At 43.8% G+C, this 60,948-nt stretch overlaps 1 protein-coding gene and 1 pseudogene across 1 annotated transcript; one reads left to right on the top strand and one right to left on the bottom strand.

The window, feature by feature from the left end:
* Positions 1-24,791: 24,791 nt before the first annotated feature.
* LOC147904635 (GTP-binding protein, HflX) lies at positions 24,792-50,225 on the bottom strand. Its single transcript, XM_087387729.1, has 13 exons — positions 49,420-50,225; positions 49,126-49,196; positions 38,333-38,395; positions 38,146-38,235; positions 37,570-37,682; positions 36,732-36,800; positions 36,411-36,558; positions 36,181-36,236; positions 36,001-36,051; positions 26,611-26,665; positions 26,014-26,070; positions 25,783-25,905; positions 24,792-25,422 (listed from the first exon to the last, which is right to left on the bottom strand). The coding sequence occupies exons 1-13, from the start codon at positions 50,012-50,014 to the stop codon at positions 25,069-25,071; spliced, it is 1,845 nt and encodes a 614-aa protein (XP_087243855.1). The 5' UTR covers positions 50,015-50,225; the 3' UTR covers positions 24,792-25,068.
* On the top strand, positions 43,487-44,575 carry LOC147904636 (uncharacterized; annotated as a pseudogene).
* Positions 50,226-60,948: the final 10,723 nt, after the last annotated feature.

Here is a 60,948-nt window from a genome sequence, read left to right as displayed (position 1 = left end):
GAAGGGACTGCAGGAGGTCGAAGCTGCTGCTTCTTTTTTTTTTCCTTTTTTTTTTTTCCCCGGGGGGGAAGGGCAAGTAGCGAGGGGTTAGCGGAGGGAGTAGCGGGGGGTAGAGAGGGGTAGCGAAGGGGGTAGCGAGAGGGGTAGTGGGGGGGGGGGGGGGGGGGGGTAAAGCAAGGTAGCAGGGGGTAGCGAGGTAGCAGGGGGGTTAGTGAGAGGATAGCGAGGTAGCGGGGGGTAGCGAGGTAGGGGGGGGCTAGCAAGAAGGGTAGCAGGGGGTAGCGAGGTAGTGTGGGGGTTAGCGGAGGGGGTAGCCGGGGGGTAGGTAGCGGAGAGGGTATCGGGGGGGTAGGTAGCAGAGGGGGTTAGCGAGGGGGTAGCGGGGGGGTAGGGGGTTAGGGAGGGGGTAGCGGGGGGTAGTAGGTGTAGTGGAGGGGGTAGCGGGGGGTTAGCAAAGGTAGCGGGGGGGGTAGCAGAGGTAGCGAGGGGGTATGGAGGGGTTAGTAGAGGGGGTAGCGCAGGGAGAGAGCAGAGTGGGAGCAAAGTGGAGGAGCAGGGTGGGAGGGAGCAGAGCAAGAGGGGCGGAGGAGCAGCGCAGAAGGGGAGCAGAGGAGGGAGCGGAGAGGTAGCTGAGAGGCAGCGAAGAGGCAACACTGCAAATGCAACCCAACCATGCTGCTGTTGACGATGAGAGAGAGAGAGAGAGAGAGAGAGAGAGAGAGAGAGAGAGAGAGGAATGGAGACAAAAAGGAAGCAATTAGCAATAGTGGAGCACTTATACAAAGGCACACTCACAGAGAACCCTCAGCGGGTATATAACCACCTATTTCTCATTAATTTAGGGTGGGTTCACACCACCCGCCTGGACATTTACAAAAAAGAAATGAAAGAGGTGTAATCTCTCATGGACGAATATGTTGGAATACTGAAAGGAAAGAGTAGAGTGGACACAAAATCAGAATACTTGCTTTACTTGGTTGTAGAATGAAGAAGAGTGAGGTCCTTAAGTAGGCACCTCATACATGCTCACTGACATCACTGATGACTTCAGAGCTCCACAATCATCTCCTCAATCTGCTCCTAGATTCTCTCAATCATCCTATGTGGCTCTCCACCACCTAACTGTGCTTGTGGGCACCTAACTGTGCCTTTAGCACTCACACATAGAAACATAAGGTGTGCCTGAGGCATACACCTTGAGATATCTCAACAAACCCCCCCTCAAGGAAATGCCTCAGGCTATGTCAAGGATACATCTAGTCTCATAGTTTCTCATGCCATCTCATGGTGGTCAAGGATAAATCTATGGCTAGGTTCTCATGCTAGCAAGGGTTCCCTTGGGTGTAAGGTAAACAAAAAGGGATACAGAAAGACCTTCCAATGGTTATCTCCCCTGCATGTACATGCACACAATGTCTGCAGGAGGTACCAAAACATACACATGGCCTACATCATAAGGTGACCAGAGGTGTTTACAAAACACACAAAACACAATAGTTTATTTTCATTCATTTTGGAGGACTATCCAGGCTGAGTACCTTGACAAAAAAAGAGAGATCTGGAGCATACATAGAGATGTTTAAAATGCATAATCTTCATGGGATGCCTCATCTTGTGGAGGCTCAACTGTAAGTAGATTTGCATTTTCTTTCTTTGCTTTGGCTCTGCAAAACTTCTCATTATGGTTGTTCTTGCCACAGTGCTTGCATGGATTAATTTTGAAGCAGTCCTTTGAAAGGTGATTTGTCTTTCCACAGTGATTGCAAGGAGTATACTTGCCCTTTTGGACTTTTATAGCATAAGCAGTGTCATTGCCTTTCCTGAGCTCCATATGCCTTTCTTCTTCTTGGAGAGCAGAGATAATACCTTCAAGATTAGGATTAGGAAGATTTTTCAAAGTGGTAACTATGTGATCATAATCTTCAGGCATGCTCTTAAGTAACTTTGCCATAGCATCATCTGGAGAAATAGGAGAGTTGATAGAAGCTAATTGAGTCATAAGACTCCGCATATAGTTGACATGAGCTGCTAAAGTAGTACCACTAGTCATCTTCAATTCAAAGAAAGAGATTTTAAGTGATAGTTTAGAGATGTGAGAGCTTGCACCAAAAATCATGTCTAGCTTCTGCCAAGCTTCCAAAGGAGACTCCAAGTCAGAGATATGGTGTATATAATCATCACCTAGAGCAAGAGCAATTATACCATATGCTTTTTCTTCTCTAGCTGGATCCCTTGCCGGTCGTGTCGGTGTTGAGGATTCTCCAGCATTGGAGGCTGTAGAAGAAGCGGTAGGAGTAGGTTTGACAAGTCCCCATAAGTTCTCCCTCATCAATGCAAATTTCACCTTCATCTGCCATGTATGGAAGCCCTTTCCATTGAACTTCTCAAGATTAAATATGGTAGCCATGAGAGGGTCTAACCCAGATATTGGGCAGTGTCTATCTCTCTTACAAGGCAAAAATAACTGAAAGACTTCCAAAATATGAGCACTTGATGTAGCAAATAGTAGTGACTAGATTTCAAACAATGATGCTTCTTCTTACATGCTTCATAGAAGTGGGTGAAATAAACACTTTCCAATCAAAACCAGGTCTAGCAAGTCAAAACAAAACTGAAGCAACACTTGTAGTGAAGTTATTGAAAACTTCAAAAGACCAGAAATGCTAGAGTAGCATTTTATGTAGCATCATTTTCAAAAGCTTGTCAAAACTGTCAAAACTAGAGAGCTGAACTTGGAGGGCTTATAGCACACTCTTCAAAGCAAAAAAAAGGGGGCTTTCTGAGGCAAAAGAAAGCTGGTATACCACAGTAGAACCTCTGGGAAGAAGAGGCGAAAAAACGCGTCAGGTCGCCTTCTCCTTCTTCAACAAAGTCGACTGGTTTTTCTCTGTTTTCTCCTTCAATATGCAGCCATTGCTGCTCAGATTTCAGCACAAGGTAGCTCTAGGTATGGAGAAGCTTGCCCTGAAAGGAATTAGAGAAAGAAGGAGCAGGCGCAGAGAAAACGCAACAAGAAGAATCGACGAAATTCGTACAATGGCGACCAGCAGAGCTTGAAATTCTTCAATTCCTTGCAGCCCGAAATTCGCCCCAACAAGAGGGATCTCCAGCTGGAAGGGCGTGGGAAATGGGTGAGAATCGGAGGAGAACAAGCTCAAGCAAATTTTTGGAAGAAGAGGGAGAGATGGTGAAGAAGAAGAAGAGGAAGAAGAAGATGATGATGTGGCAAAAATGGGCTCAAGGAGGATCAAATGGCTCTGATACCATGTTGGAATACTGAAAGGAAAGAGTAGAGTGGACACAAAATCAGAATACTTGCTTTACTTGGTTGTAGAATGAAGAAGAGTGAGGTCCTTAAGTAGGCACCTCATACATGCTCACTGACATCACTGATGACTTCAGAGCTCCACAATCATCTCCTCAATCTGCTCCTAGATTCTCTCAATCATCCTATGTGGCTCTCCACCACCTAACTGTGCTTGTGGGCACCTAACTGTGCCTTTAGCACTCACACATAGAAACATAAGGTGTGCCTGAGGCATACACCTTGAGATATCCCAACAGAATAGGGATCGTGGGCCTGAATAAATAGACCACAAAAAGTTGTCCGGCCTAGTGAGGCCGCCCAAGCTTGCTCCAAGCCAAAAGAAAATCGTGCGAATGAATATCATTGGGTATTGAACCCGCGACTTATGGTCTACATATTTTTCCTCAACCACCGAGCCAATGAGAGTTGACTGGAAATAACTGCACTCACGTTGTATATGACTTGTCCATTGCTGGTGTGAACCATCACACCCGGCGGACAAGTCCTTGAATCCATTTTTCACACCACCCTTTCCAAGCAGGTAGTGTAAACCCAGCCTTGGTATCTACTATGCGCTCCAAAATTGGATGCTTATTATCACGCCTTCTAACTACTCTGCATGCAGCCATGCTAACCTAACACACACTGACCTACCTAATTTACCAAACAACATCCTGAACTATTCTAGCTCGGCGAACGTATACTTCATACTCTATCCTCTGCAATTTGCGCATTACGAATATGTTGCAGGATTATACAAGGAAAAACTTGCTGCTCTACATGAGTGTTTCACTAGGGCGTGGACTTGTCCATGGGTGTTTCATTAGCCTCATCTGGGAGAGAAAAAGAGACGTAAGAAGCTTTGAAATAGTCTATTATTTTGTGGTTTTTGGGCTTTCGTAAGAAGCTCTATCGTCTGGTGTAAAGCTTTCCTTTTCATTCTTGCATACAAGTTTACTTACTAGCCTCATACCTTCATATTCACGTATACTGACCCCAAAGGTAGAGCTCAACATGAGCTTGGTCTCAGGCAAGCATTGCTAGAGCTAGATTTACTCCAGCTGTTGCTCCATTAGAGATAGAAACGCCTAGACTTCATATCTTGAGAATTAGCAGGACCTTCCATACAGAGATCAAAAGAGATGAAGTAGCATAAGTACAATACGTAAAGTTCAAGCCCCCTCTTGCACGGCAGAGATGACAGTCACCACCATGGTTGGAATTGAAATATATTGCACTGGATACGTAAACACTACAAGGCACAGGCCATTTTTCGATAGAAATACTGACCTTTTTTACACTAAAAAGTTTTTTTTAACGAGCGCAAAAGTCGCTATTTACATCGCTATTAATGTCAGAAAAGAAATATCGCTATATAGCGGCTCTCGTAAACGTCGCTATATAGCGACACTAGTAAAGCGTCGCTATATAACGACCCTTAACAGAACTTTAAAAAAACATTAGTGGGGCTAAACAGGGCCACAACAAGCCCTGTTTTACCTCACTAATGTTTTTTTTTTTTTTTGCATTACAAAAGAATGTTTACAAGCACACAGGCGGATAAAACTCTTAAACCTTGTTTGTGAAAGGGGTGATACGAAATCGCTCAAACAAGCCGAGAGACAGAAGCATATACATGCGAAAGTATATATAATCTTGTTTGTTATAAAATTTTCCTTTCAAAAATGGTGATACAAAATCGCTCAAACGAGCCGACATACAAAAGCATATACATGCCGAAGTATAAACAAACTACTACTACTACTACTACTCCTCATCCGAATCGTCGTCGTCGTTGTCGTCGTCATGCTGGCCTGATCCCTAGCCCTCGTGAGCTACGCCTGATCCATATCCCTCGTCAAAGCTATGTAAGCCAAATCCCTCGAGAGTTGCCTCCTCGTCATCACCACTCACCTCTGTTGATGGGACGTTCGAGCTTGCACCCTAAGAGTGAAACCATATTAATTGAAAATTAGATTGGAACTTAAAGAATAAAACAATTTAAAAAGTGAGATTACAAGTAGGAGTAGACTTATACCAAGCGAGCAATCACCTCAACCCAATCGACTATCGCTCCCAGCATCTCCATCTCAATAAACCACAGCTTCGCTCCTATGAGAAATGCGCATCTCGTCTCTTTGTCTGTGGGAAGGCAACCCATCGCAGCTTGCTATGGGCCCAATTACAAGAGTTAGATAAAGTGCATGCAATATGTAATAAAATAAATAGAGCAATAAATTAAATGAGAAGAAGTAGACTTACCACCCATGCCTCGAACGCCAACTATCCGCTTGCACCAAAGTGCGAAGCACCTATGGTGTCCAGTCGTCTCCTCGCAGCCCTCCTCTAACTATCGAACTTTTGGGGTTGGTCCCTGTACTCCTTCTTCAACAACTTCCAGTCAACTTTGTTTGCCCAGCTGGGTTTAGTCTTCCTCTTTGCGATGGAAGTTTGCAAGGTTGACCTACAATGCTTCAAGACAACACACATGCGCTCTCGCATATAATCCTCATTGAACTCCCAATTTGGGGGGTTAGGGTATTGTCTTTTCAATCCCTCAATCAATGCCTTCTTCTTTTCGTCATTCTCATACTGTTAGTCAGTAGCTATGCCACTCTTGAAGTAGTGACTCATCAACCGCCTCATGGTGGCCAACACTTCTGAGCCCTTTTTATTTTCTATTATCTCTCCACTCCTAGTGACTTCATAGCACAAGTCCTCGAGCGGGAAAGGAGTAGTCATGGAAGTGGCAGTAGCAGAGCTAGAGTGAGGGGTGGTACTGCAATGAGCACTTACGGAGCGAGTAGCAAAGGGAGTGGGAGAGGGCAAGGGACCTGACTGGTACTGGGTCTCATGACCAAGTGGAGACCTGTAGGGATGTGAATGTGCTGACTCGTTTACATCTCCCGAGTCACCACAGCAACCTCGATCCTTCCTATTATTTTCTATTATCTCTCCACTCCTAGTGACTTCATAGCACAAGTCCTCGAGCGGGAAAGGAGGAGTCATGGAAGTGGCAGTAGCAGAGCTAGAGTGAGGGGTGGTACTGCAATGAGCACTTACGGAGCGAGTAGCAAAGGGAGTGGGAGAGGGCAAGGGACCTGACGGTACTGAGTCTCATGACCAAGTGGAGACCTGTAGGGATGTGAATGTGCTGACTCGTTTACATCTCCCGAGTCACCACAGCAACCTCGATCCTTCCTACTCTTCCTTCCCTTACGATGGATACGCCCAAGTGATGACCCCTCAGTCGAAGGGGCTAGAGGGGACGGCTATCGAGTAGGTCCAGCCGTCAGTGTAGGAAAGGGAATAGTTGAGGTCCTCTGAGATAACAGAGAGAAGAATCTCATTGTCTCTGCATTGCTCCTCTGTGCGACAAACTCATCGGGACTCCCGGCAAAGCCATGGGCTGCTAGCAAAGGAGTTCCCCGAGGGATAGTCACAATGCTAGGCCCGAGAGGAGTCACGCCAAGGGTAGTCGCAGGGGTAGGCCCCTGAGGAATCAAAGTCCTCTGGAGGGTACAGATCATGATGTCTCTTCCTACGCGGGTTTTTGTACTCATTGGATGTGCGATGTGATCCCATGTCTAATTTGGGGGGATTGGACAAACACAAACACAAACACGAAAACAAAAACAAACACAAGAGCGGGTAAGAAGCGGAAAGACAATTAATTACTTAAGACAATTATGAAATTCAAACTCAAATTCAATTTAATAAAACTATGAAAAGACAATTAATTACTTAAGAAAATAATGAAAGGACATCATCACAGAAAGGACAATTATGAAAAGCCAATTTTGAAAGGACAAATATTTATGAAAGACAAGTGGAATCCAAGAAGGTTTTCATATATAAAAAATATTATAAAAAATACTATTGTTAAACAAGAGTTCTCATATACAAAAAGAGAGCGCAAAATCTGTCTCCAAAAGTATGCTTAAGAAAAATCTGTCTCCAAAAGAGACATTCTCTAGAAATGCCAAAATAGTGGAGGAGGTCTACTACTGTGCATTACAGTCTGAGGTACTTTCCTCCTCCGAGCCACTAGGCGGGTCACTCGAGACCTCATCTTCCACTTCTTCTAATATGAGGTCATACTCTTCAGGGATTACGTACTTGCAGTCCATGAAGGCCTCTACACAATCCATTATGTCCTTTATACATTCATCTTTGGTGCTCCAGTGGTCGTGGCGGTCTCTTTGTGTCATGCATTCCTTAGTCACCCTTGCTCCACCTACCTTCGGTGAGGACCCCACCCAAGTGCACGCACTTGGACGTTATACTTCACCCAGTCTATATCGTGCGCAATCTTCTCTGCTACATGTAATAGCAGAGAAGTCCCAAATCACTCCAACGTGGGGAATCGAGTTGGGGTTTTGGGAGGACAGCCGTGGGTGAGGGCGTGGTTGTTCCATTTATAATCTGTTTGAAAAGAAAAAGAACCAAATACAGTTGAGGAGCAAAAGAAAAAATAGGAAAAGGTTCCTGAGAAAAAGATAGCCTAACATTGAGCAAGCAAATATTTACAAACTCCTGCATTCTTTGAATTAGAGTGATAGAAGTTTGTATATGCTTGCTCAATGTCTGGCTGTTGAAGCTTCACGTGGGTGGAAAAGAGAGAAAGAAAGAGAGGAAAAGAGAGGAAAAGAGAGGAGAAAAAAGAGGAAAAGAGAGGAAAAAGGAGAGGAAAAGAGAGGGGGAAAGAAAGGAAAAGAGAGGGGAAAAGAGCGGAAAAGAGAGGGAAAAAGAGAAAAAGAGAGAAATCATATAATTATGCTTATGCTTGAGCATATGAGCAAATGCTCATGCATAAGCATAAGCATATGCAAATGCATATTCTTATGAAAAGAGAGAAAAGAGGATGAAAGAGAGGGGAAAAGAGAGGGAAAAAGAAGAGAAGGAAGAGATTGAAAGAGAGGAAAAGAGAAGGAAAAAGAGAGGGGAAAAGAAGAAAAGAGCAGAAAAAGACTGAAAGCATATGCTTATGCTTATGCATGAGCATATGCTCATGCATAAGCATAAGAATATAAGCATAAGCATAAGCATATGCAAATGCATATGCTTATGAAAAGAGAGAAACGAGGATGAAAGAGAGGGAAAAAGAAGAGGAAGGAAGAGGGGAAGAAGAGAAAAAGACAGAAAGCATATGCTTATGCTTATGCATGAGCATATGTGCATATGCTCATGCATAAGCATAAGCATACGCAAATGCATATGCTTATGAAAAGAGAGAAAAGAGGGGAAAAGAAAAAAAGAGCAGAAAAAGAGAGAAAGCATATGAGCATTCTTTCCCCAACCGATCTATCAAGAGAGACCCCCATTAGCCCTGACGGCCCCACCCAACCTGATGAATGCACAAGGTGACCCTCTAGCCAATCCAAGGCAATTTAGGACACAACCGGTTTCCTTACCACCACCTATACTGGGTCCGCAACCTTCCCCACCTCGTGTAACTCCAGTCAACCAAGTGCTGATGGAGGAACTACCCAATGATTGGGAGGAGCCGAAACAAGATCATGGACACCCCGACTATTTTCCCTACGATGAGGAAAGGGGCATCAAGTCACTACCTCCTACTTGAGGATCAACATATCCCAGTGTTCTAGACAGCACCTGTGGCCGCGAGGGTAAGAGTGGAGTGGAGCATTTGTTCAAGGATTGCCCCCTGAGGAGACCAGCAACTCCGGCCACCCCACCCAAGAGTACTAGCATCAATTTGTTGAGTATTGAACAAGGTCAAGTAGCGACAGTGCCCTTGAAGGTCATCATGAGGATGCAGGCATGGGCCATAGGCAAGGAAATGAAGAAGCAGGCAAGGAAGGACAAAACATCTATGCCGCAAAACCCCAAGGCACCCCAACCCCTGCAAACTAGGTCCAAGAAGGTCACCAAGGTGGGCAAAGAAACGAACCAAGTGCTCATCCATGACTGTTCAGATGAGGAGACATCCACCCTCGCCATCTCCTCTACCTGCGGATGAGCCCTCTCCCAAGATGACCCAAGTACTCGGATGTAAACAAGCCAATGTGAGCCCAAGGCCTCACATTCCCACCTTCATATAAAGAAATATATCCAGACCCAGCCTTAGAAAAACAACACTTAATAGACGCACAAAACTTGGTATGGGAATGCCAGGAGAAATTCGAGTATAGGCTCAAGGTCAACAAGGGATCGGATACCATCCACCCAGACCACTTGACCACTCATAGGGGGGGAAAAGGCACTTAGGGTGCCAGAGAGGGTGGAAGAAGAGGAACTATCTAGCTCCGGTAAATTAGAGGCTCCAAACTTGATGCAACGAATGTTCTAAGAGGACCCAATGCTACAAAATCTACGAGAAAAAGGAGACATCTACGGTCTCAAGGATCTACTATCAGTAGGTAGGGAGACCCCTCAAGAACCATGTGATAGTGCCGGGTTAGCGACCTTCCTCTCCAAAGAGGTTAAGATGCCAATTGCATCCTTGTTAAGAGGAAATCCTACCCTCTGGCAAGACCTCTCAAACTGGATGAACAGGCAATTCTTACCCCAAGGTCCTACCAACCCTGAAGTCGACCAACCGCAGGAGGAAAGTCGGAACCTACCCAAGGTCCCCATTAATAGGTTAGGCCAATACTTTGAAGGTAATTATACTAATGTAGCTATCCCCATAACCTACCAAAACCACAACGTTGACGCCATCCTGGATGGGGGAGCGGGTGTGTGTCTGCACCAGGGAATGTTGGGAGAGGTGGGGAATACCTTCCCTTGAGCAAAACCACCTGGTAGTGAAGCTAGCCGACGTCGAAACTATTAAACCCATGGGAGTCCTCACGGGTATTAACATTAAGGGATTCGGCTTCACGTACCCCGTTAGATTTGTAGTCATGGACTTTACCCAGCAGCTTGGATATGAAGCCATCTTAAGCAGGCCCTTCCTACAAATGTCCGGACTCATACATGATTGGCGCATCAACAACATCTATTTACGGCATGAGGAGAAAATCATGCGGTGGACTTGCATACATACAAGGCCCACCCACTATCAAGACAACTATTTTCCGTGGAATCTGACACAACCAACAGGACCACATCCCAAAAAACTGTTCTAAACTTTCGAGAGAGAAGGTGACGAGAAGGAGGCATATGAATTTTGGTATGCCCCTCTCCCCAAGCCAGAGTCCTCTCAGAATTGGATGCACATTTTGGAAAACGTTGACGTCCCAGAAAGAATAGGATTCCAAATAACAACCCCTGAGTGTGAAAAGTTGAGCATGGTGGTTCCCCTCAGAATTGTTAACATGCTCAAATGCCGCAAGAAGGTGAGCAAAAGGACAGTAAGGGTCAAATTAGACCTCCACTAGTAGCTAACATATGTGGGTGCCACTCCTGCTCACCATGAGTTCTCCTCCAATTGGGAATCACCATTGAGTAATGTTACCTCTCCAATCGGCTCCATAAGTGCCATGAAGGAGCCCCCCTCAGGTCCGAAGCTCCCAAGTTCCAAAAGCCTGAAGGCCCTCGCCATGGCCAAGAGGGACACCATCCCAAGGGGAGTGGAGGAGGATGATGAAGAAAAGGAGGGCCTACGACATGTACCTTCCCATTACAAGGCCTACACGATCAAGGATTGTAAGATCTTATACCAACACGCCAAGAGAACCCAGGAGGAAGGGTGCTTTCAAGGATATGACGGCCCAGCCAAGGTTAAGGAAGTAAACCTGGTGCCAGAAGGGGAGGACCCACAACTAGTATTCATAGCAGATGACCTCATCCCCAATGAGGAGCATGCTTTAATTGCCCTCCTTCAACAGTACAAGGAGTGCATAGCCTAGAAGTACACAGATATAAAGGGTGTTCCCATTGAAGTCTTGCAACACACCATACCCATGCTAGATGATGTCAGGCCAGTGCACCAGCATCCCTATCCCATGAATCCCAAATATGTGCTCATAGTGAGGGAAGAGATCCAAAAACTCAGATGCGGGATTCATCTATGAGATAGAGCATACCAACTGGGTGTCACCCATCGTGATAGTCCTAAAGAAGAATGGAAAGATTTGAGTATGTGTGGATTTGAAAAAAGTCAATGCTGCCCCCAGGCATGACCACTATCCCTTGCCTTTCACGGACATGTTCTAGAAAGAGTAGCTGGAAAGGAAGCTTACAACTTCCTAGATGGATTCTCGGGATACAATCAGGTATCTATCGCCCTACAGGATCAACATAAAACTACCTTTGCAATCGAGTGGAGTATGTATGCAGCCAAAGTAAAGATATTTGGGATTACCAATGAGCCCGCCACATTTCAGCGGGGTTGATTATCACCATCTTCAAGGAGTAGCTAAGGGACTTCATAGAAGTCTTCCTGGATGACGTGTGCATGAACTCGACATGGGATGATCACTTGAGATACCTAAAACTAGTCCTTGAGAGATGCAAGTTGTATCGGATATCCTTGAATCCCCTCAAGTGTCAATTCAAAGTCAAACATGACGTGATTCTTGGTCACATAGTGTCCAAGAATGGCATCTCCATGGATTACAACAAGATCAAGCTCATCCTAGAGTTACCTCCCCCCACAATTGCCAAGGGAGTGCAGTGGCTTACGGGCAATACGGGCTATTATCGAAGGTTCATCATATTTTACGTAGACATAGCCCGGCCATTGTACAAGCTGTTAGTAGTCTTTGAGTGGACCGAGGAATGCCAAAAATCCTTTGAAACCCTCAAGCTAGCTCTGGCCACAACACCAGTATTGCGGGCCTCGAATTGGAATCTAATATTCCACATCCACATAGATGCCTCAAACTCTACTATCAGATGTGTGTTAGCCCAACCAGGGCAGTACAAACTCGGACTACTCGGTGTACTTTTCTAGCCGGCAATTAAACGATGCCGAGGTTAATTACACGACAACAGAGAGGGAAGGTGGTCTATGCATTTCAGAAGTTCAGGCATTACTTGTTAGCCAACAAGTTCATCTTTTTTGTTGATCATCAGGCATTATTGTATTTGGTTAACAAGCTCTGCATGACGAGATGCATCACAAGGTGGGTGCTAATCCTTTTAGAGTCCGACTGCATAGTCACAGTACATAAAGGAAAGACCCACATCCTAGCCGACCACCTCTCAAGGATTCCCAATATAGGGAAGCTCCAACGAGAGTCGAGGATGACCTCCCAGATGCTCCCGTATTCCTCATTGACATAATTTCGAAATGGGTAGCCGAAATAGGCCACTACATGGCAAACGGGTTGCCTCTAGCCAAGGCCCTCAAGAGGGACAGAGCAAGTCAGTGACCCTTAGAACAGGTCATCACAGAGTTTGGGTGCCCCTTAGAATTGGTCAGTGACCGAGGAACTCATTTCCTCAATGAAACTATAGCGATCTTGACTAGTGAATTCATGCATACATAGGAAGTCGACGCCATACTACCCCAAGGCGAATGGCATGGCTGAGAGCTCAAACAAGACATGTTGCAAGATTATAACTTGCACCATTAATTGCATCATACCTTGTATTGAGTGTGTTATGTCTTTTGGTTTGACATATGCTGTGAACAATTTAACTATTTGATGCAAGATTTGTTAGTTTCACGATTAAAAATGTAGGCACGATGATAACAATCATTGAATGTAATTAAGAATTGGTTGATCGTGGTCAGAAATGCCACAAACAACAAGTACAAGAAGCCCATTCACTATGCACAATGCCACTTCAATAGATGTCCACGGCCTGGGAAGACCGAAGAGGGGAAGGGTCTCCGATCCCTTATTGGCTTGCACCAACACGGACAATCCCATCCAAAAGAAGAGCTCGCCACCGCCAATCACCTCAATTGCAAGAGTCAATTTCACCACTCCACGTGTAGCAGCCTCACAAGCGTTGGGTTGTGACAAAGCTCTTGGAAGCCCAGGGCTACTACCAAGGCAAACTAGTCACTTGGGTCCAAAAAAAATTTATGACACCGACTATGCAATCCCAACTTGTTGGGTTTTAGAAGGTAGTAACACAAGGACCTATGTCAACTCAGGATGCAGTCCCACAAGAACCTACCCTCGAGCCCAGCACCAACGAACAAGCCCCCAAGCCCACGAAGTGTCATGATTCCATGAATAGTCCAACTCAATGAGAAGGTCGCTCAGGTCCCCGAGGAAGTAACACAAGAACTGAGCCCTAAAAGCAAGGTAGTTACACAAGAACCTTCCTCCAAGCCCATGCGAATGCCATCAAAGGACACTTTACTCAATAGAGCACCGGTGGTGTTACCCGAGCATAACCCATGTACAACATCAAGGGTCGCGGTACCACAAGAACCTGTTTTTGCCCCGATTACAGCCACACAAGAACCCACATGCCTTACCCCAAGAGAGGTCCATCAAAGTGCACAGCATCGCCGATAACACACCTGACCACCAAGATGATGCATAAACTCAGCAAGTGCTCTACTTGGCTGATGGTGTGGTATGCTATTGCTTGGCATTCATCTCCATTGCATTCCACATAATCATCAAGTCCAGATCTAGGTTTCACTATCCCCACGACCATCGCCTTTTTGTTATACCCACGACCCATCGCCTTTTTGCTATCTCCATAGCTGTTGCCCTTCTGCTATCCCTCCGACTGTCGCCATAGCTCCTATCCCCATGACCCATCACCTTACGCTATCTTACCGGCCATAGGGATACCAAAATCTATAAAAGTACACCCTATCCCCCCAGGTCATTGCTTTAGCAAAAAGAGAAAAACTCTATCAAAGTTCTGCTAGACCCCCCTCCTCAACCCTCTACCCCCTTCCAGCCTACATTACAACCCCCATTGAATGTCCTTGGCCTCATCCTCCTCCACTGACTCTCTTCTTACACAACTGCCCGCCTTTTTCCCCATGGACCCCGATAATGAATTCTTTGAATTCGAGACACAACTCAGCCTCCACCCTCCAAATCCACAGCCCACTAGCCCTTTGAATCCTAGAGTACACCCTCAGGGATGATCCAGATGCCCTTTGACATTCCGGCAAATGAACTGCAAACAAAGGAGGAACTGCAAACAGAGGAAATCTCGACGCAACAGGCCTCTTGTTGAGAGTTCACACTCAACATCATGTGATCATGTGTGCATAGCACCATCATGTGATCATATGTGCATAGCACTAACCCAATAGAGTGCTATAAAGGAAAGGGTTAGATCCCCTAACCCTAACCCTAAATGGGTTTGTATATATTCTATTTTTTCAACTAAATCTAGTGTACAGTTAGTCATTTGTGGTGTGCTCTCTAATCGATAGATCAAAACCCTCCAGGATCTCTTAGCACAGGAGCGCGCCCTCACCGTCACCATGCAGGCAGAGAACAAGAGCATGTACACCTCTGGTGAGAAATCAACATTGGAAGACAAGGAGCAGTAGGAGTTGCAAATGTACCGCGAGGTCTCCACACCATTCGCCACTTACATGCTCGCCCCACGCACCATCTCCCAAACACTCTAATGCAATCTGTGCATAGAACCTCTGATAGCCTAGCGGCTCTCACTTATTTCTATTTTCTAAGATATTGTATGGGATTGAGAGGATGAGTGGAATGGATCATTGTAAATACCATAGGTATGAATTATAAATACCTTGGTATGGGATGAGAGTTATTTGTGTATGGGATATTATGGGGTTTTTAGAAAATAGGAAGGGTGAGTCATATAAAGAGGTGGGCACATATCCATGTGTTCCAATAATATAAGAGAGGCCACATGCCAAGCGTGTGGAAGGCATGTGGAGGAGTGTGGAATTAAGAGAAATCCTTTTAGAATAAGGAGGATGTGGACATATGGAAAAGAGAGAGTCCCTATGGGCTCCATGTGGGGAGACTCTTGACTTTCTCAATATTTTAAGAGTCTTGAGCATCTTTTGATGGGACACATGGCAAGAGTAGCCAAAAAGGAAATGGATGGTGACATACGGGCTTATGCGGTTGATGGGGAATAGAATCTATAGGCAGCAATTATAAATGGGTGAAGGAGGGTGACAAAATCTCTATAAAAGGAGCCCTCCTCTCCCTTGTTCATCATCTCTTCCACCATTAGGCCTCATGTTGCTGTAGCTCTAGTCTCCTCAAGCCTCTCAGCATAGTCCTGAATCCGAAGCTCCAACTGGGTAACCCTTTGGTCTCATCGCCCCTCTTCCGCCCAACGCACTCCAAACAATCCTCCGTTGTAATCCCGACCACTGTCGCCCCATCCTCACCATGTCATATTTCTCCCTCAACCTTCAACCCACCAATCTCTCCCTCCTCCATCCTTCTAGTCTTCAGACCCTCGCTGCCCATCCCATCTTGCTAAACTTCCAAGCATGGTGCCGGGTAATCACACGAAGTCCACAAACTATCCACAGAATGGATGCAACTACGAAGCCTGACAAGCTCAACCCATGGGTCTGCACTCTCGATAGCCTCCAAGCCGACATCAACTGGATGCAGACCTATGGCCGGGCCTCCGCCGTCCAAACCAAAGGGCACCTAGTTGCATACTGCTCCACTGCCTACCATCCCCTCGGAATAATCATTATGTATAACCAAGTGCTACAAGCCCTCTAGGACTCCCTTGAATCCCTGGTCAGCCATTTTGAAACTATTCATGTAACCTACCCCGAATTTCCACCAAGGAGGAAGGGCAGGAAGCCATAGCTATCTTCAACTCTACCCCCCCCCCCTCGCAATCAAAATTCCACAACCACCTCCTTCAGATCCCGCCCCAGCCCCCCCAGCAACCCACCAATCCTGTCCCACCCCCTCTCCCCCGCACCAACCTCTCGAAATACTCCTCCAACACCAACTCTGCACAACACGAGACCTCCAAGTCTATTTCCTCCAACGCTCTTGTCGACCTTCCAGATGAGGCACTCAACACGCTCCTAAAGCTGGCAAATTTTGAACCTATGCCCATTGATCCATCGCTCGTAGGGACTACTGAGGAGGAACCTATGCCCATGGATGACACCCATCAGTCCATCGTCCTTGCAAAGACTACTAAGGAGGAACCTATGCCCATGGATGACGATGATGTCCCTCTAGCACCCACCTCATCCCCGCTCAAATATGTCCAATGGCAACCTGATCTATAGTCCTTCCAAGACTTTCCCGACAGTGTCCTAATGCATGACTAGGAGGCTCAGCTCAACGGCCTCCATCTCTATGAAATTATGGAAGTTCGTCCCCTCACTCAGTTCATTATCCAATCCTTCAATGACTGGCAGTGAACCTATTCAATGCACACATGGTGGTTACCACCTAGCCCCCGATGCACCCATTCCCCTCACCGACTCGGATGCCAAACTTCAACCCCATTGGCACATCCCTTTTTTGAAGAAGGAGAAATTTTGGCACTACTATCCCAACACACACGACGATCAGTGGATCCACCCCCTTTACATGCCCATGGAATGACGATGGACCTGGGCCCACTTCCAAGAGCTCTAACAAAAAGACCCAAATATTCTTTACAACTTCCCAAAGTACAATTTTCCTAAAGAATGACTCAGGAGGGATTTTACTTCCGCCTCTAGTCATTCAACGACACCTATGGTTCTATTCCAAACCCCGCAATGGTTGCCACGGTCCACTTCAACCGCCTCACCATCGGCCCATTGACGATAAGCTCCATAATCTCAACAATCGGATTGTCTTCAACCCTGACATCGGCCCCTCTTAGTTCCAGGACCTCCGCCTCTACCTTCGAGTCCACAACCTCCATGGCCATCACATTCGCACCTTCAAGGAAATGCATGCCACCCACTTTTGGAAGTTCTGGTTGTACTTCACACAGATCACCCCTTGCATACTGGACCGCTACACAGTCCTCCAGACAGTCCTCTCCACTCACCTACTCTAGCGTGGCTGATCCGAGGGTGGCTTAGCAACAATAGGAAGGGGGGCATGTTAACAGCCACAGCCATGGAGCACGGTGACAGATCCGGCTATATAGGTTTTAAGCTGCAAATGGTCCGATGGGGTTTGAGCTGCAAATGGCTCAACATCAACCTAGTCCTACAAGTTTTGAGCCTCAAATGGCTTAAGACAGAGGGAGGCGTAGGGATCATCCAAATGGCAAGAATAACACAAGAGCCATTTGAATCCCGTATATGGATAACACAAGAGCCATTTGAAGACAAGAGGAGGTTGAGAGAATTCCTTGGCGCCATATGGGACCAAGTGGTTGTAACAAAAGAGATATGAGAGGAAGTGGTATAAGGAAAACAGTTATCCCTCCCTTCAAAAGGTGACTTGTATGAAATGCCAAATGGTTGACTTTGGTCTTCATTGTTGTATGCACAAGTTTGGAATACAAGCTCCCTCTTCTCTTTCAAGAGTGTATTTCCGTGTTCTCTTGTTTCCCTTGTAGTGCCTTTGTGTTTGCCACTCCGTCCCCCTTCATTATCCCCTTCCCCCCTGCCTCTCCCTCCTTCTCCCACCTCCCCTTCTCCGTCTCTTCTCCCCTATCCCCCTTCCCTCTTCTCTGGTGGAAACACATTGCAACAATCCGAGAGCCACTTGAGTGACACTTGCAGACGGCTCGTGCTTTGCATTGCTCTCACAAGGATTAGCTTGGAGTGGAGGCTCCATCGGCATTCCTTCAAGATCCCCATGACACGTGAGATGTGTTGTCCTTGGTCACTTCGCTTTTGTTCATCAGAGACATAATGAGTGGCTATCCAAATGTATTGGGATGAGGGGTGATCGGCCCAACAAAATTGGTTCCTCATTGGATTGTTGTTCAAACAATCAAGCCAAGCACTCAAATTTTGGCATTTATTGCACTGTATGAAAAAATCCTCTAATCTTTGAATAAGTCAAACTACATAATCTTCTTAGAAGTGATCAAAGCTGAATAGTGGCACCCACCCACATAGCATGTGGTAGAGTTGTCCACCAATCATTTGATACTAAGTATACTTCATGCAGAGGGTGTGCCAATCAATTGGTATATCCACCAATCATCTGTTATTAGGCATACTTCATGAGAAGGGTGTGCTTTTGTCTCACTTTCTATCCTTGAGGACGTGTGCTTTTGTCTTATTGTCTATCCTTGAGAAGGGTGTGTTTTTTTGTCACTATCTATATTTGAGGAAAGTGCCAATGGAGACAAGGGTCGCTACATGCTCATACTAATATAACACAACCCTTGCTTGGAATAGAGAAGCATCTAGTAAATACTTTTGGGTTCTTTGGAATCAATCCTAGAGAGGTGGGTTGCTGTAAAGTGCTCCTTGCTTTGTTGTATTACCACTTCAAAGTCAAACTTTTGAAATAGCAATAATGAGTGCTATACCTTCTCAAAACATGTCTTGTTCAAGGAATATTTGATAAGGGAGATATCAACAAAATTTTCATAGTGCAAATAGCAGAGCCAAACACACCCTCTCTATAGCCATTCAATAGTTTGCCTCAAGTGAGTTTGATTGTTGGCTAGAAAAATAGATGGGGAGATCCAAAGGCCCTTCATCTTCTAGTTGGGTGAGTACACCTCCTACCTCCTTCTTACTGGCATTTCCAATCTAGGTTGACAAGTGCATTGGATAGGAACATCATGGCAGAGTAACCTCATGAGGGGGCAAGCTATATCTACAAAAAGTGCTTAATCAACTTCCTATGGTATCTTGAATGTCAAGGACGGCCCTCACTCCTTTGATGTCACCAAAGAATAACCGCATGAAGTTTGTGAGATGTTCACCAAAGATGTGTGTGATGACATGATGGATGATACCAGTGACGAGTGATGGGACACTAGAAGGCTGAGAGGAGCATTCAAAATTCCTTTTCTTGAATTTATAAGCTCCTATGGCATCACAAAAGTAGTATTCTATTGATCTTCCTCTACCATATACACCTAGTTGTATCCACTGGACCCATCCGTAAAGGCATATAGGAAATGTCTCCCACATGTGCATGAACCTTGCCATGAAGGAGAGAGGGAATCCATGCTTGGTTGTGGACTCATGAATGCTTAGTCATGTATGCATTCTTAAATATTTTTTGTCTTTTTCTTTGGGTTGATCAATCTAGTGAGAGCCACTTAAAGTGCTCAATAGGGATTATGAGATCAGATTTCTCCATCTTGTTGACTTGTTCCTTCTTTGCTTCAACATTGTTGGGGAGTCATTTGATAGGTGGCTTCTACACAAGCTTGGAAACAGGCTTGAGAGGTACATGGTAGACTCCAATGAGCTCAATCGCTACTACAAAGTTCTCATAGAAATAAGCAAGCAGATCCTTGAGCTATGGAAAAAAAACTTACAATTTCAAAGTTGTCAAGCATCTCTAGATCCAATATGTATATATTGGACGAATAAATACTATGCATAGCACATACTATGTATTTGGTATCAATAGTACTCTCTCCAATAGTATATATATCTATGTGTTCAATATTAATAGTACATAACTAGATATATACACTATGTATTTTGTCCTAATAGTACCCTGAACAATACATACTGTGTATTCAGTACTAATAGTACATAGCTAGATATATACACTACGTATTTTATCCTAATAGTACCCTGAACAATACATTTGTTAGAATTAACAGTTACATAAGTATATACTATGTATTTAGTAGTAGTAGTACTCTAAACAATAATATATATACCATTAGATTTGATAGTACATAGCTGGATATAAGTACATACTATGTATTTAGTACTATTTCTTATTGGATTTCATTGAGAGTGTTGGTTTGTAACACTTGGTACTGTTTTCAAATTGTATAAATACCACTTGACCAAAGGGCCAAATCATAGGTGGAGATGGGCAAATACAAATAGCTTCTCTTCTCTATCTATCTATATATTGGCTCACCTTGGAAAAACGACTCACCATGCAGAAATAGATAATATTTTTGCCCGCAAAGAAACCTATGAGCATAAGAAATATGGATTGGCAATGTAGTTGGAGTCAAATTAGTGGCATGTGGAGGGTTTCACAGCCCTTTCTCCTAAGTGTCATCCACTAGCAATCCATATTTGGCATCATAGGGGCTACCAGTTTTGTCAAAGGTAGCAAACAATTTTAGGAGCAGCAGATTTGAACTGCACTTTGGGTGGTAGATCCCTTCATTTTGAATGCAAATGGACTGAAAAGGTGAAACTTGAGTTTAGTGTAACTCCCACTTGTTGGGATAACTTGTGTATGAGGTCGATAAGAGAGACACCGTTCTTGTTCTTCTCTATGACCGATGAACCAAGTTCTCACATGAAAATGCTCCTACAACTCAGAAAGCGTACTCAGCCAACCGAGCCTTATGGACACAACGTGTTGCCTCACTCCATGCAATTAACCCTGCTGCAAAACAAAGCAATGGTTAAACATTGGCTATTGTTTCAACAAAGGTCAATGGCTCTTGCTCTAAACACAAGTCAATGGCTCTTTTTCATTAACCTCGTCACTACACCAATCTTCTTGTTCTTGCGGGGTAGTGGGAAACAAAGTACCAAGTGGCAGGTCATTGGTGGAAACCCTACAGTATTATTGATGTCAAGTGGGAAATCATTAGGCAAAAATCCTGTTGTAGGTATAGATGCCTCGATGTCAGACACTACCTCCACAACCTTCTCCATCTCTTGGTTCTTTGAAACAAGTTCTTCTCCACCCTCGAAACTTGAAAAGTCAACAGGTTGAATTGCTTCTACTCCTAAAATCTCATAATGCTCCCTAGAAGGTACCACTCTTTCCTTTGGTAGGATTGTCCCTCCTACTTCGACACTCTCATCATTCGTATACATCTTTTGACCCTTTGCTTTCCTATGTAGGTCTATCCCTGCTTGCAGTCTCACACCAATTTCAATTCATCTTTTGTATGCTTGCCCCCTCCTGCTCCTTCTGCAGTCTCCCTCGTCCTCTATACCCTCTAAAGGAACCTCATTGTCTCACAAGTGCCATTGTCACTCCCATGGCCCGTTTAAAGAGTAGAGAGGAGATATCCGTAGTCCTCATGTTAGTGTCCATCTGGCGGGTGTGTCGAGTTGTGCCCTCTAACTCTCTGATACATCTAGTCCCTTGTTGCCCCTGGTTCGGGTCACCGAATAAAGAGTCCATGATTGTCCTTTGACTGGTCTAACACTCCCTCCTATGCCCTTCTCTGACTCATATAAGTTAATCTCTATGTTTCTAAGCCTCGACGAGGAAAACATCCACATGTTACTAATCAATGTGTGCCAAAAACTCTTTGAGTGGGCCAAAACCATATGTTGAAAAGACAAGGATGCCATAAAAGGATCTCCTAGTACACAAGGCATCTAAATGCAAAGTGATCCATATCTGGGCAGCTAAACATCACACCCTATTGAGAATTTGGTACTCTTACTGGTTTCGATGGGTGCTTCTTACCGATTGACAAAACCCATTGGAGAAATCCAACTGGCTAGCAATTGCTCATGACAACTCTGCTCATGACACGTAGTCTTGTTCTCAAAAGTCAACAAAGCACAAAACAGTTGTAGATCACGTGTTATGTCCATGGAGATCCCCATAACTTGAGATCCGTAGCTCGGATTGAGGAGCTATAAAAAGTGAATTATCTATTCAATGGTACAATATATGATTTAAAATTGTTACTTAATATATTCTTACGAATAATATATTCGTACGAATAAATTAGGAAAAATCGTTGGATTCTTTTTAAATCGGGAAATTCATCGTTTTTCACATTTTTTTGAATTAAATTAATCAAGTGAATTAATGCAACTTAGATGACATTGTCTTAGCACAAAAGCACCTTGAAGAATGTAGACTCCTATGCATGGATGTGGAGGTTGAGGTAGAATTGAAATCTAGATGCCTTAAGTCTGTCTAATTCTAGAGATGACATAGCAAGATATGATATCCACAACCTCACCCCATGGCCTATCGATCACCCAGCCACCACCATGATACAACAGGTCGCGTTAATAATTAAATGGTAAGAAGTATTAGTTGTCCTTTTGTTTGTTGATATTCAAATGCTTTAGAATATTTCATTGGGAAAAGTATTTTCTTTGTAAATATTGTTGCAGGTGTGCATACTATGGGTTGGGCTTTCACCTGCCTACGCTGGATGTTATTGTCACACCATGCCTTTGAATTTTTCTACTTAGAATGTCATTGCAAATGTTGTGAAGATCTACTTCCTTGTCAGCTTTAGAGTCCTTTAGATGATCCAAGTCAGTCTCACTAGATAAGTCACCTTCAAGCATCTTTGCAATGAAATCTTCAATCTTTTTCATCTTTCTTTCAAGATGAATTCTACTACCCTTGTGCTCGTGGAGAACAAGCTCAGCCTCCTCCTTGGCCGCAGCTTGTTATTACTGACAAGAAGTGTGGGCAAGGCTCTCTTCATGCTGGTTTGCATATCCACCAACTATGGCCATCTCTCCTGTAAAGCACCTGTGAGCCATAATTTGCAGATAGCTTCAAAACCTATGATTTCACATCTTTCTGTGGCTTCACATCTATGAGAGGCACGAGATGGCGAGTCAATTTATAAATGTGCCCTCTTATTACCGTTTCTTCAAAATCCGCCCAATCAACCTTCTCACCGTGCTTGTATGCAACAAAGGCACAAGCCAGAGTTGCCCCTACCTCATTGTTGATGATGGTGTCTTGCTTGTAGATGTCCTTGTATACTTCTTTGAGCCCTACTTTTCACTCTTCTTTTAGTGACGAAAATAGGTACCCTGTCCGATTGGCTCTCTTCTGACCCCCATGTATCGATTAACCATCTCCACATCTTGGGAGCTATCTCGAGCTTTAGCTTGAATTAATAGACAAAATTCTTCTAGCCCTATACCCCTTCGAAACTGGAGGATTTGGATTGCTTAGGTGCCATCTAACTGCATCCACAAAACATAGAGGATTCTCTGACTTGCGAGACAATTTAAAAACAAGATAATTGAGCTCTGAAGCTAACATTTCCGCACAAATTTAGCCATTGGCTCACAAATACATACATATAATACACTTAAAAAGAATTACAAACCCAATGATGGAAGTATAGTCGACCTCTCTAAGGATCCAACATGCTGAAGTCGACCAATCATTCAAAAAAACAAAAGACCGATCAAGAGGCTGAGGAGGATGTATGTCGATAAACTTTCACGCCGGTTGTTAAGCTTGAACAATTTGTGAATCAATTTTTGAATCCTGGCACATTGGGAAAAGCCTCAAAGATGAGAGGGAGAGCTGTGAGAGAGAGGCGACCACACACACACACCAGAGAGGAACAAAGCAAGCCTAGAGAAGTGATTACATCACACACTAAATGCACCTACTCCCAAATTTCGAATGTACAAAACTAAGTTGATTGCCAAAGATTTCATGCGTGCCTCTTTGATCTGCTTGAGAATCTACTCATACTTTCAATACTACCAACTCTTTTCTAAATAAAGCAAGGAGACTTTACCAAACTTCATTACACATTAAAAGCCTTTTATCAATAGTATACCTCGCGGCCAATAGTATACACACCCTGCTGTGCTTGGGCCCTATTGTCACAATGGACAACAAGAAATCCACATGAACATGTCAATGGATATTTATAACCACTAGATCGTCCTATGCAAGAGAATAAATGTCAGAGATAACTACTTCCGATTATGGTGTGTTGTCTCTTAAACACGGCCAATTCATCAAGCAATGATCTCATGATGAATCCATTGGTAGATAATTCGGCAATAGATGCAATTTCTACTACTAGCATGATACAATCATTGGTACCAAATAAATATACATAATCATGCACTACAAGAATGCATGCATGTGCGTGTGTACCTCCCATGTATTCATCAATGACATTTTCCAGCCATATAATTGATCCAATTATTCACAATTTTCCACATCCAATGATAACAAAGTTTTCCCTTAATTGCAAGCTCGAAATCCAAGCCTACCTACTAAGCATCATTGAGAAAGCAGCATGCTAGACCCTATCCACCTTTGCGTAGTTCCTTCCGCAAGCACCATAAATATCATACTTCATTTTTATAACTTTCCAATCCACTTTGTTAATTTCATCACTAGCTTTGACATTATGATCGCGTTCCAAAAGTAAATAATCTTGTCTTGGATTTGTAAATCCCCCCTCATTTTTGTAAAGAGCAATTTCAGAGGGGCTATTAATTGTATGACATATGTACATAATATAGTCGTATAAATGTTGTGTAGAATACATATATAATGGGATCTGTAAGTCCATCATGTATGACAACCTCGAATGTAATGCTTTCTACATTCACGTTTGCAAAAACCAAACTACTAATTGCTCATGTTATCAGCTTTCCTGTAATTGTTCTAGGTACAAATTGTTCCTTCCAGCTCCTCACTATTGATCAGCGTAGTATTACACCTGCAAGTAACACTGGCCTTCCAGCAAATGCTTTCTACTCTGACGGGGTGCATGAGTTGACACAGTTTTACAACTGGTGAATAAGCACAACAGGACTGAGAAAACCAATTGCCAGGCCATATCGCATCAGCACCTATCAATGAAAAGTAACTGCACTGAATCAGAGTTGGCTGAGGCCCTGTACTGAGCCTTTACAACAAGCTTCACCTTTGGATCATTCTGTTGAGCAAACTAGGCCAAAAATCCTATTTGAATTTGGCAGCTACTCAGCGGTAGAATGTGTCTGAGGTGAAGTTCTTATCATCTTCGAGAACTCCTGGCTTTAAGCATGTTCAATCCGAAGTGAAGTCCATCCCATAGGTTCGAGCAAGAATAAATTACAATCTGTAGTTGCAAAGGTTTAGATCAAAATTTTAGGTTCCAATCTCCGCCCAGGGTTTTGAACTGGATACAAGTCTTTTATCAAGAAGGTGAAGCAGTTCTTTTAGGCCAGTGCCTTCAACAACCGAGGTGCCCAAGCGGGGAACTCCTTCATACATCCAGCTCAGACTTCTGTATTCATCTGTTTCCTCCACATTTAAGTTATCCATGGTTTCTGAATCGTCGTTCTCAAATACAATCTTCTGGGTTGTATCATCATCATCTGAAGCAATCTCCTTTTCTGCATTACTTTCAGAACTCAGTAAAGGTACTTCAGTCATAGTTTCCATTCCATCTAACTTCAGAGAATCACTATCATTTGTAGATGACTTTGAAGACAGATCCACCTGCAAATGAGCAAACCACATGCATTAGAGCAAGAAGCCAACAAAAGAATGTAATAGAGTAAAATACACAAAATCCCGAGCTAGTTTATCAGGCGAAGATTTTAACATGCAGATTTTTTCATAGGAACATGATAGTTGATTTGATAACTGGCCCATCTTCCTATAAATTGTAACAGAAGCCTTCAAAGACTGTTGAATTCAGGAAAGATAGAAGGCGAAAATACGTGGCAAGGACAAACTTGAGACACAAAGAAGCAGAAAATATGCATAGCAACAAGATCTTATTGAGGATAAGATATGCAGAAGTGAAGAAATGTCAAGTTCCATGCCTTTTCTAGATGAAGCAAAATTGGTACAAACCTTATTCCATACTTCAATCATGCAATTATTGATCTTGTCTTTGGGAACTCCAATGCTCTCTAGCACTTGCAACACCGCTATCCTTTGCTCATCCGCATTAGGTGCACTGCTGTCAATGACATGCTTTTGCATAAACCAACACAAACAAGTTCAATTTATATATAGATTCTGGGCTAGAAACAAACATAGCATGGTCTACTTAGCGTACACAGATATCCTACATGCACACACCAGTAGATAATCAGCTTCAACCACCTCCTCAAGCGTCGCATGGAAGGCTTCTACTAGCTGCTCACACAAAACAATTCTGTATTAGTAGCACTTAAAATGTTTCATCAGCATCCTTCATATGTTGACATTTATAATTGTTAATAAGATTCATTCACAATAAAGAAGCCACCACTAACGAGGCAAACAATATATTACACAGAACACACCATGAACAGACAGACAAACACGTGCTTAAGTAGCAACTATCAGCCTTTTGCAAGCAGATTCAAATTCTCAGATTACTAGGACAGAAGAAGAGCACATTAAATAAACTTTTTAAATCCTTAAAACTAGTAGACGAGAGGCTACAGCTCTGAGGGTGAGGAGATCTGTAAATGGCTCCACGTTGTTTTCAGGATTCTCTTTATAATGAAACAAATCTTTTCACCCAAACGTATAATTTATTTATTATTATTTTTTTTAAAAGTATACTAGACACAAGACAGGAAATACACTGAGAACCAAAGCAAGGACATCAGACGTGGGATAACAACCACTGTCAAAAACAAAAGTGTACAACTATGAGCCATGATATTGTAGGACTGTATTTTGAATCACCTGAATAGGAAGATCAGAGATGAACCCAACTGTATCACTGAGGATAACTGTTTGCCTGCAGCAAGATATACAGAATTCAGAAATGAGCCTAAGCTGACCTTAACAGAAAGTTCAAAGTTTAGCCCTTTATCAGCTCAAGAAAAGAAAAACGAAATTGAGGATCACTGCAGTTTGAAACAATGCTACTGCTATAGAAGTTACACATTTGTGGATCCTACCATTCAAAAAATATCCAGGCAAAACCTTTGGCAGCTCCAGCCAAAACCGTATGGAGGGTTAAAGATATTAGAGTGGGCTCATCAGGTATGTAAAAGCAAAAATTTCTTCTCGTCAGCCTGCATCGCCTCACCCCCCTCTCAAAACCCTTTTCCACTCTCTAGCAGCTTAGCTTCTGTTCATCACGTGAGCACCACCATAAGCCTAATCGTTTGCATGTGCATTTCAAGTCTGGTGAGGACTCACATATCCTCATGCCCTCATCAAGGGCTTTGTATTCCTCAAAAAATTTCCAACAGGTTTTTAGGCCTGGCTACATAGAAAGGTCTTGGTCCCATTGTGCACTCACAAGGGGCCTCGTCCCTGATTCCCCAGCCTAAACGGGCCTTATCGCCAACAAGAAAGGGCCCCTTCTCTGCCTAGACTAGCTCTCTAGGCCCACTCCTCTGTCTCATAGGCGTATACTCCTAGGAGGCCTGACATCCTGAGACCTAGAAAGCGCTGTTAGAAAAACCATGCACGTATGTCTAATACCATGTCATAAATAGAGTCAGTTGCTCTATCCAACTCCCGCAGCAGAAGAGTTCACAAAATGCATAAAACAAATCTCATTCCAACTGGGTCGGCTGTTTCTAGGGCCTCCAGCCCTAAAAAAGGGGTCCTAACCTTGGGGCCTAATTCATTCTGCACCTCTACTACTGGCTGTCTACCAGCGCAGTAGGGAGGCCAGGAATCATCAAGAGATCAGGCAGAACAGTCTGCAGATCACCCACATGGTGAAGAGCAGTACACTGCATTTAGGGGTTATAGGTTCTTAGATTGGCCTGCATTTCCAGAAGCAAGCAAATCTGAGATTGGTGGAGCACTCAGCTTGCAAGTCTTCATCAGGAAGAGCAGCAGCAAGGAGTGTCCATAAGCATGTCACTACACAGCCCACTGAAGCTCACAAAGATTGAAAGGTGCCAGCAGGAGGTAGATGACAGTTTTGGGGGGTCAGGGGTCCACATCTAGGCAGAACCGTGTCTACTAGATGGTGGCGCACTTAACACATTCTTTTGTTTCAGGCCTTGTCCATTTGTTTGGAGCAATATATAATAGATGATCTACTGTTCTACTCTACTGTTGCACGGTTCAAATATCTAAGTCAGTATCCATCTCTCTATGCACTTGTGCACACATTAAGGAAAGAAGTGAGATTTGAAATAGCAGGGAATGTTGCCTGTAGCAAGCAATCTCCACCTCTGTTTCCTAACAGAGAAAACACAGCCAGCTCATAATGGGCTGAAGCAATAAGTACGACAAAATATCTCCATAATCACAAGTGCAGTAAAAGCTGTCCTAAAGAAAACTCCTAAAGAGACTTTTACTGATCAGAAGTTTACAATTGTCATTTAAAAATATTTGGCTGCATAACTTATGCACGCAGCTCTGATGCAAACACAAAGAAACTTTATAATAAACCAATCAAAGGAATATTTGTTGGCTACAAAACTTATGTCTACATCTCTGATGTCTGCCATGAACACCGACACCGTCACACTTTGGTCTGTAATCTTTATCTCAGTTACAATCTATGCACTACCCCTCGATGTCTGTCATGAACAATCGCCCATAGGTCTGCAAACTTAATCTCAATGAGCCTTGGAGTCACAAAGAAAAGTTCCTCTTTTAACCACATTATATACCTTCATAGATTAGAATATATCCAATCTTACAAATTAAGTTTTTTATAGAACAAGCGAAAGAAAAAAGGGGAGGGAATTTTTAATAGACTTTAGACAAGTTTATGAGTAAATGAGAAAAATAGAAAATAATAACAACTTAGTAAACAAGGCCATGTCAAATTCCTCTTTAACCCTTGCTTGGTCATCCTTCTCTTCTTGCAATCCTTCGCAAAATATCCAAGTTTGTCACGGTAGAGGGATTCTTGAAGCACAGGTCAGACAGGTCAATATAATCAAGTCAGTGGGATGTTGGAAACGGGTTTGGCTGAGCAGGTTCGTCTGCCAAACATGTGGCCCATTTAGGGACCCAATTGGCCACTAGCAGGTGGGGGGACAGACCAGCCCCTCCCCTATAAAAGGGGGCACTTGTGCCCATTCCCCTCAACCGTCTGGAAAGCAACCGATCAAGACTGCATGCTTAAGGATGCTGAGGCACGATCTCCTACCATCAAGGCGACAGCAACCTTGGTGCTTTTGCAAATTCAATTGGCAGTGACCTCCTCGGAGTCCTAGACAATCTTGTGTATCTATTCAAGTCCAATAAGATTATAGTCTCTGTTTTTTTAATGGCCATGATACTTTGCACAATTGTTTATGCTAACAATGGATGAAGGTGGATCTGGCAATAGTCACTTGGTAAAGGTAAGGGTTTTGAGAGATCAACAATTGGCAGTTGGTTAAAAGGTAAATTAGGTGCCCAATTGGCCCATGCTCATGTTCAGCAAATTTCCAAGGAGCTACTGACAATCCACAAGAACAAACACAATTACATATTCCCTTGGTGGACTCAAGAGTCAGACCCGAGTGGAGCTCAGTAAGAACTTGGTTTCCAAAAACAACTGGGAGCAGTTCCAAATTTTCTAAAATGTTGCGGATTGTGCTAGATGCTGAACAAGTTCAAATAGATCGGTTGGCACCTGATACGATCCAGTCTAGCAAGATCTAGCAGTGCCACAAGTTGTGTTTCTTACTAGTGATCCGGGTGGGTGCATGTTGTTTGCGGAGCAAGACCTACAGGCACAAGAGATATGGGAGTTTCGATGCCGCATTAAATTTGTTCCTAAGAGCTCTTGTATGGGAGCAAATGCAGCAGATCTTTGACCGCGTCAACGTGGGCATAGAATGGGTCATTGACATAGGCATTGTGATAGATGGGTCACCACCCCACCTAAGCACTCATGTTAGGAGGACATGGGGGTAAGACACCTATATCGAGTATGGGAGTGAGAGAGGCTTCCATGGGGGCACACTGTACTCGTGCCACGGGCTGCCCTGTGGGCATCAGGTGACTACCACATATGTGATATTTTCTTGTACAGATCCTGAGTGTCTGCTTTTAGTTATACTTGTGACACACCATCTATAAGTAAACCTCGATGTTTTACACTTAGGCTTAGGCTATCAAAAAGCTAATCTTGTATTCCAACATAACACCATATCTATGACTGGTATATGCTTAATTTCTCTAGCACTCACTCCCATAGGAAGGCTGTGTCTCCAAGAGGAGCCTTTCATCTCAAAAAACAGTGTTTGGTGCCATCCATCTACACTGACTTAAAACCCTTGCTCTTGACTGTCTTCTGCTGCTTCTTTGTTCGCTTCCCAAGCTTATCGGGTGGAATGCCCTATGCCTTACAAATATATTTGACTTGCCATTTGACACGTCCCAGCACTCCTGAAACCCCTGATCTGCAAAACAACCACACACAACATCAGAACTGAGCAGGCTGCTCACCACCCAACCGTGACATCTACGGGATGTGATCCCGAATCAAAAGATGTCCCCTCCGAGCCACGAGCTGAGCTACTGGCACGAACTCCCAATCAGATCCCAACCAGCCTGGTGTCCCATACCACCAGGAGGCGCTGTGAAGCCCTGGATCTGCCACTGGGCCTTGGGCTACGCTAAGATGCAGGCGCGCGTCCGCGACACAATCCAGGATCAGACCTAGCACCTGGGAACGAGACTTGCTCCCAACTGCACACTGAGAACTGAACCCCCTGGGCCTCTTTTATAGACTCGGGCCCCGGCGCCAAAAATAGCGAAGACCTATAAATAGTTCGTACCCTTGCCACTCAACCCGAGAATCAAGCCTGCCTAGCTCTAAGCCTCCCCAGGCTAACCTGAGCTAGTTCTATGTACCTAGTACACGTCAGATACCAATCCGTGCACATGACATACTCCCCCTCTTCTAAGAACTCACTCCTGAGTTCGCTAAGAAATCTGGAAATGTTCTTTGGAGGTTTTGTAATGTCTCCCATGTTGCATCCTCCTCAACACGATCCTTCCACTTAATCTTGTATTCCGTGATAGTACGATTTCGAATCTGTCTTTCACGAAATTCAAGAATAGATTCAGGTTCGTGAGGAATAAAAGTCAAATCTGTAACTTCTATAATCTCATGAGGAGAAACAAGTTGGTCATCTGCACACAATACTTCTTTCAGTCTACTGACATGAAAGACTGGATGTACTTTAACATCAGGAGGCAATTCTAGTCGATATGCAACTGGTCCAATTCGTTTAATGACCTTGAAAGGACCACAGTATCTGGGGGATAATTTCGGAACCAAACCAGTACTTAGGCTCTTGGATTCCTTAGGAATTCTCAAATATACCATCGTTCCTTCAGAGAACTCTCTGGGTGAACGATGTCTATTAGCATAAAATCTGTCCCGATCTTGGGCACTTCTAATAGACTCCTTGGCAAACTGCAACATTTCCTGCATGTCTTGCAAGAAGTTCTTAGCAGCATCATTTTGAATCCCTTTTAATCCTACCATAACTGGTGACTTAGGTTGAAACCCGTACATAAGCATAAAAGGACTGTAACCTGTACTAGAATGCTTTGCACTGTTGTAAGCAAATTCAATCATGGGTAGATAATCTTCCCATGAAGACTGTCTCTTAGATACATATGCCCGAAGCATGTCTTCAACCAACTGGTTGACCTTTTCTGTACTGCCATCAGATTGTGCATGATCCGAGGAACTCATACTTTCTAACTTCTCAAATACAAGTGTCCAAAAGTTACTTGTAAACTTTGAGTCCCTGTCACTGACTATGTCAGATGGCAAACCATACAGCTTGAACAAGTGGTCCACAAACTCGTGAGCCAACTGAACAGCTGAAATAGTTGTTCTTGTAGGTAAGAATCTAGCCATTTTTGTCAAACGGTCGACTATGACCCAAATAGAGTCATGACCCTTGCGCGTTCGAGGTAAACCAGTAATAAAATCCATGGAAATACTTTCCCATTTATTACCTGGAATCTGTAATGGCTGTAATAAGCCCGCGCTTCTAAGGCGTTCTGCCTTAGTAACCTGACAAACTCGGCAACCTACTACATAGTTCTCAATAAATGCACGCATCTTAGGCCAATAAAAGGTATGCTTCACAAAAGACAGAGTCCTATGTATACCTGGATGTCCCGCACTAGGAGCATCATGACACTCCCAGAGAATCTTGGATTTAAGGTCCAGAACATCAGGCACACAAATCTTTTCATTCCGGAACAGCAAGCCGTTCCTAATCATCCACTGACCTCCCGCCGCCTGTATCCTAGGTGGCACAATCCCTGAGTCCTGGTCAACCATGGAGCTCCCATCCTGGACTCCCTGCCAATAAGAACTGAAATGACTATCAGTTGCGTATAGCCCTCTCAAGGATTGAAATAGGTCTGAGGATATTTCCGTAAATGACAAAGCATTTACAAACTTAACTCGACTTAAGGCATCCGCCACACTATTCAACGAACCCTTACGATAACGTATTTCGAAATCAAAATCCTGCATTAGCTCTGCCCATCTAGCTTTCCTTCCTCTCAATTCTGATCCATCACACACATACTTAATTGACTGGTGATCAGTCAATACAAGGAACTTTGAACCATACAAGTAGTGTCTCCAAACCTTAAGAGCATACACTACAGCATAAAGTTCCTTCTCAAGTGTGGGCCAACGATACTGAGTGTCGTCTAGCTTCTTACTCTCAAAAGCTACAGGTCTGCCCTCTTGGAATAGAGCTGCCCCAATCGCATAATCACTCGCATCGGCCTCTAAAACATAAGGCCGGGTAGGATCGGGTAATGCAAGAACGGGTGCTTCCTTGATAGAAAACTTCAAGGTTTCAAAAGCCTTGTTCATTGCATCATTCCAAGAGATCGGCTGGGTAGACCTGCGTCCACGACCTTTCAATATGTTGGTCAAGGGTGCCGTGATATGTGAATAATCACGCACTGACTTCCGAAGAAATACCGTAAATCCTAGGAAAGAACGAAGTTGTTTCACAGTTTGAGGGATAGGCCATTCCAAAACCTTCTGGATACGATCCAGATCAATGCTAATACCTTCAGAAGAAATCTTGTGTCCTAAGTAAATGATCTCCTTCATAAAGAAGTCACATTTACTCATCTTGGCATAAAGCTTATGCTGTCTTAGAACAAGTAAGACAACCCGAAGGTGTCCTATATGATCCTCAAGCGTTTTACTATATACCAAGATATCATCTAAGAACACTACAACAAATTTGCCCAGATAATCTCTGAACAAATCGTTCATCATCTGCTGAAAAGTAGCAGGAGCATTGGTCAAACCAAAAGGTAATACGAGGAACTCGTAATGACCATACCTAGTCCGGAATGCGGTCCTACCTATGTGTTTAGCATAGATACGGATTTGGTGATAACCCGTACGCAAATCAATCTTAGTGAAATACTTTGCTCCGGCCAAACGGTCTATCAAATCATCAGAACGAGGTAAAGGGTAGCGGTTCTTAATTGTAACTTTATTTAATCGTTTATAATCTATACACATTCTCCAGGAAGAATCTTTCTTCTTTCTTAAGAGGACAGGTGCACCCCAAGGTGATTTACTTGGGCGGATATAGCCCATATTCAGGTAATCCTGAAGCTGGATAGCTAACTCATCCTCCTCTACCTGGCTCATCCTATAAGGTGGTACACTGATAGGTTGAGCCCCTGGGACTAAGTCGATGCGATGATCTACTGCCCGTTCTGGAGGTAAACCTTCCGGCAGTTGAGCTGGGAATACGTCCTTAAAATTATCTAACAACATTCTCAATTCCCGGTATTCAAACACACTTAATTCATTTTTGTTAATGACCGAAACAACAAATGAAGAAAGTGGAATCAAAACACACTGATAGACATCATAATGAGAATTGTTTAATATATTCCGAAGCTGCATCGCAGATACAATAGGCCCTGAGAAGGGAGAATCTTATCACTGAATACAAAATTGGGTGTCCTTGTCTACAAAAGAAAGCGTATGCTCCGTCCATCCAATCTGGATATTGTGGGTTTTAAACCACTCTATCCCGATCAGCAAGTCTACATGCTCTAGATGCATAACATAACATGTGAGAGCTCCCGTGTAGGCTTGAATCCGGATGGGAAGCGCTTCAACCTTGCGATCCCAAAACTGCTTCCCAGCTAGAAGCTGCACCTCGTAGGTGTGGTCGCTAGGTACTGTGGACAGCCCCATCTTCTGCACAAATTTGTAATTAACAAAATTGTGAGAGCTGCCCGGATCAAAGAGAATGTGAACCTGTTGGTCCCTAACTTCTCCATAAACTCGGAAAAGATCATGGGAACCAACCAACGAAGTATTAAAGGTACAATTACAAGAAAGGGGACAGGTAATGACATTTACTGAAATACCTGTCATCGTGACTTGGTTGGCTCCCTTGGCTGCGGTACGTGGACCTGCCTGGAGCTTCGGTCCTAGCACCAACTTTTGGTTCTTCCGCTTAGGACACTCCTTCTTTGTGTGGCCCCGCTCCTCGCAATAAAAACATCGGCCTTCTTTCTTGAGCCTGAGAGTGCGAAGGAAACGGGCCTTATCATTCTTCGCAGGAGTTAAGCTTTTCCTGGAGGCGTTGTCCTTTCACTCGTCTCGGTAACTGTGGTTGCCTTGGTACCGGCCATGGTATCATCATATATGCGCGCATATGTCATGGCCTCCTGCAATGTTGTGCACTTGTTGTTCTTAATCTGTAACTTATAGGAGTCTGGCAAACCATCCACGAAAAAACCTAACAAGGTTACAGGATCCATTTTAGTGGCCCTGGTTTGCAGATCCCTAAATCTTTGAAGATAAACTTCAAAGGTCAAATTCAATTTTGACATATCGAGGGCCTTGAGCTTGCCGACGATATCGTAGTCATCTTCCTTCTTCAGGAACTCCTTCTTGAAGATGCCCTCAAAATCTGTCCAAGTATCAGGCTTAGGCTGGAGCTCTTTCCACCAAAGCAAGGCTTTACATGACATAAACCCTGCTGCAAGCTGAATCTTTTTCTCATCTAGATAGGGGTGAAATTGGAAGTGTACTTGCCACTTGTGCAACCAAGTGTCAACTACCTCCTTTGTTCTTGATTTTTGGTCACCTGGAAAAGGATCCGGAGTGATATTCTGGCTAGCACGGTGATACCAACTGACACGTCCCAGCACTCCTGAAACCCCTGATCTGCAAAACAACCACACACAACATCAGAACTGAGCAGGCTGCTCACCACCCAACCGTGACATCTACTGGCACGAACTCCCAATCAGATCCCAACCAGCCTGGTGTCCCATACCACCAGGAGGCGCTGTGAAGCCTTGGATCTGCCACTGGGCCTTGGGCTACGCTAAGATGCAGGCGCGCGTCCGCGACACAATCCAGGATCAGACCTAGCACCTGGGAACGAGACTTGCTCCCAACTGCACACTGAGAACTGAACCCCCTGGGCCTCTTTTATAGACTCGGGCCCCGGCGCCAAAAATAGCGAAGACCTATAAATAGTTCGTACCCTTGCCACTCAACCCGAGAATCAAGCCTGCCTAGCTCTAAGCCTCCCCAGGCTAACCTGAGCTAGTTCTGTGTACCTAGTACACGTCAGATACCAATCCGTGCACATGACACCATTCCATTGCAAGAAGTCCCAAAGGCAAACTCCAAGTTTCCAAGAGTAGAGTGGAGTAAAGTATGATTTCATGGACCTTCAAGGAACAAGACGATAACAGTTTCTGAGACTTTCCCACCTTGTTCCAAGTACCTTGTGAGAAGCTGAATCCCAAGCCTCAATCTTGTAGAGTAACAAAACTGTGAAAGATATATCAAACACGTGTTTCTTCAACTCCCAACACCATATGTCAGCCAATTTCGGAAGCATAGTGCCGGCCGTCACCCTGGCTCAGTACTTTTCTCCACAGATCTAAGCCATCTTTGATAACGCGGGACTTCAACCCCAAGGTAATGAGAAGTGTCCACAGCCTCCACCTGATTGCCCTTGTAAAAGAATACCAAATGTGTGTCCTTGTGGACATTGAATCTTAACCAGCATGACCTTCTTCTCTTGTCTACATTTACTTGAGAGTTCGCAGAACTGGCAAAAATGAGAGTGTGTGTGTGAGAGAGAGAGAGAGATAGAGAGAGAGAAAGAGGCATACCCTGACGGAAGAATCACACTCCTTGATCGAGGATCAAGAGTTGCAAAGAGCCTGAAACATAAAGCAAAAGAAAACTGTCAACACACCATAGAAATAATTACTATATCTAATGTCAAATAATCATTTCCAAATCCACCAAGAATGTGTTAAAGAATCCAACAGAATAAGGTTATTGTGTACTTGTCATCTATGTATAGATTGCTGCGTGAAAGAGCTGCCACTAAAGAAGATTTCCCCTGCACAAAAAATGTATGCATGAAAAATTTCACATGAGCAAGGAGAAACAGGAAGAAACTTACAGGCAATGCAGCTGTAGATCTAATGCCTGATGTTACAAGGAGTCGAAGAAAAAATCCAAGCAAGGAATGCCTCATGAGAAAGGCAACTTGAGACTAAAAGCTTGGACATACAGCATTTGTATAGCCAACAACAGCAATCACTGGGAGACGGGCACCATGATTAGATACTCCTTGTTTTTTCCTGGCATCCCGATGCAAAGCTCGTGTTCTACGCACTTCTCCCAGCATGCTCATTAGCCGCTCTTTCCTCTCTGCTATTCTGCCACAAGGGAAAAACCATTATAGCGGAGCCGCAATTCCTAGAAAAGCACAGAAACAGAATTGCACAAGCATCAAAAAATATTGAATTGACTATACAGACCCCATGTTCATATTATCAACATAACCATGGCTTCTTAACAACCATCTGAAAACTCCTACAGCACCACTAACCTGCGACGTTGAAGCTGAATCTCAGTCTCTCCTGCACCACTTATGAAGCCTCTCCCACCACTTCCTCGTCTGTCACAAAAAGAGAGGGCAGAAACAAGGGATTGAAAAAGGGTAAGAATGCACCACTTTGTAGAACAGCATGCAGTCGATGTTGACAAGCATGGGAATCAAGAAAAAACCCCTTCAACTCGAGACTTGTACAAAAAAATACAAGAAAGATGCATGGCTTCTTTGCCACAGCATCTTGTTCCCCTACACCAATTGAGATCAAGCCCTACTGAGCCTTATCAAGATGCACAAAACTTCATAAGACAACCTGGCCATAATGTTCACATGTATTAACAATCGCACTTATCTTGCTAATCACTCAAAAAACAATCAAGGATGTTAATGCGACTCAAATGATGAGCAGTGTGTCCTCCTATGATATACACTTTAGTAGTTAAAATACACAATTAAGAATCAGGACAGAAAGCCCTTCCCAAAACCCAATGAGCAACATACCCAAAAAAAACAAAACCAAAAAATAATGTCATTAACAATGTGCAAAAGTTTGAAGGATTTTCACCATGAGCTAATGGAAAGCAGCACACAAATTTCAACATAAAATGCACTACAACTGCTCAACACAGGACAGTAAGCTTAACACAAGTTCAGCCTTCAGTGTGGACTCTTGTCACGACATTCACAATGATAGTACACTCAACATGACCAAACTCAATGAAATTCGACAAGTCATAGGCTCTGATAATCCAAGTTTATCATTGCTGCATGCCCCCCATCTAGCACTTTTTCTTATCATGAGATTTTTAAGGTAACAGTCGAAGCAAGGCCTTACCCTCGCGCACTCACAACTTCAGATTCAGAATCCATTCCGAAAGTTAAACGTCCATCCTTACTAGGCATGCGAACCAGTCGAGATCTCTTATAGTTCAAAGCAGCCAGCTCCACCTGCAAAATAAGTCACACAATGATCATCTTTTATAAAACTTAAGCTGATGATACAACAAAACACAAATTTGAGCAGCTATGCTTCAACTTAGGAAAACGAGAACAAAGCGCTGTATGCAGACCATTTAAGGTTTGAGATATAATGTTACAGCAGCTAAAGACGTACTATAAAACAATCCAAACAGATCCCCTCATCTCAAAGCATATTTATGAAAAGCAATGCAGTTCAAATTTTTCATAGCGTGGTCAAGCTTTACCTAAGATCCTAAATAGTATACTAATCAACTGTCTGCATATTGATGTAATTGTACAAAAAATGATGCGGATTGTGTTCCTGACATAATAGTATGTTGGCAATTTAGGCATTAGCTACTGTTTTCTTTTTCATGTACTACCACATGACAACATACATCATCAGGATTGACACAATAAAAGCAATCATCATCTACTGCAGCTTCCAAACCTGTAGCCTGGCTTCTTTTGTTTCAGCATGAGCTCCAAATATTTCAATGATTAGACCCACACGATCCAAAACCGGCTTCCCCCAGGCCCTCTGTTTCTCAGACACCAATTCAATAGGGTAAGCTGTTATTTTCATGAATACAGAATAAAAATGAGACATCTCTGAATCAGTTCAGGTTTTGTACTACCTCAAGATTCCGCTGCTGAACAGCAGAAAGGGTGGCATTCACAAAAACAGCATCTAATTCATTCTGCATAATACAAAGCAACAAGTCAATGCCTATTGCAACTGTCAGCCTGAACTAACAATATACATAAATTCACTCATATCTTTCCAAATTCAAAATCTGAGAAGAATTTAACCAGTAGCAAAAAGGTCACACAGATGTGCAGCGATGTACATTTACAGGCTCCAACCCTGCCTCACCAAAGGCACATGAGAAAAGGTGCAAGCCATACACACTGGCATTAGGATAAGTCACACAAAACAGGCACTGCAAGGTTGAAGTCTAAAGCACTACCAACACCTAATAGAAGTGGAGCAATGGAAAAACAAGGTTTTTCAACAGAAGCAAGGTTTGCATACATGACCCCCTTAGGCCTTGGGGAACTTCTTTTCAGGACAAGAAACTGTCAAAGCTGTGCTTGTGCTAAGCATGTTTTCTGAGGATTCATTTAATCAGAACAATAAATTTTGACCATGAATTGAAAATTAAGACCATACTAAAACTGAAAATAAAGAATGGAACACAGAAAAAGCGAGGTCACGCGGGGTGCGAATGAGGAACCCCCTTACCAAAGCTCAAGCACCTGGGATATTTCTGTATTCCAATTATGCTCAATCTTATTACAAAAGTATTCCAGCATTTCGGACGAAATCTCTAAAATCCTAGGAGAACATTCATCACATATAATCATAAAAATTTCATCAATTGAGAATTAATACCACCACATAACATTCATCACATAAACTGAAAAGAATGGAACACAGAAAAAGCAGGCCACACAAAGGGCGAGCAAGGATCCACCTTTGCCAAAGCTCAAGCACCTAGCATATATCTGTATTGCAATAATGCTCAATCTTAACAAAAAAATATTCCAAAATTTAGGACAGAACCTCTAAATCCTAGGAGACCATAAAACTAAAAACCACTCCTTCATAGTTGTAGAAGGGTGAAACCGTAAATGCTGTCATGCATTGCAGGGACTAGCTACTATGACATTCCCGATGACATCAACAGCATCCAATGGTGGGTGTAGACCAAAGTATAACCAAATGCTCTCACACATACATATCCACACACCCACCCACACTTGAGCATCCATTTATACAAAAGCCTCTATACCAACTTTCTGCCAGCACTCCAGAGGTGAAGGGAAGACTAGCACTATAGGAGAACCCAAATCACAAAGTAGTCACATTCTCTTCATTCAAGCTACAACTGCTTGTCAAGACTATACAATTTCATTTTAGTCTCTCCCACGCGAACATTTATAAGCAAAAGATAAGCGCTTAGAAAAGAAAGTTGATAGGGCAACGCACCACTTTAGATAGATAGAAATCAGCAGGCCGCAATACGGGTGAAAACTTCACACGTGAATTTGCATGTCCGCTAATACGACAGAAGCATATATCTACATGAATCCAAGAACATGCCTAGACTCATCCTTTGAAAACATAACAAATAGTGCCATTTCAATCTCATGATAGTCACTCACAAGGTTGAAAACGGTAAACTCTATCATGCATGGCACGGGCTAGCTACTATGTCACAGAAGAAAAGGAAGCTACAATAAATCATAGATTGAGAGCGAATTGAACAATCAAAACTTTTACTATGTGCTTCATCATTGTGCAGCAAGGTGCTCGCTCGATCGCAATGACAACGATCCACGATAGGAACATCGTCAACTTTGTGTGTGAAAAGTCTATGTATGCAATTTTGCATTCATCGCTGCCATCCGTCCCTAACCCTTGCATCGCTTAACCAACGCCACTACATCACCTAACTAGATGCCATCAACCTGACCTACTCAAGCATCCACTATGCACTGTGCTACAATTTGAGCAATTAGACCGCGACCCCATGTCACAGGGACATGAATTTCTAAGCTTTAGGAATATACCGTGACTGCCCTAGCCTCAAACTAATTAAAATTGTCAAAAGGCCACTTCAATGCAATTAATTCCATGGGCCAAGGCAAGGATCTGAAGCTTAGAGAGGGATAAAAATCCCTCTAGCTCAATTGGGCTTGGAGGTCACGTGTGGAGCAGGTCACTTGCAGGGCAAGCAAAGGTAGCTATTCTAGGATCAAGTGGATTGGGGGCCAAGCCAGTTGGTCATCCAACTCCTCTGTAATGAATGTCAAAAGTTGGCCAAGTTAGAAGGGGTTAGGATTATTAGTACTTGGGGGTATTTGCAAGATAAAGAGGTCAAAGGGGATAAGGAGTACTATATAAGTACCCTCCCCTCATGTGAAATGTACTTTTGGATATGACATCTAATCCTATCTACTCTATCTCCTCCTTCCTCCTACATGCTGCCTACACTCTCTCCCAATCTCTCTTCCCCTCACCCTTCTCTCTCTCTTCCTCTCCCTCTAGATGTATTTGATTATGTATGATCAGACTTAGGATTCAGCACAGGTGATGATGCTCGTTTCAATAGCTCCACCCTTACTGTGATTTGTATCAGGTTTTCTTTCAATCTCATAGACCCATCGGTCTTCCAAAGACTCTAATAAAATTTCCAGATCCTTCCATTTGTGGGAAGCCTATTAGTGAGCAGTCCAGTATGATCTTGCCCATGGGAAATTTTAGCTAGAGACTTCCACTAGTGGCTCTTCCAAGGGGTGATATCCTTGAGTTACAAGCGAGGGATAGAGTCCGATCTTCACTACTGCCTCGTGTGGATGTTTTTGGGAGAGCCTAAGCTCAACCTTCTGAGCAAGCTCGTAAGCACACTCATAATCCCGTGGCCTGAAACTTCTGACATACCATTGGATGTTTGTACGCAGTCCATGGAGAAATTTGCTCAGCTTCTAACTGTCCTCCAACTGCAACCGTATAAAAACCTGAGTGAACTTATTGGCATAATGATTCACCGTCTCGGTGTCTCCTCTGGCATAGCTCGTAGAACTGACTCTGGAGCCTATCCAGGTACTGCGGAGGCAAGAACCGTGATCGAAGATCTTTCACAAATTCCGTCCAGCTATAGAAAGGTGTCTCCTCGCTTGCATCATAGTTGCTTCAAAATGCGTTTCAAACTCATTTGAAATGTTTACGAAACGTTTCGTTTATTGAAACGCATTTTTATGGCCTACAAATGTACATTCCTTTAAAAAAAGGGTTTTTTGGCAAAGATTGTGCGCCTTAATTTTTCGTACCATTATGTACCTTCAAGGATTCTATTTTGCTCATGATTCCACCTTGGAATTGACGCTCGTAATCCACCCTCGTTTCGCATGGCAAACCTTGGAATTCAAGGGTGTTTGAACCTGCAACCTCTCAACGTTGAACGCATGCAAAATACGTCACTTGTGGGCTACACTCGAATTCGTTGGCAAGTAAAATTGTTATGCTTGTGCTTGGATTTCGTACGACTCTCCCTACCTCTCTTTCGACTCACCAGCAGTCCTCCTTGTGATTGACGCCTTGCCCTTTGCATCAAGTGGCAGCGGTTTGAATAAACCCTTCCACACAGGAGCAGGCTGCAGCAGCACATCGTCATCATCTAACCCAGATTTGCCCTTTTCGGTTGGGTCTTGCTACCTTGGCCTGCAATTCATTTTTTCCCTTCTCCATAGTACTGTTCAGATTGTGGCTGCTACCCGCCAGCCTGGCCATCATGCACAGTGCACAGAGTTGTGCACTACCAGGGTATCATCTTCTCTCCAATTGCTCCTTGGTCTTTTATTTGCAAAGTGCAAATTTTGCACAGCACTAGCAGCCAACTGTGGCATCGTCATTCTTGACAGTGCCCCAATGTAATTGTCCTACCAGTCCTCTGGACTCCAATTGCAGATAGCATATACAAGTTCCTGCAAGTAACAAGATGCCTCGCACACAAGATGCTTTGTGGAGCCTTGTCACCTTCAAAAAGAAGTATACAGGCTTAGGTTCAACCAAGGAATTTGAAATTTCCATGGTGACCAACACAATGGCAGCATTACAAGGTTGAAGGCACATTTAACCCACGTAAGTGGCCATGGTGTTGGGCCTTGTGTTGCTGTCCCAAGGCATATTATTTTACAGCTAGAGGATTGGAAGGATCGCGGATTAGGCATTCCAGTTGAGGAGGTTGAGGAACCACCAGATCTACGTGTGCCTTCCATTAATGAGCACTTGCAGCCAGGGTCTACCATTGCAGCTAGTCAACAGGGTGTTCAAAGAGATGCAGGTACATCTAGCGCTACGCCACTGGCACGAGCGAAGAGATCCGCCTTGCCTCTTTTAAAGAAAGGACATGTGAAAGCAGGTTTGCGCAGAAGGCTGCTATGAAGCAAGCAACTAGAGAGGTGGCAAAGCTATTTAAACAATGTGTATTGTCCTTTCATATAGTGTGGACTATTCGGGCTATCTCCCCCATAGGCTGGAATGGGATGGCCCTTCTTATGAGGCCTTACACACCATAGAACTTTGAAAAGAGAAAGCAGCTGAGGGGGAGATGGAGCCTATGAAGGCAACACGGGAAAAATATGGCTGCACTTTGCTATGTGATGGCTGGAGTGATGTAAGGAAGAGGAAAGTGTATAACATTCTAGTCTCTTCATGCAAAGGCACTATGTTTCTTCGTGCGATAGATGCTAGTGTGGCAGGTACCATGGTTACATGAGAGTTTATCTTTCGCCATATACGGCAAGCCATATTAGATATTGGGGAACACAATATTGTGCAAGTGATTACGGACAATGGGTCTAATTGTGTCTCCATGGGACGAATGCTTGAGGATGAGTTCCCAAAAATTGTATGGACACCTTGTGCCTCACACTCCATGGATTTGCTAATTGAAGAAGTGGGGAAGGTACCTTGGGTGAGCGACATTATTCACACGGCTTCTAGTATGGTGAATTTCGTCACTAAGAGGCCAAAGTGCTGAGCATGTTAGGGCTAATAGTGATCTTGAACTCTTGAAGCCATTGAAAACTCGCTTTGCATACTTGTTCATTGTGGTGGCGAGACTAATCCGAGTGCAGCCAGGCTTGTTACACACTGTTGTGTCCCGTGAGTGGTGGGAAGATAAAGACCAGCCAAAGTCTCTCTTTTGCTCGGCACACCCAAGGAGGTTGATGCACTTGTGAAGAAAATTCAGCTCATTTATAGTGTTCTCCGACTCACTGACATGGAGGGAAGCACCATTGGGCTGCTTTACCAGTTCATGGATAAGATTGGAGAGGCTCTCGATGCTGGAACATTCTTATCTGTCGAGAGGTTCTTTGCATATATATGCCTTGAATGTTGAATTTGTTTTAGTATTTTTTATTTTATCATGATTACAGATGTGACACTTACAAGCACGCTATTCAACTTGTGTCAACAATGGTATTGGTTCCATAGGCCAACCCATGCAGTGGCACACATCTTGCATCCCCTTTGGAGAAGTGAGCATCAGTACCTCAATCAAGAGCTCAAGGAAGGATGGAGCTCTTACATCAGCAAGTTGGTGGATGGGGATGTGCAGATGACCAGACAACTAGACGATGAGCTTCTCGTCTATCAAAATGGCACCCAAATATTTGGACGCCACACAGCGTTGTTGCGGGAGACACAATTGCAGCATGTGTCTTGGTGGGAAAAATATGGCATTGGCACTCCAAATTTGGTAAGTACCAAGTACTACAAACCATGCAAGTTAAATGAGAACTCGGAAGTGTGTGACTTGTCACTGGCTTTTGCATCCACTTCACATCTCATTTAATATTCCATGCTGAATCTTATTCTCTCTTTTTTTGCAGAGACGCATTTGCCATGCGAGTTCTCTCAAAAGGTTGTAGTTCGGGTGTGTGTGCGAGAAACTGGAGCACATGGGCTCTATTCCACACTAAGAAGAGGAATAGATTATCCACAACACAACTAGAGAGGCTTGTTTTCTGCCATTGCAACCTACGACTGTTGGAGCACAAAGGCAACCCCATTGAGCCTCAACAAGTGAATCCCAATAAATTTGACATTACAAAGACCCGGGACATTCCTGACATCCCTCATGAGGACAGGGATATCTACTCCATGTTGTATGAGGAGCTTATGGCTCCAACTCGCATCACTCGATCCCACACATGCCAGTACTAGTGCAGCTCCACATCCAGAGGACGACTCCGAGGTGTATGAAGATTCAGCCAATGGTACAGAGCATGAGGATACAGATGCTGAGTAGGCTGAGGAGGAGGAGGTTCAGGACTTGGAGGATCAGAGTCTGCTTAGTATTATCTAGATAGAGTCTAGAGTCTAGACTAGCTAGTAGTTTGAATTTTGAACTTTGAAGTCTAGACCAGCTATGTACTTAGTACTTTCTACTATGACTCATGGAGGCATGAACTCCTGGACCTGGTGATGTTTTTCTTTTTGATGAATGACTCATGGCTGTGTATTTTCAACTTTGTGTTGTGAATATGAAATTTCTATAAAATGGCTATTGAATGGTATCTAGGTCATTGGTGGTAGCATGTAACATGTGATTTCAATCAAGTAACATATGTGCACATTATGTGCTGGAACAAAAATGTTTTTCCCTCATTTGTGTATGAAACTTTATTGAAACCTTTCCCAAAAATATAAAACTCCTGAAACCTTTTTGAAACCCGTTTCAAATCAGACGTTTTTGAAACGCCTGGTAACTATGAGTGAGTCTTTTGAAACTGTTACACAGAGATGTGCCAAAAGATATGCCTCATGAAGAACAGCCTGAAGTTGAAGAATTGGATGAATCTTGGTTCCGGAACAGATTCGTGCACACAATGAATGAAAGGTAAAAAGTAGAGTTATCCACCGCTATCTGAAATTATCCAGCAATAAATGCGAAGTGGATGGAGGAGGGTGAATTGGCAGATTCACCTCAGTTGTTGCAGCTCTACCAGGAGGCATTTCAGCTTGAGCCGACTTCGGTTGGGGCTCATACAGGCTCAGCAGAGCGTACGTCTGGAGCATTGCCCAATGCTCAAGAGGGGTGTAGCACCTCTACTCCCTTGGTTCAGACAGCTCATGATATCTAGAGGTTGCTTGGTGGCACTATATGTCTCACTCGAGGTACCGATTGCTGACAGTATATTTGCCATGAGACTTCTAGATCAGTATTTTGATTTTTTTTATTTTTGTACTTGCTGTTTTTAAACCAGCAAATGAGGATGTTTGCTGTGTTTCAAGAGGAGGGCCTGTCACGGGACTGAATTTCTAAGCATTAGGAATTTATGGTAACTGCTGTAGCCTCAACCTGATCAAAACTGTTAAAAGGTCACTTCTGTGCGATTAATTCCATGGGCCAACGCAAGGATCTGAAGGTTAGAGAGGGGTAAAAATCCCTCTGGCTAAATCGGGCTTGGAGGCCACGCGTGGGGCAGGAGACTTGCAGAGCAAGCAAAGGCAACTATTCCAGGATTAGGTGGATTGGGGCCCCAGCCAAGCCAATTGGTCGTCCAGCTTCTCTAGGGCAGCCAGCTTAACGCATATCAGCAGAGCATCTCATTTTTGCTGCATGCCTGCTGTTCACACCTTCCCAAAATCCCATAGTTGGCCCGAAACACGTTTCGAGCAGCTCCGAAATGTTTTGCGGAGCACTTTAAACACCCGAAATCGTCAAAAACCCCCCAAAACATTTGGAACGTTTCGGAGCACCTTTAAAAACCCCAAATCGGAGTACCTAGCATCACGTCATCTTGGAAGATTGAACCTCTTGTCATGTGACACGAATCATGATTCATGTATCTTTTTCAATTTTTTACTATGGCCATTGACTCTTGAAGCTTCAATGAAACGTTGTTAATTTTCTGATTTAGAAATTAGTAACATGTTTCAAATTTCAAGTTCTACGTGACAAACCAAATGTCTGTGCACTATGTTTCATGAGTTTTTTCCAAGTATTGGAGTTCTGGTGGTAATAGTCTAAAATGTTTTAATTTTTTTCGGAAAAAAAAATATATTTAAATACCCTATCATGCACGAAACGTTTTAACATACGTTTTGGGATGGCCTTGAAACGTTTCCAAAACCCTGAAACCCGTTTCAGAACTTGCCATTTCGAAACTCCTTGCTACTATGCAGAGTCCCAAATCTGATGTGCACTTTTTCCAGGAGCCATCCAGGCCAAGCGCTATCAAAATCGTATCTTTCCAGGGCTGTTTGGAGCTTCCAAGCAGGTCGATTTGCTTCCAAGCTGGTTTCAGGTTTCACACCTGTTTGAGCTGCTGCATACCTCCAGAACTGGACGAAATTCTTGTTGCAGGCTCCCAGGGTGCTAGACTGCAATCAGAATCATTTCACCTACCAGGATTGGGCTGCCAGGGGACAGAAGGGTGCCAGAAGGAAATTGATTTGCTGTATTTCACCTCTCCAGGGCTGTTGCTGCTGATTTCGCCTGCCAGGAAACCTGAGAACTACCCCAGATCGATTCACCTACTTGTTGGCTTCTGCCCCAAGGTTTCCAGAACCCTCTGATCAGTTGTCTGCCTCTTAGAAGCCCTACAGTTACCTCAGAGCCTTCAGAATCTCTTGCCTTGCTGCTGCAGCTGACCTTTCTGTGGGCCAGGAACAGCCAGGGTTGGCTGTTTTGCTGGCCTCTACCCTGCCAGGACTCTTTTAGAGCTGCCAAGACAGACTTGGCTGATTTCTCTCTTGCCAGGACTTCCTTTGGATCTACCAGGTTAGAACTTATCAGTCACATACAGGAGAAAGGTTGCTATGGAATGTTGCACTGGACTGGGATGCCTATCTGAGACTGGAATTGTTTGCTTAGCAGGAAGGAAGTGCCTGTGAACGGAATATTCAGTTGGCTGATTTTGGTCAGATGCACAAGAGGCTTTTACTGTCTTTTGGTTGCCTTCTGAATAAAGATAAAGAAATACCGAAAGGGGCCTGCGTTTTAGGGCCAATCTGGTGTCTGGTGCAGACAAGGGCAATCCAGCTCCTGAATATTGAATTTAGAATTATTTTGTGCATTGTGAATATTTTCTAAATGGCTGAAAATTAAGTACTTGCTGGTTGTTATCTGTTCACTGCCCTTTGGATTTCCCGAAGGCTGGTTTCACCCACTGTGCTCCAGTCCAAACAATCAGACCGCAACCCATGTCGCGGTTGTTCATGTAACGTTGTCACATATCCAGCTACACAAGTGCCAAATCCATATGCCTTATGAAGCAAGCAAATGTTATGATTCAGCTTGCAAATCGCTAGCCTGAATCCATCGACAAACGACACAACCCAAATCTAAATCTCCGAACCACATTGAGCCAACATCACTCACCTAGATGCTCTGGCACAAAATTGTCACAATCAAGTTTCATGCTACAAACACAACGAGAATCACACATTGCCACAGCGAATTCCTATCCTAGAATTACACAGACGTTTAAGACTTTTTCACCTCCCAGCCTATGTAAGCTGATCACACCTCCACAACACTCCTAAAACTATGCACATCAATTCACTTCTGTATAGATCACCTAGATGATCCTAATTCCCAATGTGGTTCTCTTGCCACTCGTCATGAATATATCCACTTATATTTTCATGCCCTCTAGGAATTAATAGGAATTAACATTTTCATGCCTTCTAGGAATTAATATTTTCATGCTCTCTAGGAATTAACATTATAAGTCCAAATAGCCATTTCTTGCCCCTAGGTGACTATATATATATCCCTGAATATGCATCCACCTAGTCTCAAAACCACATATCAAAGAGCATGATTGTTAAGCCCTTGACCAAACTAATGGAAAACAAATTTCAACAAAACACTCATTTACATTTATGTACATTTTTTGTCTCTCTTAAGGACTTAGTACCCAAACGATACATCCAAGGTCATATTACAATCCAACTGGAACATTACGCTAATGAGCAGCAACAAAGCAGCACATTGACTCATCCATATGTAAATAACTGCAATAAGTTTTTCATAACTCATTGGCTGTCTCATCGCTCCTCTTCTCCCTTTCTTAGTTCTACCATGTGATCTGATTTTAATCTGTAGACTTCTATCAATATGAAAACCCAAATTAGCACTAGCAACAATCCTGGCTACCAGCAACCCTCATCAAGCTAAAATGCCTTTCACTAACAGATTCAGCTTGCAATGGAACGTGCCGCCACAGCTTCCACATGCAGCATAGGAATTATGAGGAATACCACCGTGAAACCTAGGGGAAACCATGGATGAACCTCAAATGCACTATCATGACAACAAAAGAGGCGCTCTACTTTGTAGAAAAAACCCAGAGGCTGCAGGCTTTATGATGTCCTCTGGCAATTTAAAAGTCTAAAACTTAAAGAATTTGGTTGTGGAGAATGAGAATCTATTGTGTACAAAATGGATAAAAATGTATATAGTAAGCATGCATGCCTTAGGAAAAAATGACGGGGGGCATCAGCTCATTGCAAGTGCGACAGCAAAAACAAGAACGTCCTGAGATAAACTATTTACAGAAACGCTTGAAAATAGTGTCCAATGAATTCACAAAATGGCCTCTTTTCCAACCACAGACAAGACTTCAAATTACGTGTGCTCTTTTCAGTTTATAAATTATTAAGTCAAAGCACATTCATCGCAAACTCATCCAGCCTTCACGCCTAGACGAGCATATAAAATACTTTACTTGCAGTCATCTGCAAACAAAGCCTGCAAACTGTCTCCAGGCACAGTAAAACAGTGAAGTGCTTTGCTTTGTCCTATTGAAATAAATCTGTTAACTCCCAGTCATGTGCACTATGTTCACTTTTAGCTCTGTCTTAATAAGTGAGGGATTCCGCTATGGTCCTACCAGGGATGACAACCTGTGAATCAGTTGCCTGCACATGCACATGCACACGCACATTCTCGATAGTACCAGCTCCAAAATAAGCATCTGAAATAACATGGGACTATTAGTGCTTTCAACTTGAAACAACAAATGTCTAAACTACTTTAAAGAATCGAGATGAATGGCCAAGCTCTTATGTAAAACAAAACAAACAAGGACAGTTATTAGCCTCGTAATAGTCACCTACAAGGTTAAAAAGCATCACTTCCATAGGCATAGCAGCGCTTTTTGTTTAAATATATTGATCATGCCAAGGTCAGCTCCCTACCCGCTCGAACACGTTTTCTCCGCTTCCTCGATTTTCCTAACTCTGGACTCTGGACCAGAACATATGGAGGCAGTTGTTTCTCAGTTTGTTCTCCTGCGTCACCTCGCAACCCTTCCAACGAGTCAGCTAACCGTAGGGCTTCCAATAATCTTGCTTTCAAGACAGCCTGGGGATGTATACGGGGTTGTACTACAAGTAAACGCGGAGGCCGATTTGGATTGTCGTGACTGATAAGCCCTTGTTGAATCGCTGCTGTAGTATGAATGGAGCGGTAAGGATAAGCCACGGGAGGCAGCAGGTTCCCCAACCGAAGTCCAGAGCTTTCTCTTCGATGCGCAGGGCAATCGTCCGATTTCACAAAGAAAGAATCAAATGCAGTTGGGGAAACATAAAGCCAATGTGGGAAAGCAAAATGCTGATTACGGGCAAATGATCCGCAAGGAAGACGTGCAGGGTGGATGGAAGTGGCACTGTGGGATGCAGGAGTTCGAGAAAAGCAGACGAAGGGGGAGGGGGAAGCTCCATGGCGTTGGAGATGAAGGAATTGTGATTGCAGGAGAGCTACGAGACGGTTGGCACCTCTACGGCAAACCATTGCCGCATTTGAGCCAAAAACTAGAGCCTAAGTGAGAAAGACGACGTCCTCCTTTTATACTAGGCCAAACCCCCCCTCTCAACCCTCCTCACACACCAGTTTCGTCCCCCCATCTGAGCTGGTTGCCCGTGTTCGAATTCCTCGCGCATTTTCAGGTTGTGCGCTTGGGGCGCTTCCCTCGGCTTTCGCCTCGAGTAAAAAAAAATGCCCGGCTCGCCTTTTGGGCTCGCACTCGACTGTTGGCCTCGACTAGGAGATTTTGGGAATTCCAACCCAACATCAGCAGCAGTCGATTGCTCGACTAGTTGACCCCGTGAAACATTGTTGAAAAACTCACCCCCCCTCCACTTTCTCCACGCTCTTTCCTAGCAGGTTGGTAGTCGTCCAACACGCGGGGACATGGTTTCTGCCCGCCATGCCACTTGCCCACATGGGCACCCTCCCCAGCACCACGCGCTATGTGGGGAGCTGCTCTAAGCACAACTCAAGACAATCGCTCGTTGCTCGTGTAACCCCTTGCCTGTTAGCGTAGGTGTGGTGTGTGAGTGTGCCCGACCATGCACCATGCACATCTACTTCTACAATACGTGCCTTGCCTCCATAATCTTCATGTATTTAAACAAGATGAATGTACATTCAATAGGCATGCCGACCACAAAATTGAATGCAAGGCAATCCAAATGCAAGAACTCCAGCATCATGAAGTAGAATGCTAGGAGAATGTGCTCACGGTTGCCCAAAAGGCTAGTGTAGGAAATTTCAAAGATGCATCACAAAAGGTGCGGGCGTGGAGGTAGGGACTAGGGAGAACTCTCACACACACACACACGCGCGCGCGCATGCATGCACACTTACTTTCCCTTTTTCCTTTTGAGCACACTAATTATTTCTCTTCCCTCCTTTATAATCCTTCGAAAACCTGTTTAAACTATCTTCCCTCCCCCTAAATACCCTTATCTTCCCCCTCCTAATTTCTCCTCATTTCCCCCTATTTTTTCCTATTTTCTACCCAATTCTTGCCTTATTTCTTCCTACTTTTTTCTAATTTTTCTCCTAAACTTTTTCGTAATTTTTTATATATTTTGCATAATTCCCCCCCTTTTCTCCTAGTTTTCTTTATTTTCCTAGTTTCTCAAATTTTCCTAATTATTTCCTCTTTTCCCTAATTATTTTCTAGTTTCTCCCTCTTATTCTCTATTCTATCTAAGTTTCTGTTTTCCTCTTTAATTTTCTCCTAATTTCTTAAATCTTCCTCTTAATTTTTCTCCTGGTTTCGAAGTTTCTTCTAATTTTTCTCTTAATTCTCTATTTAATTCTTATTTTTTCTCATTTAGTTTTTCTTAATTTCTCTTAGGTTTTCTTTTTTCTTTTCCCCTATTTACTCAATGTATTCTCTATTTTCTTTATTTCTTTCCCCCCCCCCCCTCTCTCTCTCTCTCGCTCTCTCTCTCTCTCCCTATTTCTACACTATTCCTCTTTTTCCTACACTCTTAACCTCACTCCCTAACACAATTTTATTTTTCTTAAAAAGCCCTGATTTTCACTGTTTGTCCTATTTTTTCTAAAATTTTCCTAATTTAGTCCTAATTTTGTTCTAAATTTCTTCTTGTAAATTTAACTATCTTGTAAATCTCTCTCTCTCTCTCTCTCTCTCTCTCTCTCTCTCTCTCTCTCTCTATTTCTAAACTATTCCTATTTTTCCTACACTCTTAGCCTCACTCCCTAACACAATTTTATTTTTCTTAAAAAGCCCCGATTTTCACTATTTGTCCTATTTTTTTAAAAAAATTCCTAATTTAGTCCTAATTTTGTTCTAAATTTCTTCTTGTAAATTTAACTACCTTGCCTCTCCCTAACTACATGCTTTTCAAAACCTAACTGCATCCTTTTCCCTACCTTGCCTCTCAAACCCCCAACCCCTCCAACTTCTAAAATACCTCCAAACTCTCCCATGACCTTTCCACTCCCTGACTACGTACCCTATTTAAACCCCATACACTCCTACGTCTACTCCAAAATCCTCTCACCACTCACCCATACCACCCCTCCCTCAAACCGCTGGCTCCCAGGTCTTCTCTGCTCCCTTTTCGCTCAGACTGGCCGCATCGTACTCTTCCATTGCCTACCTCAGGCTCTGTCTACACCTCCCCCTGTTGCAACAATTGCTTGTGCTTCTTCCCAGGTCTCAGCTCTTCTCCCCTTGCAACTGCATGCTCCCTTTACTGCTGTCAACTATGCCACCACCTGCTCCCTGCCGTCCATGCGTGTTAATCCTCTCTCCTACCCTTCACGACCTCACCTAGGTCTTGTTGCTCTATAAGGTACCTCGTCGCCACGCTCCTAATCATTTACTCCCTCTACTGTAAATACTTAGCTACACGGTCTCGATGATTGCATGCCCACGCTTGCCTTCGCACAGTCAGCATGTGATGCTTTTGATGTAATTGCACACATGCAGCGCCTCTACCCTCATGGAATTGGACCTGCAGGTCCTTTCTGACGATTCCCCCCCCCCCCCCTCTACTTTTCTTATTCCCCTTCTTTTAAACACCCAATATGCCCCCCTTAACCCCCTTTGATTTATCTCTCTCCTTAACCCCCTTCTTTTAATATCTCTCTTTAAAATATGCCTCTCCTTAAACCTCTTTTATCCCTCTTTAATTTTTAATTAACCCTCTTGTTACTTCTTTTATTCACCCATCTTTAAATTGTTTCTCTTAGTCTCCCCTCTTATGACTATATACTTGTTATGCCCGTTATTAATCTTAGTGTAATTAAATGCTCGCATGGATCACTTTATTCCTCGTTATCTTCCTTATTACCCTACACTTTCCAAATATTATTCTTACCCCTTCTTAAGATTTTATTTGATTAGGTTGTTTCTTATAGTCCTTATCCCATCATAGACCTTACCCCTTTCCTTTTTTCCCTTCTTCTTTACCTAATATTTTAATGTTTAATTTCATTTTTCTAGTTAATGTTCAATTCTATTTTAGTATTTAATTTGATTTTAAAAAACTTTTGTACGCTTTGTTTTAAAACGAATTCATTGAATCCTTATTGTCCTCTTACACATTCTCCTCCTTTATACTTTTTCTTTACAAATTGCATGTACAATGTCCCAAGTTAATTTGCTTTTATTCAACACTCCTCTCATAAGCACATGTTTACTCCAATAATTTTTACACTTACTGTTCTACATCAAGCTTGTTAAGTTCGTGTTTAAGCTTTCATTTTTATTGTGACCCCAATAACAAGGGAGGGGTGTTTATGACACCTATCTTCCCAACTAAGGTTAAAGCTGGTTCTCACCAATTTTCTTGTTGGATGGTGGTAGGTAGGCAGACTCCCCTCTTCAATAAAAGTGATGCTTGCCAGGACTTATCAAAGCTCAACTTCTATACAATTTCCACAAAATGGCCCACTACTGGTTTCCTTATAAACAGGAATTCATCGACTTGTACAAACTTTTTTGTTAATGCAATTCCATTGTCTAGCTTCGCTCTTTTGTCTTTTCACTATGCAAAGGGGTGTTGTCAAATCTTACACACACACGCACACACACATAGAGGCAGGGTCCACACCAGGCGGTGGATAATGTAGCAACCTCAGGCTATCCAATGAAGGGGTAGCATCGTGTGTTCACACCATCCAAAGGACGAGTTTGGATGACTGTCCAGTGCATGCCTAGCTTTCACAAATTATTGACCAGCCTACCCCCTCGGACACACCCGCAACACTCATGAGAGCCAATTAGAACCACTTTGTGTGAGAGAATATAGGGATCTTGACGCCATTTCCCGCTTCCTGATCGTGTATTTCACCATTGCTCCATTGCAATATTACAGCACTCCATTGCTCCGTTCGTTATTCTGCTTCATCGCTTCATTGCTCCAAGCGTCCTTTTCTTGCTCCATGGCTGCATTCCAATGATCCATTGCTCCACTAATTGCATTGCGCATTCCATCGCTCCACCTATCGCACTCATTGCTCCTGCTTTGCTTCACTCCAGCGCTCAAGCATCTCATCCACATAAAGAATGAGAATTAAAAGTTATGCAGCACATATAAAGAGTTGCTTCTGTATGGCTGTTTTGAAAGCCACAGGCTGTCAAATATGCATGTATCTTGGCATACCATGCCCGAGATGCTTGTTTTAGTCCATAAAGGGACTTTTGAGCCAGCAAACCTAATTTTCAAAACCTTCTCAATGCAAGAGGCTGAGTGACATAGATCTCTTCCTGTAAATCACCATAAAAAAGGCGGTCTTAATGCTCTAAGGGCTCCATCTCTATTCTCGAGACTCCAACGCTCCATTGTAGTGGCCATAGCAGGTCCATCATTCCATTGCATAAAGGTACATCAACGTATCCATTGCTCAATTGTTGTGCACGTAGCTCCACTATTGACAAACATGAAATTATATACAATGGGGTGGTAATAAAGTTTTAGGATATCCATGTCCACTTCCAAAACTAGATCTTCATGGAAGTACACCTTGGACTATGGAGTGGCGGAAGGCCTCATTAAGATTGTGCAGTGTTAGAGTATTTTCAAAAAGGATGTTGTGGGGAAGAAGTGTGGCGGCGAGTGTGTGCAAAAAATATGTGTAGGTGTTGTGGACAGTGTGTGTGGAAGCACAGGACAACACTTCCTGCAGTCTCTCGTGGAGAAGTCCTGGTTGTGCTAGAGGGAAAGATGTATTGACCGCCTGTAAGTCCGTTTGTAGCACTAGTATTTGCTGCTCTCAGTGATGGGCAGCTGCATGCAATTGTTGAATCAGAGCGGCATGTTGTTGTACTTGGTGTTCAAGGGCCTGTTTCGCTTTCGCGACCCGGGCATGTTGTTGTTGATCTATGGTAGCCTGTCGTTGCAATGCCTCCAAGTCCGCCTAGAGGGTGTCCATGCGAGATTGTTCGGTGGTGAGGGCCTCTTGCGTTTGCCGCAGCTCCTGTTCCAACTTTTTGGCTGTCTCCACTGTTTAAAGCCTAGTGGCTTCTACCGTAAGGAGAGCAGCCTTCTCCTTCTCAAGGGTAGCCTCTGTTTGCTGGAGCTTGTGCGCAGTTTGTACTACCCCCAGGTGCTAGCGTGGGAAGGCTTCTTAGCGCCGATGGAGAAGATTGTGCGCGGTGATGGATTGCATGAACGCCAGCTCTTTTGCATCTAAATCCCTATCTTGCTGCATGAGATCCCGGTATCCTTCCGCAAAGGTGTACGAGCTTGATATACAATATTCCATTGCCTGTTGATACACATTAGGAAGGAATGGAGGTTGGAGAGGTGGCTGTCCCGAAGTTCCTACTGGCTACTGAGTCTGTGGCGGGGGGTTTGGCCCTTGGGAATCTTGTGTTAAGTCTATAATATTCTCCCCCGAGCCAATGGGTCTTCTCAACCTTTGATCCCATTGCCTACGTTCAAGTGCTACAGCAACTTTTTTCCATTGCTCTTCTGCACAGAGCCTTTCAAGTTCTATTGGTTGCCTGAGAAGTTATTGTTGTTGTTTCTCTGCCACCTCTCTTTGACAACGAGCTGCCTCTTCTTCTTGGAGCTTGCGAGCTGCCTCCTCTTCTTGGAGTCTTTTGGCTACCACTTCTTCTTGGGCCTTCTGAGTTTGCCTCTTTCCTCCTCTTTGTGGGCGTAGAGCTGGTGGAGGGGGCCGAGAGTAAACCGATGTCTCTATCTGCATCACCATAACCTTCTGGGATGGGGTCATGAGAGAGGTGATGGATGAAGGGCATCAAGAACATGGAATTCCCTATCTTCTTGCCGTGGGAGTAGATGCCAATTATTTCCTGATAGAAAAAATATGCCCAGTATGTAGGCTCAAGCTCGTAGAGACGTATCAGGAAGTTAGGGAGACAATCGAGTGGTGCTCCGTTAGCTGAACCTGTGCTAGCAACATGACTGCTTGGGCTGCCTTGGCTAGTTGTTGATTCTCGATCAAATTAATGGGTACCCCTCCTCAATGGATCTTCGAGTTATAGGGAACCACTCTCGCCAGCCGGTTTTCCATCGCCCACAGCTTCTGAAACGGTTGGGAGAGATTGAGGGTAGCCCACCGGATTGATTCTACGGTAAAGTGGTAGAAGTGGTACTCTCCATCCGCATGCGTCCAACTTCTTGTGCTCGTTGCCTTATTGTAATTGGTAACAAATTCGACAGCCTGTTGGAGGTTGAGATGGCAGGGGAATTTGTCCGTTGCTGTCTGCAATCCAGTTGATCTGACTAGTATGCCGCTGCATTGTGATAGTACAGTCTATAATCCTTGATATTGCACCTGAACTGCAAGTGCAGCACCACACCCTGCAGTAGCTATTCGAGCCCCTCCTGGTCAAAACGGGAGAACCTTGTGACCTGTACTACATGCTCGGAGAAGTTTAGGACCTCTATTGTGTCCCGGATTCTGCGCTTGTGGAACTGTGCCTGCTCCATTTGATCGAGTAACGGTATGGAGATGGTATGGGATGTGGAAGGGGAAACAAAATGATGAAGGGCAAAGGAAACTTCCCCAGTGAGCTCCTCAACTAAGAAGAGGTTCTGTGTTCAGACAAAGTCTGAAGAGTTAGTGGACATGTAGGTGAATGATGTGCAGGAGTGATAGCAGAAGCTTTGGGAGGCTATGGAAATTCAGACGAAAATCCAACAAAGTTTCGGTACAGAACAAGTGAGGTCTTGAAAAATGAGGCAAGCTATTTATATAGGGGACTTGTTAAAGCAGCGGGTCAGCTTCAGCAATAGCGCAGTGATTGGCCTTTATAAAGTAGCGGATAGTTTTATTAAAGCAACGATTGCATTAATGTGATAGCATGTTGTAGTGTTAGAGGCGGGTGCTATCAGTAAAGCAGCGGTTGGCATTAATATGGTAGCGAGACTGGCGTTATTATTAGCACAGCGAGTAAGGAGTTTCTACGTTACATGTATAGCAGTCGACTAAGTCAGTCATCACTTTATCACTCACTACGTTAGGGTTATAGCAGCGACTTAACTTTTGACGACCGTGATGATGATTTTAACGACCTGAAGTACTCTGCTGGACTTCACCTCAATGTGTGCAAGTACATACAAAGTGGGCAAACATTGTGGCGGATAAAAGTGAAAGTATTACAACATGACTCTAACCGCTTGTTGGTGCGTGAATGACTTAGTGAATGGAATGCAAGTAGACACATGAAGCCTAGTCACCTAGCGAAGACGGACTCAGTTGTTACAATGTGAAGGGCTGGACTATGACTGGCAAAGACTCATTAGACCTAACGACGCTGGGACCCTGCTCTATTCTCACCTAAGACGTAGATTGGCTATTCTCACCTAGACCCCATACATAGACGATGGACTGAAATTGTTAAGACTGAGAGTACCTAGAGTCTCTCCAAGCGACGTATTTGCTTAGCACACTTGTGATGAGTGTGTGTGAAGCTTGGATAAGAGGCGTTGCATGTTCATTAATACTGTCTCAACTAATTGGAGAACTGCTTGGAGTTCAACATAAATGTGTGGAATCGATTGATTTCCACTGGTCTCGATGAGGGAAATGGTGTGTTCCTTAGATGCTTGTGGCACCAAAACCGCGGCAGGTTCTTGTGGGTCTGTCACCACTCTGAAGACAAGTTCTTATAGTTCTTTCAAGTTGGTCGCCACCAGTACCGACACATCTACTTGTGTAACTGCCGTAACTCGTGCAGTCGATTCCTTCAACATAATCACTCGAGGGTACAAGGATGTTTCCCGTGGTCTCACTTTTACATAGCTGATCTGTAAGGTCCCAACAGTGTTACTACCTCATTCTTGGAGGCAGTTTCTTGTGTGTCTACTGTGGTCCGTGTCGAAGATGATTTAGGAAGTCGAGTGGTATCACATGGAGACCTGTGAGCCTTGGGCACCCATATGAAGCCATTGCCCTGATAGAATCCTTGAGCTTCCAATAACCACATTGGTACCCACCTATAATGGCGCTTTCGCTGACCCTTTGTTGGTTGGCGTCTTCTCGAACTTTTGCTCTTCGAGCGTGCAGTTTTAACTTTCTTGGATACAATGAGAGAGTGGGTAGATTGAATTGTACTTTGACTCTTTCCTGGCAAAACTTGGAAAGTGCTAATGATGCTCGAGTCCTTAGAAAGCCAATCTGAGCACTTGCCTTTATGTGCGATTATCGCAGCTGGGGGGGGGGGGGGTAGGACCATCATCCCTCGTTAGTGTAGCTATGATGGGAACTGTGGTAGGGGTTGCAGTTGATGAGGAAGCCATTTGTGGAATTTTGGGATTCATAAGTTGCTTGTTGGACTTCCTCACTATAGGGGATGCGTGAATGGGGGCCTTTGCATTGATTAAGACCACCGAAGTGTGGCCATCGTTAGTTAAGGTAGCCATTCGTTCCCGCCAATCAATTTGGCAATTGACTACCCATCACCATGTCCTTCCTAGAATGACCTGTCATCAATGGCACATTATGGCATAACATAAAATCAACTCGCCACACAATGGTTATTAACTGAAAAAGAATTTCAATACAACTAATGTTCGGGGAGAGATTTTGCCGTTTACTGCACAAACCAGAACAAGGGTGGGTTCCAGAGTTACCTTGATCGTTAAGAGCTCAGTGCACATGTTGCATGAAATCAAGTTGTGTCTAGCACCTAGATCAATAAAGCCTCAGTCGAGCATATTGCTTCCCTGCACAACTGAAAATTGGCTTGCACCCTTGCGGGGGCAACTGTTAAGTCCTCCATGGGGTTTAACCCTTCCACGAATACCTTATAAATCGATAAAAGCCGTAATTAGCCGGATTGATTGGACCAACAAAATCTATACCCCATTTTTCAAAGGGAGGCTCTGGTCAAAGGCATGTAGTCCTGGCTATGTGGTATGGAGACGCGTTGGCAAGGATCATAGTGTTTGATGAACTCAGCTGGATCCACGAAGAGCGTTGGCCAACATAATCCAGATTGTAGTACTTTACGGGCCGTAAGCTCTCCTGCGAAGTCGCCACCAGCAATGCTAGAATGAGCTTCCTCCAGAGCCTCAACAAACTCATCTTCTCGTCACATCGATGCATAATGCCTCTTTACCCATTCATAGAGTTGTCCAGCTATCAATTGATATGGGGCTGCATCCTTGATTAATTTTCTAGCCCTACCCTTATTGAGTGTTTTGTCCTCGGAAAGCCCATTTGCTAAGAAGTGTCCAATCTCTTGTGCCCATTCAAGAACTAAGTCCACCAAGAATAATGGGGAATCTAGAAGATCGTCTTCCACTCCTGTCGCGAGTTCTCCATTAGGGATTCAAGACATATGATCAGCCATGAAGTGTGTGCATCCCTTCCTAACTGCCACTATGAAGTCAAATTCTAGGAGGATGCGCATCCATCAAGTGATGCGACCAGTCATGCATGGCTTGTTGACCAACTATAGGAGAGCCTGGTGATCTACAAAGAAGAAAAACTTGTTTGCTAACAAGTAATGCCTAAACTTTTTAACTGGATACACCATGCCAATCCCTCTCATTCGGTTGTGGCATAGTTCATCTCAGCCTTCCGATCGGGGTTCCTTAAACCCATAAAAGGACATAAGGTACAACCTCTTGTTGCCAATTAGGGTCCTCCTCAAACATCTTGTGTCGCATAGTAGGGACTTCCCCGATGAGGTGCTATTTGTGACTATTCCATCCACCTTATCAAGGGTAGGCAAGGGCTTTAAGGTTCCTTTTAGAATCTGATGCTTGGGGTGGATAGTATCCATGCCTTTGTTGGTCCTAAGCCGCTACTCAAATCTCTTTTGGCATTCCCGGACTAATTGTTGTTGTGCCTCTACCAGGCATTGCTTTTCCATGGCTAGGTCCAGGTATTCATTTTGACCAACTGGGCTTACGTCTCGTCTATGGTGCTGTGTTTCACCTAGCCTAACCTTATCCTCATGCCATGGCATGGCAGGGTTTAAGATCGACCGCACAGGACCTGATGAGGTCTAGGTGGAGACCATTATGGTCTCTTCATCCAAACCGCTTTGGATGACAACCCAATTTGAACCTTTCCCTACCTTAACTGCACTAGCTTGACCTTTGCCCTTAGACTGGGAGGCGGTTTCCTTCTCCTTATTAGGATTTTTGTAGAGCTCCTTACTCATGGCCTTAGCTTGGGTCCTCGTGATCACATTCAATGATACAGAGGACACCTAGCCCCTCTCAATACTCAGCAAATTAATGCTAGCCTTTGGATCAGGAGCGACTCTTCTTCTCATGGGGCAATCTTTATATGGTGATCCACCCCACAACCGAAACACAACGAAGTGCTTGAATTCGTTGTGGTAGGCTCGGGTGCGGGCTGATCATCCTTATATGGGCATTCCTTAAGAAAGTGAGGTCCTTGACATTTGTAATAGGCTATGGCATGGTTGGTAGTTGCTTAAATTGTATGACCTGGTTGGTAGTTTCTTTGTATGGACACTCACTAGCGTGGTATAGATCTTGGTAGGTATAACATTGAATTGTTGGTCTACGTTTCACAGTGTTCATGTCTCTCGCTCGCTGCATTGCAGGAGCTGTCTGATACACTAGAACATACTGCTTGTCATTCATCACGTAATGACTAATCTGACAGGTTTGATACATAGGACTCTCATAGGGAGTTGGCTTAGATGCCGATAAGTCATAGTTAGGGTCCTCCCACTCACTTAGTGGCTCCTCGATGATTACATGATTTATGGGAGTAATCCTTGGAGGTGGGGGTTGTGGACCTAGAACTAGCAGAGGCAATGGCAAGTTTTCAGCTCGTAATGGCCCTTAGTTGACCTGTGGGGCTCCTTGTAAGGCTAGCTGGCCTTGATTGTATTAATTAGGTGGCACCGACAAGGACAATGGCTTCCTTTGTTGGTGCATGGGTGGGGGCATTGGATTGGGATATCGGCATTGTGAAGTTTCATGATTTTCTCACCTAGGATAGTG

The sequence above is a fragment of the Dipteris shenzhenensis genome, chromosome 2 (genome assembly GCF_047967505.1).
Source record: "Dipteris shenzhenensis isolate YYH24624 ecotype China chromosome 2, Dip_SZ_1.0, whole genome shotgun sequence".
NCBI lineage: Eukaryota > Viridiplantae > Streptophyta > Polypodiopsida > Gleicheniales > Dipteridaceae > Dipteris > Dipteris shenzhenensis.
This window is presented reverse-complemented; position numbering and strand designations above follow the sequence as displayed.

Excerpts from the sequence above, each read along its gene's own strand:
- LOC147904635 (XM_087387729.1), bottom strand. The coding sequence starts at position 50,014 with ATGGTTTGCCGTAGAGGTGCCAACCGTCTCGTAGCTCTCCTGCAATCA. Across the intron at positions 26,666-36,000 it reads AGTGTGATTCTTCCGTCAGG|GCAAACAGTTATCCTCAGTG; the intron begins GTATGCCTCTTT and ends ATCTTGCTGCAG. Across the intron at positions 25,423-25,782 it reads TGATTGAAGTATGGAATAAG|GTGGATCTGTCTTCAAAGTC; the intron begins GTTTGTACCAAT and ends GCTCATTTGCAG.